This window comes from Rissa tridactyla, chromosome Z (assembly GCF_028500815.1).
Source record: "Rissa tridactyla isolate bRisTri1 chromosome Z, bRisTri1.patW.cur.20221130, whole genome shotgun sequence".
In the NCBI taxonomy this organism is placed as follows: Eukaryota; Metazoa; Chordata; class Aves; order Charadriiformes; family Laridae; genus Rissa; species Rissa tridactyla.
In genome coordinates, this window is record NC_071497.1 from 29788566 (window position 1) to 29860654 (window position 72089).

The 72089-nt window shown below is 42.7% G+C and overlaps 1 protein-coding gene across 13 annotated transcripts; it reads right to left on the minus strand.

The window, feature by feature from the left end:
* Positions 1 to 280: 280 nt before the first annotated feature.
* LOC128902835 (long-chain fatty acid transport protein 6-like) lies at positions 281 to 41083 on the minus strand. 13 transcript variants are annotated; one of them, XM_054186458.1, is made up of 13 exons: positions 40800 to 41083; positions 40160 to 40201; positions 36171 to 36649; positions 35043 to 35255; positions 33779 to 33937; positions 31960 to 32084; positions 28259 to 28453; positions 26828 to 26918; positions 24443 to 24641; positions 23961 to 24058; positions 21993 to 22123; positions 13330 to 13425; positions 281 to 340 (listed from the first exon to the last, which is right to left on the minus strand). In XM_054186458.1, exons 3-13 carry the CDS (start codon positions 36646 to 36648, stop codon positions 296 to 298), a joined length of 1830 nt encoding a protein of 609 aa, XP_054042433.1. In that variant the 5' UTR covers position 36649; positions 40160 to 40201; positions 40800 to 41083; the 3' UTR covers positions 281 to 295. The 13 variants fall into 13 exon arrangements, with proteins under 13 accessions (XP_054042433.1, XP_054042437.1, XP_054042439.1 ...); XM_054186460.1 differs by lacking the exon at positions 281 to 340 and adding an exon at positions 3062 to 12782; XM_054186457.1 differs by lacking the exon at positions 281 to 340 and adding an exon at positions 3063 to 12403.
* Positions 41084 to 72089: the final 31006 nt, after the last annotated feature.

The following is a 72089-nucleotide window of genomic DNA, read 5'->3' on the forward strand; positions in this document are numbered from 1 at the left end:
TTATTACAAGAAGACTTTTCCCTCCACAGTAAATGTGATACAGATTTCTGTTCTACAAACTCGTACTCTAAATCACAGTGCACACTGTCTTCCTCAGTGTTTGAAAAAATGACTACAGAAAGATAATAATGGAAACAACAGATCACTGATTTCTCAGGCTTTTTGGTATATGTTCCACATCATGCAGTTGGAGAATTGGTACTTTGTTGCTGAGTGAAAAGACTTGATTCATCCAGAGCTTTTGAAGGTAGATCTTGTACCAATACCCCACTAATCTTAACAGGAGAAGTTCAGTTTATTTTGTGGTTGGTTTTGTGGGTTTTTTTTTCTGCCCCTGAAACTGAGAAACACAAGGAGTAATGGAAATTTATTTCTGAACATTTGACTCAAGCCAAAGCTCAGCTTCAAGCTTATTTCTTCATGCCATTTGAAATATTTTTTAGCTCTTGCCTTAAAACCCAGGGAATCTCATGAACTGTCTTTCCTGTGGCCCCATATGCACTGAGAATTGCATGAGAGGATCAGGGAAAAAGGTGGGCAGAGGCAGCAACAAACACATTGAGAAGTGGCAGGCAACAGCTTCTTACACCACTTTTCAATACTAAGAATGCTTCTTACTAGTGGGACATCTCTCCTTTAGGTTGTTGCGTAGTCAAGCTATGTTAAATCATGAGCGGTCTTTGTCACCTCCATCTGCAGAGACAATCAGTTTAGCTCAAAAATGTATGGTTCTGACTAATTTTTATCATAAAGTTTTTAATCTAGGCTAACTCATTTGGCTTTGTCTTGAAGGAATGGAGGAGAACACATGCTTGAAGAGTTGAGCTGTGTTCTCCGCTGGCTCTAGTACTGTTATTTTTGTGGTTTACCACTAACACGGAGGCATGATTAGATTAAGAATACACAGAGACACAGCTTTGTTATATGAGTACTGGCTGGACGTCCATTGGAAACAAATTCAAGCAAATTAAATAGTGCAAAACTAGATTACAGATAGATTTCATGTCTCCTTAAAGGCGATAGTGGCAGTAGGCTGATAGTTTTTTATTGATATGGTAGTGTTCCTTACTTGTAAGGTGCAATGGAGGTATCTGTATATGTTGTATCCTATATAGGTATACATTTACAGGAAGACAGAAGTGTTTAGTCTTTCAGCTGGTGAGCATCTCTTCTTCCAGAAAGACATTTTGTGAGGAGATAGAATTTCAGCTTGCTTTTCTTAGGTGAAGGTAACTTAATTTATTTTTAATAAATAATAAGTAAATTAAATGCTACAATAGTCTGCACTTAAAGTAATGTAAAAGAAACACTATAGAGTTATTTGGTTGACTGGAGTTTGGCATTGTTAACTGCTATGTAAATGCATAAACAATGAGTAACAGGAAAGACTGTGAGCTTTAGGGAAGATGTATACTTACATGTTGATTTGAAAGAAGACAGAGGGAGGTTGAAAGATACTCTTGTTTGCAAGAATTACTTTGAAAAAGGCAGAAAGAAAGCAGAAGGAGAAGTATTCTGCCCTGAAGTGTAGATGTGACAAGAAATGAGAACAAAAATACTCGAAGAGTCAGATCTCTGAAAAGCTCAGGGTATACTGATGAGAGTGAAAGGAAAAGCAGTAGGTGATAGATAATTGATAGAGCACAAAAGGAAGGTAAATACAGAATGGCCTGTGGATGAGAGAGATGTATTTTCAATATACTGTGCTGTGAGCTGAAAATCAGACAGGAAAATGAGCAGGAGATTGCATTTACTAAGGTGACTAATGACTAGCACATCACCAAAGACATCAGTCAATGAGAACAGAAAGGAAGAATTTTGTGCTTTAGATGTTATCAGCGTTGCTAATTCCAAAGAACAGAAATGATGAGCAAGATCCTAACAGAAAAACTCTGATACTCTGAAATACTCAGTTTCAAAGGAAAACTGTGGTTTTGTGATCTTTGAATTGTCCCTGTTCCTCTCAGCTGTGCACAGAAATGATATCGATCCTCTGTACTCATATCCAAGTTTCTTTGTAAAATTAACATTAATTTACTTCTTGTTGTCTTCCTTGTGGGAGGAAGAAAATTTCTATGGTGTGTGAGTTGTTTTTCAGTAATTTTCTCATTTGTTATAAAAATGGATAAGCTGAGGCAAGAAATTTCAGTAGACAATGAAAGAGTAACAGAATTCAGGTGAAGCAATACTGGAATTGGATTTGATCCCTGCCTGTTCCGGAATTCTTGTGTGATACTGGATTAATCATGCCCTCCCCAAACTGGGTGATTTGGGCAAGCTCTATGCCTTACCTTAGACTTTAAGATCCTCTTATATTCTTGATTTTGTGGTTACTCAAACAACTATAGATTAAGACATGGGGAGCCATGCTTTGTATGCCATGCTAAGTGGAATGGTGAAAAATTGAACCCTTAAAAATTACCAAGTATATTTGGCTAATTATTCTAAGTCAGGTTCAGCTCATAGGTATCTGTGAGGTAGATGGGTGTCTAGATGTAAGCATTGGTTATAATTGGAGGTTGCACCAAAGAAGACTGAGTATGACTAAGGGAATTTAGGGTTGCTTGTCTGACCAAATGCTGATGTCTAATTTGGGATGAGTTGAATTGCTTGCTTGACTATACTGATAAGTTCTCAACTTAACTGTAACAGCAGTGTAAGAATGCAGCTTATATACAGGCATTTTCTGTACGGTGGGCTTGAATCAGTTGCCCATGAGTAGGAATCTAGTACTGTTTTATATTCCTTGGCAATAAATGCCTGACCTTTAGGTGCCTCTGCAGAAGATGCTGAGCTTCTGAGTCGTAGTTGCCAGTCTTAGGGATCCCAAGTGGCACTTACATGCCTCAGTTTATATAGCTGGTCTAGCCCCTAAAGTTAGGAGAGCTAAATTTACCCTTAGTATTTTTGGTCTCTATAGTTTCATTTTTTTTTCCAATGGAGATACATGCACAATTATTAATATTTTTAAAGTAAATAGCATAAGGTTTGAAAGGTTCACAAAGAAATTAATAATTTTATTTCATGTTAACTACTTAGTATCAGCAGTGAAGATAAAATTTTCTGCATGCATGGGTCAATGAGTGTAACACAAACTACTGAACTGTTGTTAAGTAAATATGAGCTACTGTGTGCATGGAATAAAGCACTAGTTTTCTGGGAAAAATTGTATGTCATTATGAGATTAAAATTACTAACATAACACATACTTGCAAATGGTAAATTCATATTGTGAAGAAACCTTCATTAAGGCTATTCCAAAGGTTAACTCTAAAAAAACTCTAAAGCACCTTATATTTTAAGTGTAGTGATATTTATTTTTCAGTAAATAAACCCCCAAAAGAACAGCAAGAAATTTACCCGTTAATCCTCTTCTTCTTGCATGTCAAGAGCTGGAATTTACTCTTGATGTTACGTAGAACTCATAAACTCATACCACAGACAAAGCACTGAGCCCTGAATTATTTAGTATGCTGTAATTATTCTGCTCAATTTCCCTTCAACAGAAAACATTTGGATGCCCGAGAGTATGGTATGACCCAATAATGAAATATAAAGGAGTTTAATTTTCTTCTGGTGGAACTCAGATGGAAAAAAAATTTCTTTTTGAAAAAATGTGATTACATAAAAGTACAACATTTCCCTGTAACATCTCAATGTAGCAAGAAAATAGAAAAAAATTACTGAAATGCTTCTGTAGTGTAAAAAACACATAGTTTCAATATTATAATTTTGACATACTATGCCTTTCAATATCCAGATAACACAATATAGTGCTGCAAGTATATTTGCGTTAACTCTGAACCTGATTAATATGCCTAAGGGAATTAGCTTGTGCTATTTTAGTAGCATAAGCGTCAACAAAGTTAAATACTCTGATTTTGGGGAAAAAAGGAGTTGTTGTCATTTCAGTATTTTATATGTATGAAGTTTTTTTCCCAGGGAAAACAATAGCATAAATTTTTAAGTGTCATCTATTTATTTCAAGTTTTTCTTAAAGTAATTTTAAAGTAGTGGCTTTTCTTCTGGAATAGAAGTTTTGAATTTTACAGCAGAAAAAGGTGAAATAGAAATTCCTAGAAGATGAGAGTGTCCATGACTTAAAAATAGACAGCTAGCTTTTTAGATTGTCAAATTATGCTGTGATATAGAAAAGGAAGAAAATAGCTTCACAGTCTGAAGATCATCTTGCAGATTGTCCCCCACTATTGAATTCTTCCTTAGTATCTGAATCTTCTTCTATATTTTAAAAAATAGAAGCCTATAGTCTTGAAAATCTATATAAAAATAAGCATACCTTGAAAATGCAGTTCCCAGCTCTTCACATCTCACTATTCAACTACATCCCCATTAAAGTAACATAATTATATCTAAGTAATCGTGTCTCTTAATTTTCATCATTTATTTGTGAAACTTATGTCTAGCAAAGTCTAAAATCTTAAATCTAAAACTAGAAAAGTAATAAGGAAACCAGGAATGGGGGGCTGAGTGGCCCAATCAGCAAGTTGTAGCGCTGGAACAGCCACACAAAACTAACTCTTGACTAATAACGTCACATGGGGATTTGGGTAATGAGTGGTGTAGTCATACTAGAGTTATTGGCAGGACCTGAGGAGGTAAAGACTAAAGTTCTGGTGGCGGGGATAGGATATTATGGAAGTTTTTGATCATTGGAAATCATGTAGGACTCCAATCCATAAGAAATGAAAAATCATTTTTATAATATTTTGGAATGCTTCTTTATTCTATAGCTCTATGAGGACATTCATTTAAAATACTTATATTACATGAAGTGTCTTGTCTCAAGTCATTCATTACAGCATGTCAACACTGCAGACTTGTGTCAACCTTTCAAGGATGTAGAGAAATATCGTCTCCGGTAAATGTAATTTTATTAACAGAAAGCTTTACTATTAATATAGTAGATCATTAAAAAAAACACAACCACTTTATTGTTGTCTGTTAATTAGCTGTATGGGTAAATCTGTAGTTTTGCCTGAATCCATGAAACTGTGTTCACACTAGGAGCCATTTGCCTTTATATTATGCCAATGTATTAGTACTCCAGTAAAATTTAGCCATAACTTCCCACAGAAGTGAACTGAAATACTCAGATTCTCTCACTCCTTGAACAACTTTGTTGACTGCTGATGGAATAAGCTCAAAATGGTGAGTTTTTTCTATCCTGCAAAGATAGAGTTGAGGTTCAGTCTCACTGTCATATAGAAGTGATCTGAATTAAGAACCGATAGCAACCTGTGAATATAAATCCCACTTTTTTTCTTTTTTTTTTTTTAAATTTGTTTAGTTGCCAGTTTATACATTTGAGGTTAAATATAATAATGGTATGGAAGAGTTTCACATTTTACTCTGGTAGACTCAAGCCAACATTTTTGACTTTACTCCTTACACAGCTCCTGCCTTGCTAATCAAGTATAGGGAATGGTACTGACCTGTCAAAGGAACGCTTAGCTTACTTGACTCTTGAGGATAGCTAATTGTTTGTAGAGGATATTCTGGTGCAGTTTCAGGTGTAAGGTATGCAAGAGGACTGAGTCTTTAAAGCCTAGGGAAAACTCAGGACATGAACTGAATGGAGAAGGAAACGGACTTCTTAGAATGAAGTGCCATCATTTTCACATCCTTTAAATAGATTCTTTTTTCGTTTTTTAGTTTAACTTGACTTAACTTGTGGGTGATTTGAAGGTATCTAACAAATAGGCATTCTGCGCCTTTATTTTTGGTTATTCTTATAATTGTTTTTCTAGACTGCTAATGCAGAGCATAGCATCCCAATCCATTTTTTTAAGAGGTGTCAAATAAGAAAAACATACTTCTATGTCATCTTATGTTGGCTTGGAATAGGATAACACAGGAGTCTGGCAGAAAGTTTTCCAGTGATCACCAGGGAAATTGTTTGGCATGTTGGCCTGTGTCAAAACGGTGTGGAGCAGATCTAAGGCATGAGGATCTTGAGCAAAACTGCTACGATGAGTAAATATAACAAACTGTCTCTAAGAAATCATCTCTGAGCTAGATACCTACCATTTCTACTCTGTTTGCTTCTGCTTTGCAGCTATGTACTAGGGAGACCGAAGTTAACTTAAAAAAATAAATCTTTCTAATCAGGGTGTTTTGAATAGCTACCTGTGGGAAGTGTTCAGTCTTTTTATTATCCTGTGAATTTCTAGGTGAAAGGGCTGCCGGAATTATCCTTCAAAGAATTAGAACAGGGTGTTTGCCTTCTGTGCCTTCAGGCATGCCTAAGATAGTTTTCAACTTGCCTCTGTTTTCTGAGCTTTCATGTTTCCATCACAGAGTTAAACGGCATGCCAGAGAACATCTGTCCCTTTTTTGTGCTTTCATTATTTTGTACTTTGATTGCATTAGAAATTTTACCTGATGACTCTGGAGATAGTATTATCCATGTTAGCTGATATAACAGTTTGTTACTATGGCATCTTCTTGCTAGCAGTACTTGTACTCCCATTTCTGAATCTGTCCCTATGTTTTAACAAATTGTGTCTTCTATATGGAACACCACTTTCAGAAATACTTTGTCATCTGGTATAACTGGGCTGTATTTCTTTAAATTCAGTACCAAAAACTTTTGGTTGTTTTCTTAGTTTTCTCGTCGCCAGCTCCTTTTCTGTTGTATGGAAATGAAGAGGCAAAACAACTCCTGAAAGCCCAAGAACCAACTTAGAATGGGCAAGGGAGAAAAGAATTTTAGATGCTTAAGAGTTACAGGTACTTGTACTTCTCTGCACATGTTTGGGCCATTTCTTCTTAATCCTGAAACCACAGTCATTTTGTGGTGCAAGAGACTCATTCCTCAAGCATCTTCTACCTAGATCCTGGTAAATGCGATTGTAAGGCAAATTGTTCTTCTATTAAGTCTTCTGAATTGAGTTGGCGTGGTTTTTTACAGCTAATAAGAGTTTCTGGCACACGTGAATTTCAGGCTTGCCTGAGGCAATGTTGGACATGCTCTTTGTGTTCCCCTTTTTTCCTGCTAATCTCCTTTCCCCCTTCACAAGGCAGCTTACTCTGAGAGATGACTCAAGAGAAAACTCACACTTCACATTACTGTGGCTGTATTTCATATAGTCAGTGTCACCAAGAAGCAATAGAAGGGCTATCCAACAAGCTGTGGGACAAAACAGGTGCTGAGGATGCCCACAACACAGGTGGTAGCGCCCTCCCTGACCAGAGAGCAGTCCTGCTGCACCTGAACACACCAGGGTCTGGAGTACATCAACACAGGGGCTGTCAGCAGTTCCAGACAAGGCACAGGGGTGAATCAGGTCCAGGCTGCATCCAGTGAGTCCAGACAGGAGATGAGGCCAGAGGTAAGACTAGAGACGAGGATACACCAAGGTCCATCCACAGAACAGCATAGTTCAGGTAGGAGTGGCTGCCCAGGCCTGAGCTTAAATAGAACCTTTGGGTGGAGGGGAGGAGATCCCAGGTGCCTGTTGGTCAGGGCCGTTAAGGCCAGCTAGTGACACTTGGGACTTGATTCTCACAGGTTCTAAGATGCTGCAGTGCGCTCTGACTCCAGCTGGAGCCTTATGTCTTCAGCAGATTTCTGAAAACATTGATTTGATAGCCACCATGATTGATAAACCTCATGAAGTTAATGAGGCACGAATAAGGTGACTCAATCAAGATAGTTTAATGTCATTAACTTTGCATTTATTTGATATAGTCAGTACTACATGCAGAGAAAATAATTTTTGTTTGTCATTTTGTGGTGTTTCTAAGCTGTAAGCCATGACCATTTCAGACAAATTGTCCATTTTCGTAGTTTCTAGCTGCCTGGGGTGTGTCTATGTTATTAAGTGGTTATCTTAAAAATGGGGTGGTAAATATGTAGGTATCTTCAAATGCTGGCCTGGCAATAAAAGAAAAAAGAAAGTAGTAACAACAAGGCAAGTATAGACACTTATAAAACATCAGCCTTATGTGAGCAAATAACTATGCTTTTGTTTCTGAAAGGGATTTCCTTGCCAAAAACTTCAGTTGGATGCAGTTTAATAACTTTTTATATCTATATGAATGATCTTGTTGCAAAATGTAACTTTCATGCCAGGGTGTTGAAAAAGTAATTTTCAAGGATATGTCTGTGTACAGTGGACAATTTTTTTTTTTAAAGGGCTTACTGTAACGAACATTAGTAACCTGTACTGTACACTAGTCCATTAAACATATTGCAGCTTCGTAGTCCTGGCTCAACAGTCTTAACAATCCCCTTAATGCATGAGTGTTAGTGGTCAGTGAAGTACTAATACATGCTGAGGTACTCCCACTTTGTATTTTCTGGGCTAGCACACTGTCTACTCAGGTGCTGCTGTGCCGACAGCACTGAAAATTGCTTTAACATGAGGAAGTCAGCTCCACTTACGACTGAAAGCAAAAGGAATTCTGGAAGCTTTCAGAAGGTCAGCTGTCCATCCAGAGATGTGCAAAGATGACCAGCCAACATGGTCTGACTGGAATAATTTGTGGTTAGTATGGCTTCCTATGTTTCCCTGTGTCTGTAAACCATGATAGCTGAAAAATAACAACTTGGGGAACTTAAGAGTTGCTTTTGCAATTGCTACAGAATGCCAAGGCAGGAAAGTTTGAGCCTGATTAGCTTGGGGGCTAAGCAAAGCAGAGAATTGCCTAGATGGAGGAAGAAAAAAACACAGACAGCAGAAGAGTTTCACGTTTGTGACAGGAGTGACTGCAGCAATCTGCCTAGACAGCACAGGCTCAGGCATGGCAATAAGTCACTTTTCACATGCACTCTCTTCTCTAAGTAGCTTAGTGAAGATCTCTCACCCAGTAAAACAGCAAGGGTTGGGTTTTTTTTGCCTTAGACTTCTTCTGGCAATGGTGGCAAGAAAGAATGAAGGCAGACGTGGGGTAAAGGGTAGTAGGAAGGATAGAGAGGCCAATGACATGCTGCACGATTTATCTTGTCCCCTTCCTGTCCCTCAGCACTACAGTGGCTTCCAAAGGTTGGGTATATGCTCTTTGCATTGTCACAGGTTGAGGAAATGCTGTGCTGGTAAGGAGAGAAGCAACACACCACAGTACGTGTCACGAGACCTGATGGTAACTCTCACTTGTGATTCTTTGTTTTTCTGAAGTTAAAGTTCAGAAGTCTTTGCTATGCCTAAATATTTCACAAATACATTCTTTGTTCATATCAGTTTTTCTGAAGGATTTTAGAGCCTTATTACTTATTTGGGGCTCTTACGTTGGAAAGCAGTAAAGGTTCCATCTGGGAGTTGCTAAAAATCCATTTCTGAATGATTGTTGAGAATACTCAGTATTTGGTTACTCCATGTTTATCTGTGTTTATTTAATAACAAAATTACTTAATTTGCGTGCTTTGCAAATGGCATATTCAGAAATTACGGGCTAGTGAAGTATTTTGAGAAAGGCTGCCATAGTTGATTTTTAGTAAAAATTCAAGAATCATCTCCTTAAAATTTCAAAAACAGATCAGAAAAATTATATGAGAGGTATCGCTAAGTATAATCTAGGTAAAAGAATAACCAATTAATAGAATTTTCCATTAAATGTTCCACCACAATCAAGAGTTCTGTTACTTTTAAACTGTTTTTCAACGCAGAACGTAGCATTTTTTTTAAAGTATTGTCAGTCGAAATTGCTAAATACTGCTGTATGTGTAGAAAAGCCATTTGACAGGGCTGGCAGAAAAAAAATTACTATAAAAACCTGTTTCTACAGAATACCTTTTTCTGTTCTTCCTCTCAAAAGGCAGACTTCAGTTGTTCTTTTACTGTCTCTAACATTCGGAAGCAGAATCCCACAGAAATCATTGTCCCTTTCAGCTCTCTCACAAACACCCCTGTAAGGCTGCATTAGTATCTCTGTCCCTGAAAGTCTTTAATACCTTTGCCATATTGTTGTTGCTCTTCTTTCTGAAAAAAAGACCCAGGCCTCAAGGCATACTATAGAACGTTTAGGGGTTTTTACAGTGGAAGTGGTACTTGTGTTAAGATTATCTAACTCTGTTCATTTTTACTGGGTCCTTGTATTTCTGTCATTTTTGGGGAAGGTGGCTGAGACTCCCAATTTATTGATATTGACATTTTTCCTCATTATTATCTTCTTATCTTCCTGATTTCCTTATTGAGAAAAGTAGATCAATCCTATAGCTTTAGCTTTACTTATGTCCTGGAGTAAAAGTACAGAGGAATTTGGATAAGGATTCTCTATATTGTAATTCATGTGAAATGCACACATATTGTTAGTATTTATGTGTCAGTGTAGATGTCCACTTAACAGAAAGAAAAAAGTATGTAAAAAAATAAGGATACATACAGAGTGAGAACAGGTGAAAATTTTATACCATCTACTTTGTACAAGTAAAGAACAGTTGTTTTTTTTTAAATGTAGGGAGTTTCAGGCTGCTAATTCTTGTGATTCCATTTATTCTTTAAAGTTCAGTTGTGGACTGTAGCGTATTATGTGTCTTAGATCAAGAAGCAGCCTACACTGGAGATTATTTTAGAACATAATCTAGATTTCTTCAGTGCTCTTATTTGAAGAGCTACAACTGTCATCATATGCAGGAATGAATGAGCTCTAAGATGCAGACAATATAAATGACCGTACCAGTATCTGTTATTAAATGGGCCCATACCTTCATACGACAATTGTTATGATGATAATGGTCAAGACAACAATTGAAATTAATTTAGTTATTTTGGCAGACTTTCTTAAGTTGGCACCAGTGTTGCTTTCAGAAAGTCGCTGTTTTAGGGAAATTTTATAATTCCTATGAAAAGGATAAATGCGTTTGTCAATATACCAGTGTAGTAAAAAGTAATAGAAGCTATGTTGTTATCATATTTCTGTTACTGAAAAGGCTATAAATTCCTTCATAACACTTTGCTTCACTCATTTTTTAGAGATCTGTTATTTAAGATCCCAAGAAACAGTTTAAAACTTTCATTTAGTCTTTTTTGTAAGCACCTTCCTTTCTCCTTGACTTGAGGCCTCTGAGAATTTTGGTTTATCTGTAAGACCTCTGAAGATAGTATAAATATGATTCTTGAATAAAAGTCAAACTAAAGTAAGGCAATATCAAAGACTTTAACTGGAAAGATTTTTCTTCATGTCCATTTGGGATTAGCCAATCTTTCCTGCAATTAAGCAAAGATGATCCCTCATCTTAGAACTTTTATTTCTTTATTTTGTCTAATTTCAGTATGTTTAGGTACCAGACTCTGGTCTTCATGTTGCTATATTGCATGAGGACTCGTCAGCAGCTCAGACTACTTGGACTAAAATTTGCTTACCCCTCTCTGCTGTGTGTGAAGGATATTAGCATATTTTCAGCAGATGTGACATTCCTTTGTTGTCGACAGTCGAAGTTTAATCATGATGCATGTGTTAAAGTTTGCCTTATTTGTATATTTCAAAACAGCAGTTATAATTTTTTTTAACAGGATGCAAATGAACCTTTTAGATTTTTCTTCTCAATATAAATACCTTTTTCTGCTAATGAGATTTATGTTTTCTTTTAAGCTTGTAAAATGGTCTGTATTTTTGTTGCTGTTGACTTAAAGCAGGGTGTTTAGTGTAATAAGCCAACAATTACAGAATTAGGTAATTTGATTTTTGTGTTATTTTAGTTAAAATCACTATTTGTAGAAAATATTAGAAGATGTCAAACTTGTTTGACGTCTAAAAATTTTATCGTTAATCTAGTCCTATCAAAGAAAACATACAAACAAGTGCTTTTAAGTCTAAGAGAACACTAGCGATGCCAGATAAAATTAGCAGTGCCATGTAGAACCACGGCGACATTTTAAAATCAGCATGTAGAATGTGAGTTAGAATGTCGTGCAATGTTTCAGTTGCCCCTGAATGTTTGTTTAGGCTGCTTTCTGGCAGTTTATTTACCTGCCTGCCTGAGGCTTGGAGCTCCTGCACTGCCTGCTATCTTCACAGGGTAAAACTTCTCAGGTTTCTGGATGTGCAAGGTTTCCAGGTTCCTGTGCTTCTTAGCTGTCAAGACTCCAAAGATTTGTGGCTGAATATCAAGAAACTTCTACTTTGATTTCTTCCAAAAGAGGCAGTGGGAGGGTTGGGTTTTCTTTTTAATGAGTTCCCTCCCTTATGGGTTCTCTTGTTGAGCTGGTCTCACAGGGAATATTTTGAATATTTAACTTGCTTTTCAACTAAAAAAAACCCCCAGATTTATTCATAGGTAGGTTCTTGCACAAGTTAAATCATGTACATGAACAGCAGAATGATGAATTTGTGGTGCTGTACATCAGGCCAGTAGAAACATTCTCTGGAGGCTGAAGGACTGTTATGTTTGTGACCACCCAACATGGGCAGGATCCTTGATGGTAAGAAATGTATTCAGCTGCTGTGTGGAACAGACCACAGAATCTGATCAGCGCCCAAGAATTACATTGGAGAAAAAAGATCAGTGACAGTAACAAGCTCTATATCTCAAAAGTGTAAACAAATTACAAGATGCATGTCTTTGCCAAATAGTTTACTTACATACAAATCATAGATATCTCTCTGTGTCCTTTTTACTGGTACACAGGGTTAACACAAGGCAGCATCAAGCCTATACAAACTTAATCACTTGTAGTATGTATGTACACTTCTGTGCAAATAGAGCTGTAGCACATACATTCATATATGAACACACTGTCTTCTGAACTTCTTTCCAGAGGTGATTTCTTTCTGCTTCTAGCATGGCAAAAACATGTAAGTATCACCTACTTTCTTCAAATCTTGAAAAAAAATAAAAAAAGGAGCATTACCAGCAAATAAAAGTCCTGGTATCCTTGCAGCTAAAAGGATTACAGGTTTTGAATAAAGAAATTAGTGCCCTCTCTATTTATTGTTGAAATTATTAATGTGTTAAGGATTTTTTTTTTGTCTCTTACAGGATTTCTTTCCTATTGCTAGAAACATTTTGGTCTGCATATGAAATATTCTGTCTTTCTATTTCTTTAAGGGTCTTCTTATTCTATAGGTCACTCATTTATACCTGTCTGTGACATACGTTAATAAATCATATATTTAAAAGCTTTTCTGTACTAAAAATTATTCTTGTATTATTTTAAATAAATTTTTATAATGGTGATTTGACTCTGGTTTAAACACTGAGTTTCAGCTGTTGTCATTGTTTAAGGCTGCGGTACAGTCCCTAGTGGAATTCTAGGAAAGTAAGTTTCTTAGGTAATATCATTTTCAAAATTGAGTGCATGTCTTCCTCCAAAACATAAGCAAAGTCATCCATACAGGAATTTGAAATAACAAATGAAGAGATGTTACCGATACTGTTTTCAACTGGGTGTTTGCTGATACGAGGAAGAAACAATGCGAGAAAACAGACAAGATGCTGAAGTCTGATATGATCGTGGAAAGTACCTAAGGAGAAACAAAAAACATGAAAGAAAGGTTAACACTGGAAGAGATGACTAAAGGCTTTGAACTGTGAAGCAGATCAAAGCGTATGGAAAAGTACCCGACTCTGCTATCTGTTTCTATTGTTACCACAATAACCTTACAGATCTTGAATTTTGGCAGGTCACCCAGACCTTACTGGTGCATACAGAGTCCTGAGATAAAACTCCTCCTGTCTTTGAATAAAAATTGCAAAGCGTAAAGCGGGGAGATGCCCCAAGAAGTTGTTCAGCCTGGAGAAGAGAAGGCTCCAGGGGGACCTTATAGCGGCTTTCCAGTACTTAAAGGGGGCCTACAGGAGAGATGGGAGGGACTCTTTATCAGGGAGTGTAATGATAGGACACAGGGTAATGGCCTCAAACTGAAAGAGGGGAGATTTAGATTGGATATCAGGAAGACATTCTTTACAGTGAGGGTGGTGAGGCACTGGAACAGGTTGCCCAGAGAAGCTGTCAATGCCCCATCCCTGGAAGTGTTCAAGGCCAGGCTGGATGGGGCTTTGAGCAGCCTGGTCTGGTGGGAGGTGTCCCTGTCCGTGGCAGGGGGGTTGGAACTAGATGATCTTTAAGATCCCTTCGAACCCAAACCATTCTGTGATCTAGTACATCTTCACTTTAAAACAAATTCAACTGTAAATAAAGTATTCCTGACATTTATCTCACTAACAGATACAGTTTATGAGAATAAGATACGCCACATGCCCGTATGAAGACACATGATCTCCTGTGAATGCTCATCATGGCTGGATGGCTGCTTTTTTGAGTCATAGTGTAATAATCTCAAGTAAATCCCTAACAAGCTTTTGGAAATACCCTGGCCAGAAGCTTAGGGCACATCTGAGCTAATTTTTTTTTTTTAAAGCTTCCAACAACATATATTTCACAGCCTCCTCATCAGTCTACCAGTTTATATTAGTATGTGAAAGGGTTTTGTAATACCCAGCTGCCTCTTCTCTCACTTTGAAAGTAGCATTTGGTTCAGTGTTCAGGCACTGAGAGCTCTTCACCCAGAGGTAGCTTCTATGCCGCTGTTTTACTGCTCATGAAAGTGTGTGTTCATTCCGTGGCTTTGCAGGGCCAGGGGAAAATGAAGGGGCACTCGTGAAAATTAAGTCATTTTAAAGAGGACTTTTACTTCACTGTTTTGTGCACATCTAATTTAGGTGCAACTCAAAGCACCCAGGTTTGAAAGCTTTATTGTTAGTAGGAAGAGATAGGCATTTTCAGAGGCAGCTTGCATGCTTAATTAGGTGGGTGATATGTCCTAGAGGTCATTACAATCGCCTTGTAGCATTTTTGGTTGGATCTTCGTAGCTGAATTCCTTTGTGCTCTGAGCTGTCTGGAAGTGATGTAACCATGTTAGCCTTGCAGAAGGAACAAGCTTTCATGCAGATGAAATTATCTTGGCCACTGTGCTTTGTACTCGGAGTAGCCTGAATGTTTTTTTGGTTGGAGCTTGCTTTACATGGCCTGCTGGGGAATGAACAGCCTTGGTCTGCTTGTACCTACTTTGGAAGGCATGTCCTTTGATATAATCACTCTAACCAATACACCATCCTCTTCAAAAAGTTGCTGATTAAGTATTTTTCTTTTTGTGTAGGTACAATTCATTCCTTCTTGCATTTAGTTCTTTACATGTTTTTTATCTTACTGCTTCTGCAGTTTATCAAGACTATTTTGCAATCCGCTTGTACTGGTAGCCAAGAAAGTACTGGTAGCTAAAGAAGTACTGGTAGCTCCACCATTGATGGGAGAAATTTAGGAGTATATCTTTTGTTCCTTAAACCAGAGATTGAATTACAATTTTGAACTTAACTGGAAATGAAAGAAATTCTATTTATTTTCCAGGGCTTTTAGAAAACATTAAGGATAAACACTTTTAGGTGGAGTGAAGCCGAACATAATTTGCTGCCTGTACATACATGCAAGTCAATAAGCTACTGACTTTTAATTGTGCAGCCAGGGATAGAATTGTTGTCTTGTGCTTTTCTTTACCTTAACTTTTTCTGAAGAATGAATGTTGGGAAGGAATTGAATGGAGAGAGGAAAAGGGAGATCTCATCACTGTGTATAAACACCTGAAGGCAGGGTGTAAAGAAGGTGGAGCCAGGCTATTCCCATTGGTGCCCAGTGACAAGATAGTTCCTTCTGAGCATCAGGAAAAACTTTTTTCCTGTGAGGGTGATCGAGCACTGGTGCAGGTTGCCCACAGAGGTGAGGAGTCTCCTTCCTTGGAGATATTAAAAAGCCACCTGGGCAGCTGGCTCTAGGCATCTCTGCTGATGTGGAGGGGTTGGACCAGAAGACTTCCAGAGGTTCCTTCCAGCTTCAACCATTTTGTGATTAAAAATCAGACTACTGCTGCTTTGTAAAATTCTGTGCGTTGAAACACTAGAGAAGAAACCAAGTACCAGTAATGTTCAGAAATGCTACCATCTTGTGGTGCTTGAAATGACCGAATATACTGATAGCACTTGCACAATCAACTCCTTACCCACATAGCATATAATGACATGTAGTATCTACATACCTGCTAAAACAAGCTTTCAAATTAGTTTTGTGATTCCTTAGTACCATTGTGGTAATTTATTTCATCGTATTAGGTTGTTTTGGTTTTGAAATGAAAAATCTTCTAATTACTTTGCAACAAATTATTGTAAAGATTACAAATGATTTATGGCTTAGTGGCATATAAAGGACTTGTTTATGAAACAAAAGGTGGTTTTGAAGGGTTCTGTGACCCTCAGGAAGACCCTCAAAGCAGAATAAAAAGATTCTTTGCTGTGGAGAGCTTACAACTGATGTGCTCCTTTTAACATTACATGATAATATGAATGTAGGGACGTAACAGCAACTTATGTCTGTTATAATGCTTGGTAAAGATTTTGTCCCCATTGATTTTATTCTTCCACCAGCATGCCTTGGTGTCAAATGACATCTAACTGTTCTAAGTATCACTTCCTCTGTCACTATTATGCCTTTATCTGTTTACATTATTGTTCTCAGTTACTAGAGAGATTTTCTTTATGTCATTAGAGAAGATAATTAAAAAAGTATTTTACAATATGTTTGAGGTTCTTGATTACAATGTATAGAAAATTAAGCCAAAAGCTTCTAATATTACAGAATCACAGAATCACGGAAATGTAGGGGTTGGAAGGGACCTCTGGAGATCATCTAGTCCAACCCCTCTGCCAGAGCAGGGTCACCTAGAGCAGGTTGCACAGGAACGCGTCCAGGCGGGTTTTGAATGTCTCTGGAGACGAAGACTCCACCACCTCTCTGGGCAGCCTGTTCCAGTGCTCTGCCACCCTCAAAGTAAACAAGTTCCTTCTCATATTTAGATGGAACCTCCTGTGTTCAAGTTTGTGCCCGTTACCTCTTGTCCTGTCACCAGGCACCAGTGAAGAGAGCCTGGCCCCATCCTCCTGACACCCACCCTTTAAGTATTTATAAGCATTGATAAGATGCCCCCTCGGTTGTCTTTTTTCCAGACTGAAGAGACCCAAATCCTTCAGCTTTTCTTCATAAGAGAGGTGTTCCAATCCCCTTACCATCTTCCTAGCCCTTAACATATTACAGGTAAATATGATTTATAGTTAATATACAATTATTATGCTGGCCATTTGTTTGACTTGCTTAATGTGCAGAATAGTTTATTGAAAGCAGTATGCTGTATTAGATGCACTATTTATCATTTATTACATCTACAAAACTGTGTTACATTAGAAGCTTTTTCTATAGCTTCATAAACACAAGATGATGCCTACTTTTTAAAAATGACTGTCACCTGTAGACCTTGAAGTATTTTTTCTTGAGATTAGTAAATGATGATAGCAAGTTTATTTGAAACAATTATAGCAAGTTTCTATGAATAATGTAATAAATATTATTGTTCTTTTAAAATCAGGCTACAAATATGTCACAGGCCTTCAAGTATCTCTCTGCGAAACATTTATTTGATACGTTGTGTGAATACTTCCAGTTATATTTTATGCTTATGGTCAGTTCTATTAGGTAACTTTTTTCTGGTTGTCATATGTGCAAGTGAATAAGCTACTGACTTTTAATTGTGCAGCCAGGGATGGAATTGTGGTCTTGGGCTCTTCCTTATCTTAATTTTTTCTGAAGAATAAATGTTGGGAAGGAATTGAATGTGCAGAGGAAAAGGGTGAGGGAGAAAGGAGGAAATAACAGACAGTGTTCTGTAGTTCATCTTCATGATAAAAACAAAGCCAGATTGGTGACAAGACTTTTGTCTGAGCCTTCGGGAGCTCTCTATATGTTGCAAACTTAATTGAGTGTATTGATATCAGCAGTTTATATAGGGCTAGTCATCATAAAGCTTAATAGTATGCATGTTTAGGGGGTGCATGTGTGTGTATTTATATAAAACTTTAGGTGGTATGAAAAATACAAATATTTTGTTTACAATAGCCAGTTCAGAGCTGTTTCCATACCATGTCATGATCTGAAAATTACTGACATTTTGGAAATAAGGTCACAGTTTATAAGATGAGCTCTAGATGTGCCCTGTTGTTTTGTGTGTTAGAAGACCAAAGCAGAAGTAGTTGGAGGAACCACTATATTCAAGAGTCATGAGTAACTGATCCCTTCCTGTCTTGACACTAGGATACCCAGAAAGAAGTTCATTGCCTCAGTCAAAAGAGTTCTTTGGGTGATCTACAGACAGTCACATCTTGAGTTCACACCACTGGAATTCCTTGGGCCCTCCTCAAACCCATATTGTGCTTAGTATTTCTCCTAGTCCATGAGCAGCCAAATCTTAAGAGTAAGAACTTGGGAAACTGTTTTTAATCTGTATTAGTTCTAGCATAAATTGTGAAAACTAATGACCACTGAGAACTACGACTGTATTTTAATGATGAATGTTTATTTTCCATAAAAATCTGAAATTGACCATCTCCTAAAATACTGCAATTAAATATTACATAATATAATTAACAAACATTGAACTGAAGTTTACATGCAGTGCTTGTGAAGTATTTTGCTTGTGTTTCTGACTGCCCACTTTACATTTCATTAATGCTTATGACATTATTCATCTAATCATTTATACATTCTAGAAGCAGAATCAGTATTTTGATCTAAAGGAGTAAAATATTCAACTAAGTTAAGATACTGGTGTCTTAGACAAAAATAATTTGGATCAGTGAGAAATTTAAAATAAAAATTTGCATATGTGAGCCCTGGAAGTAATATGAGCAGATGCAGTGCAGAGTTGTGTCTCTGTCTTACGAAGAGACAAATTCTATCACAGCAAGATAAATCTGATTATCTTATGTTTTTAGAACAAATGATACATACCGGCTTTTGTTGAAATAATGGCAGGAGTATATTTGAAATTTACTTTCTGTATTGTAGACTAAGTTTATTTGTGTGTTTTATAAACGTATTTCACCAGAAACTACATTCTTGTATATCTCTCTTGTCAAAGGAATATAGGAATGTGCAGGTTCATGCATGAAGTACAGAGGTTGGGATATAGTTTCTGGATTAAATCCTTCATTCACCAGATGCATTTTCTGATGCTTGAAAGTTGCAGTAATTTGCATAGCATCCTAAAAAAGACATAATTAAAGTGCTATATGACATTTCAGCCTATATCAGTGAAAATATGATGCAGTTGCTGAATAAAAGGGATCATACAGTTTTACTATAGAATATCTTCAGTTAGACAGAATGATCTGATTCACAGGTGCAGTGAAACCTAAATTTAAATGGAACTTTTATTTCTAATTCGTTTCTCTATCAAAGCCACATGCAGGCTTGCAAATTTCTCTTTCAAAAAAAGCATTTTCTTTAACTTTCATTCATGCAGCTGATCACAAAATCTGTAGTTTATGGGACACTTGGTGATGCTCTGCAGAGAGCTGGCTGATTTTATGGTACTGGATCTCCTCTGATTTCCAACTGCTAAACTTCATTTAAGACATTAAATACAAATATGTTAAATGCCTTCCTGTGTTATTTTTCTGTGTAAGCAGTTGCTGTACAGCAGTTATTCAAATGCCAATTCATGAACAAGTTGGTCTACACACAATAATAGTCACTGTATGAGAGCAGAAGTGGTATATAAAATAATCTCATTTAAAATGTGGGTCACATTAAGGGAAAAGTTTAAAGCACACTGTTCTCAAGCATTGTTATTACTTGTACAGTGTTTTTAATGTAGTCAACATTTTCTTTTAATTCTCATGCTGAAGCAGGCTACTTTTCAGTTCTTTCTTTTTTTTTGTCTCTTGATCTGTAACATGCCTGATTTCTTCTTCACACTGGTACTCCATTTCCACAACTCCCAGATCGTTTAGTCTTTGGCTTCTGAGCTGAGGCTCCTAGTAAGTTTGCCAATTCATTCTCTCTTTTGGCAGCAGTTATGATAGGAACCACACTTAGACCACCAAGTCATTTCACACACACAGTAAATAGCTGCCAGATGGTAATAGTGTTCAATCATTACCAAGTGGGATTGCTTCAAATTGAATAGATAGCACGAAATTGTCTTCATAATTATTTAAAAAGTTGCAATTATAAGATTAAAAGTTTAATAAAGACAGATATTAAAGATTTTCAATGTGTATTATGAATACAGATTGCTGAGATTTTCTATTTAAGTGATTCCCTGATGTTATTTTAAAAAGTCATATTTTTCTGCATGGAAATACGAGTTCTGAAAAAAAACCAAACCACCACAAAATAAAAACAAAACCCCTGAAACAGAGCAGAACACAAATAATGCAAAACAGAAATCACTCCCTAGATGATGTTAGAAACGTCTTCCTAATATCTTTCTGCAAAGAAGAAATGAATTTAGCAAAAGTCCAGTGAAAAAACTATCTCAGAGCGTCAGAGTACCCTGGTTGTTTGGATCATTGTTGCTGGGCCTCTGCTCTTCCAGATTCAAGTAGGAGAGGTTGAGAGGAACAACTCTCAGTCTGTCTGGTTTTCATAAAATCAGTCAACCATGGCTGCAAGTCATGTTAGAAAGAGCCTACATATGGACTGCTGAAAAATTTTCAAAACTGATTTTATCTTAAATCCAATTTTGTGTGAGAATTTCATATTTTTGTTTGTCACTCTTGATTAGGATGAACTCTTTCTCAAGACGTGTATTTTTTTTCAGAAGGGATTTCATTTTCTCTTCACTCAGAAAATTGTGAATTCAACATTCATCCTATTATCTTCCCCTAAGATTTTTTTTTAAAGTAACATGTTTCTTATCATTTTGATTTTTTTATAAAATTGGTTTTATGTCCTTTAATAAGAATTTACACATGTATAAATATTCATTAATTAGTACTGATAGTATCTTTGGTAGTAAGCTCCCTTCAATCAGCTGAAAAGCTTTAGTCAGAGAAGATATAAATGCAAATAGGTTTAATCAATTCCACATATATAGACTCTAGAGCTCCATATAGATTTTCTCCATCTAGTGGAACCATAAACACAAATCTGTTCCAAAGGTTTTTCCCAGAAGAGGGCACTGCTCTCCTGAGGCACCATAGATAATATAACCTATGGTAATTGCATTTAAGATACATTTACTTAGTACAAGTAACCTAGTAGTGAAAAAAATGTTGTCCTCAGTTCTTTAAACTCTCTTAAAAATTTAAATTCTCTCTAAATGTATACATTCTTTGTCTCCTCTTCCTCTACAGCCTCACTCATTCTATTGTGTTCCCATCTTGTTCTCAAACAAATTTGTGCCTCTCAGACAATTTGTCAATATTTAGGGAGAGGCAAAGCTGCAGAATGCCTCTTGGCATTCCCTAACAGCAGAAAACTATCATCTGCTACAAACTTTCAGAAGATGTAATATGGGGACCTTTCCTGCTCTTTGCAGTTCATGCTCTTATGTCCTGTTGCAGAAGGTGATCCTTTGGGGAGTACACAAGGGGTGTAATCCTTGCACTTTTAAGGTGCACGGTTAAAAAGAATTGTATCCCAGTTCTGATTTTATAGTCTAAAGCATGTGGGTACATTTTAGTTCTCAGATCATGAGATCTTCGCTGTAAAGTATTAATCTTACTATCTGTTACAAAGAACTAGATATTTCTTTGATGCTTTGTCAGTAACAGTGAATAATAATCCCTTCAAAAACAGCCATATTAAGAAAAGATTTTAAATGGACCATGTCATCCTTTTATAAGAGGATGCTGTTTATGTGTAATATTACCCATGTGCATCTGCTTAGTCTTTCACTGGCTGGAAGAACACACTTGTTAAAGATGAAGAGCTTTGACAAAATATGCAAATTTGCCAAGTTATTAATCACATCTAGGATTTTTAGGTATTAATGGATCCTTCAAGCAGAATATAAGTTCAATTCATCAAGTATTTGCTTAAATTTACAATTATAAAAGCAACCGTAATTCAGACTAGTTAATTACCTTTTGTGTTTCAATTCTTGAAACTGATTGTAAATTACTTCATGCGTTCCATGATTATAAGGACCAATTTTCAGGTCAGACAGAAGATAAATACACGCAGGAGGCAACTGATTGTCTTACCATGATTCTTATGAAGCGTGGTTGGGCGTAACTTGGAAGAAAGTCCACAACATGCTTGTAAAGTCTTTCTCCATCAAAAGATCGGTCAGGTTTAAGCACAATAGCTGCCATCCCTGTTCTTCCTTCATAGTCTAAACAAAAATTAAAAATGATACGACAAGTATACACAAGACTGTATGTGAGTCTCATATGACATTTGGAGGGATTTAGTATTGGTCAGAGCAAATATTTTGATACTGTGAAACCTGCCCTATCCCTTCAGACATCACTGAGTATAAGATACACAGTATATTGGAAGACTTTATGTTAGAAGTTACTTTCAGTGTTTTTATTCAATTTAAAAAATGTCACCGACCTCTTTTTATTAGGAATTCTGTATGGCTGGGAGCTGGCTGCTAGGTTCTCTTCCTGCTTTGCTCTATCTTAACATTGGTAACACAGTGGTCTAATAAAATACTGAGTGACCATTAGTTCCATAAAAAGCTGAACGCACCTGCACAAAGACTCGTGCGAAAGATGGACATAGACATGTATGAGACTGTGCTCTGTCTGTATAAAGTCTAGTGGCTATTGTACATTGTATAAGCAGTGCTGAGTGTTTTCTGCTCTATTCCACAGACAAATTAGTGACAAACAGGGGAAGTGCCTCTTCGTAAATTACAAGCAGCAAATTATGTTTGACATGAAAATAGAAACAAAACTCTTTTAAAAAAGACGTATCAAACATAGTTCCTGCTTTTTCTATTCAAACACAAATGAAAATTCCAAATGGACAAAACATCTGAATTAGAAGAAATGGGCTGCCACAGTTAAATCTGTCCAGAATGAAAGAGAAGCTTTGAGGTGTGGCCACAACACCGGGAAAATAAAATATGGATGTTCCCTCTTCATGAAAATTAACTTTCAGTTGTTTAATTGGTAATATGCTATGTAGTTTGTTTTGGCAATATTAATTCAGAAATATGAAAGACTATGCTATTTAGATTTTATTAACACTACAACCAAGAATGAATGTGATTCTTAATTTCTTGAGGTTTTGTTTTGATGTGCTATTCGCTGCCTGAGATTGCAGTAGCCCTTCTTGTCAGCTCCAACTGTAGATGAGAATGAGATATACTTTCCACGTGAGGTTACAGTTTTAGTTGCATGCCCTTGAGGATGTTATCTCCCACAAATGAACATATTGGCATTTGACAGCAACTGCTGATCAACCATTCAGATTATGGCCTTTTGTTTATTTTATTTTCATATTTATTTTCATATTTCCTCTTTCTTTGAATCCATTGTCTTTCATCTCTTAGTGCTAAGTAGCAGCTTGTCTCTTGATAGCTTCTTCTTCATGCGACTAGTTTCTTTTAATAATACTAGGCTTTGTTTGCATTTATCCAAAGGAAACATAGAACAGCTATTCAGCTGAGAAAGTTGCCTTTCTCAACCCATTCACTCAATGGATGCATCTTCTGAGCAATTTTCTGCCTCATCTTGTAATTTAGTTGGTACAGTTGCTCAGCATGGTATTATATATTTTTATGAAGTACCATATGTAATTTGGAACATTCCAATTGTGAAAAAATACATATCTTCTAGGACTGTTCTTACAAGATAGTGATAGGTGTTTTCAGATGTGGCATCTTTTATTATGCCCCATTTTCTATTTTTCAGATGAAAGCCTGTAGCCTAAGAGAAGTATTCTGTAGTTTCTATCTTTGTGCTTCTCACGTCTGTTACGAGTTTTATTTCACCCTGATGTTTCTGCCATTCATTACAAAATTTCAGCATATCACATTTATTAAATAAAGCATTTTATTGAAACTGAAATTTCAAAGTGTTCTAGGAAAGCCTGAATTGCCAAGTTGATACCATTTATTTCCTTATATATAAGTATGCATTGTGTTGCAATAACAGAAAGGATAGAGTATGAAATTACTATTTTCATTTTGTATTCTCAAACTATAGGGAATGTCTTACTTTCTATGCTTACACCATAAACATTAACTTCTTGGACAAAATCCATCATGCTAATGATCTCCGCGACTTCTACAGTGGCAACATTTTCTCCTTTCCACCTGTTGAAAATATTTTTTAAAATAACATAGATATTAGCTAACAAATTTTTATTCTATACATGGCTTTATGTGATGGAGCACTACTTTTAATCTGGACTACTGTTATTCTTAACTGAGGAGTCTAGACAGATAAATTATTTTCTGATTTAGTGCCATGTCATTTGAGACCACAAACTTAAAAGAAACAAAAGTGCCACTTGACTCGAATTTAAAAAATTCTACTGTGTTGGTGTGACCTTTAGTGGACTTTGATTGCAATCCTTAATGTTTCTGTTAAAACAAAGTTAATACTTACCAGGTTCAAGTCTGACTCATGTCATCCAGTCCTTCCTATGCATGATTTCTTGCAAGTTCACTGGATCTACTGTTAACTCTGTTTCGTACCTGAAAGTGTCTCCCACCCGGTCAGTGAAGTAGAGGAAGCCATCTTCATCCATCACTAGGAGGTCTCCTGTGTTAAAATACACATCTCCTTCCACAAACACATTACGCAGGAGTTTCTTCTCTGAGGCTTCGTTATTTCCAGCATATCCAGAAAATGGGGCATCCTGAGTAACTTGGACAACTAGAAGACCAGGTTTACCTGCAGGCCATGCAAAGGGTATGCAAAAAACCCATATATACAGTGAACTATTTAGAACATAAAGTATCATATTAAAAATCTTATTGCTACATTTCCATAACTATTTCCTGAACAGCAGAAATAGGTGAGTGGAAGAGGGAACACATAATTTTTCTTCCTTCTCTTCTGAAAAGCTAGACCTTTTTGCAGTGCAGTGTACATCACTTACCCTGAAAAAGCATTTGCCAAATGAAAGGGTGACTATTTTGTCATTTTAAAAAGGTGCTGGTAGTCAACCAATACACATGGGGGAAAAACACAGTGCCTAACCTCTTGTGCTTTCTGTTTTTCTGGAGGTCAGGATTGCTACTGATCTCAGCCCTGTGCTGGTGTGGAAATGCACTTTGTAAACCATAATGTGCCTGGGCCTCTGAACATCAAGGAGTCCCTGGAGTTTTCCTACTGGCCATCACTCCTTGTTGCTGACGGTAAAAGTCCCATTTATATCAAGGGCAAAACTTCCATTGACTTCGTTGGAATTGGCTCAGGATGCCCTTTTAAAATGCTATTTTATTATTCTGTATCTATGATAGGTACTTGCTTATTACTCAGTCTGTTCCTGAGGTTAAATGACATTTCCATCTTCTAAAGATTTTTATTGTCTTTCCTACAACAGAGGTATGGAGATGTTTTCAAACAAATAGTTTTCTTCATAGCTGTGTGCCTGCCTCTTCTATTAAATCCTCTTTATTGTTTCGAACTCCAATGTGGAATGAAAGTTCAAGTTACTCTTCAGAAGAGGAGATGGCATTGCTGCAAATAGGATGCATGCTTTATAAGAAAAGAAAAAGCAACCCAAAATGTTGAATTTAAAAAAGAATTGTCCTAAGCCCCAGTCAATGTTACAGGATGATTCTCTATTCCAATTTGGGAATTTGGTGTCATTACTGTCTCACATTACATCCAGTGATGGCTTCAGAGTTATCTAAAAAAATGTTTAACAACCTGCAAAATTTTTCTAATTGTGTCATGAAACAAGGCATTTTATCAATTTCCCTGAAAACCAAGAATTTTTGTCCAGTTTATAATCTAACTGTAGTGAGGAAGCAAGCTTCTTTCAAGAAAAAAAATATCATTGTTTTGCTTGATTTAGATATTATCAGCACATAATGTATCATTAGAAATAATTAATAGTTGGTACTTATATTCCAGTACTACTACCAGAATATAATTTATTTTCAGAAATAAGTAATAATAATTGCGGCTTTGGTGACCAATACTGCTATGTGTCATTGAGACCTGACGTTAGCATGAAAAATATTATTGTTTTAGTCAGCTGTACAAACCTCTTTTTTGCTTTCTGGAATTTTGTCTCGATGATAGTTAAATCTACATGCTAAAACTAGCGATGTTTAAGACTTTTTCCCAGAACTGTTAACTTTGACACCCATGGATTCATGTTTGTGTGCCCAGACACACAGATATTTAATGTGACTTTAGTAAGTCATTTATTATCTTATATTTAGAAAAATACAGCGCTACGCCTTTTGTGAGAGTCACTTTTCAGGATTTTTCTCAAAGATATTCTCAGCTGTGAAGCCATCTTATTTTCAGCCTGGGACTTTCAGCAATTTGAGTAGAGTATTCCATTCTAAGTAGGAATTTAGAGATTCTATGCAACTCTAGGTACTAAATAGTTAATTCTGTTTTGGTCACTACATGTAAAAATATGAAAAATATTATCCAGATTTTGAAATGGTACTGTTCTTCCTCGGAACTTGAAATTTGGAATTCAGAAAGCATGTGTAAACACCTAATCTCAGAACACAGTATATCTAGGAATTACTGTGTCCATTTTATTTGCAAAAAAAGCAGCACTAAGAAATCGGGTTTGTTCAGGAATGTGAACAAGTTTTTGCAGGTGAGAATAAAAACATTCTTAGCCCAGAATATTGATGTTGTTCTTATATTGTTGTATTTTGGGATATTTTTGTCTATTATAAATAGTTGGATAGGTTATTGGATATATTAGCAGTAGATCCATATTTGGATCTATTGATCATATATTTTTCCTGTGTCATTTTCAAGTTCCAAGCGTATATCAAGAACCTGTTGTTCACAGAATACAGAGTTAATCCCTGTCACAAAATATCACCATCTAAACTGAGGTATCTGTTAGTTAATAGATAACTAATATTTTTTCTTACCTGTGGGTGCTTTCTTACACCTTCCGTTTTCATCCATCATAAGTTCTTGTTTCCAGACATCATATTTCAACAACTCAAAAGAATGTAGGAACTAAACAAAGAAAGTGCATATGCATACTTAAAAACCTCACTGTTTTACTCACTTTTCAGTTGTTCTGATTAAAGTTGTTTTGAATTAATGGATAGGACCCAATTGAATTTGAAAGATTTGGAAGAGCCTGAAATATACTGACAGTATCCTGAGGAGCAATTATCAGAAAGTGTTCATACCATGGTAACACTAAGTATACATATAGAGGTGAAGTGTTCATCTCCTTTATTGATAAAAAGAAATCCATTGTTTTAGAGTATGGTCAGTTTCAAATAATTTATATAAAGTAAACCGAAACAGTGCTTTTGATGAAATTGTCAATTTTTCTTTAAAACTACCATACATTTCTAAGTAGAGGCTTGGCATTACTGGAATGCAAATCAAGAAGATTCTCTGACAAAAAATCCAAATTAAATTTACAGACATCTCAAAGATTACTCCAGCCACATCCAAGTGGAAACTTACAACTCAACAGTTTGATTTAGGCTTTCCTCCCTTCATCCCCTGTCCGCATAGTTAAGATTGCTAAAAGATGAAAAGCATTGCAGAGTTTTTATTATGGCCATGGGAAGGGATTTTCAGTGTCTCAGATTAAAAGCAGAAGTCATTTGGAAGTAATCAATCTGTTTTTGATGTTAACTGATCTGAATCTTTAGTAACATTTGAACAGTATTTTATTGTAGTATAATATTCATGATTCACAAAGCACCTGTACAAATAGGAAAAACATTGGAGACTGTCAAGGCATTTTTATGGGTGGATATATAAATTTTATAGTTCAGATATCTTGAGATTTTTAGTTTTCTCCTTTATTTGCTGAGAATTTTGAATTTCTTTGTTTTGTTTATTTCAGAGAAGAAAGTGTGACATTGGTTTTAATGAGTGAAAATGCAGTCAATGAATAAATTTGCTCTGGAACGTAATAAAAGTAAAATCAAAACTAATTTCTGCCTCATCACATCATCTGTGAGTTTTCAGAATGATAAGTAAACTTCAACAAAAATATCATGAATTAGTCTTGTGGATAGGCACTTATACAGAGTCAGGGTCGGGTTTTTTTTATATTCTGGGGGGAAAGTTGCATACACGAAGCAGTAATTTCAGTTTCTGTGGACTTGTTCTGTGTATTTATTCTAGCTTCACAGTATGTGTACAGTGAATAGAGTCAAGTAAGAGGCTAATAAGGTTTCTGTTTCCATGAATCAATTTTTTTTACATCTGGACTGTAGTAAGGAGGTTCTTCCTCGTACACTTTCCTGCTTTTTATAATTTCTGCCTTTCATATGCTTTTTTTTGGTTGGCTGGTTAACTGGTTGGTTGGTTGATTTGATTACATTTACCTTTGAGAAGATGCCAGCACGGCCCACAGCTCCTATTTTATTAGTATAGTTCAAGAAACCAAGATTCCCTTCTGTGGATCCATAGAATTCAAATATTTTAATTGGGCCAAACCTCATCAGAAATTCTTTCCAGACAGCAGGTCTGATACCATTTCCTAGAGCAATGCGCACTTTGTGAACTCTGTCCTCTTCTTTCTGTGAACAGCCAAAAAGAAACATTCTGCAGATGAGAAAAGTAGGTCTAAACCTACTCAACCTTGAGTTGATCTAAAATTTTCTATTAGAACAATTTTCCTTTATAAACTGCTACTTTGGCTAAAATACTTCACAGAATGGTATTTGTTTTGTAAAAATCAAACAGATAATCATTAGAATTCTTGTTAGTCTGAGGTAGAAGGATTTTTATAAGGTGAAAATTTTATTTCTGTAGTTCTTTTTGTTTTCACTTCTAAGTTCTATAACTGAGATATATATTACAAAGTTTAAAAGAATTAATTTATCTTAAAAATGTAAATAAGTAGGTTTTAAATGAGTGCCATTTCCCATAGAATGGAAATTCCTTTCTGAACCAAAGAAAGAAATTTTTCTGCATAAATAAAATCATGTTTTAGAAAACGCTTGTGACATGCTATGGTCAGTTCTACATGTAATGGTATTTGGTAGTAAATTTTACACATCTGACAGGTTGCCTAAAGAACCTGAAAAAGTAGCAGAATGACTTAAAGCTCCTCACCATATCTCATATGATTAGGTGCAGTTTTTAATCTTAAATCCAAATTCAGAAAAGATGGTAATGAAATCTGCAGTTAAAATGTAGTTGTTAATTTGTCATTGTCACATGTCAGTTATGTCATTATTGTGGCAAACTACTCAAGTACTTTCTTACGTAAATATTTTCTGCATTGGGCCAGACTGCTTAACATCATATATATAGGCCTATAGTCAAAGACTTGGCCTATGGAAGAGCCCCCAAATTTTTTTGAGTAGTTGGGACTGAGTAATTAAATTACTGCCATGGCTGAATGACAGCAGAAAATAAAATTATTTCAGGTCCACAGGAATGGTTTCTTCAAACCAAATAAATGCATTTTGTTTCTATTTCAGTGTTATTTTAAACTTTAAAAATTGTAAAAATATATTTTATTTCTATGTAATATTAAAATGATTTCAAAATGGAACACTGCGTAAGAATTACACTGAAATGTTTTAGCAGAAGCAGTGTTTCGACTTTTTCACTTCTAAAAATACCACATAAAATTATTTTGTGAACTTTGGATTCAAACAGACAATTTCATTCGATACAGAGCTCCATTTTATGGCAGATAAATTACTTACCACAATAGGATCGGCTCTAATACAGATTAAACACCAGCTGATAAAAACAAGAGTGGAGACTTCCCTGCTTCTGGTTAATGAGCTCTGTTTTCTTTTGTAGTTTTAATGGTAAACCAGAATAGCATGGTTTGATCACATGTATATGATCACAGGCTGATTGGGAGGGTGACTGTGAGAGTTACTTCAAGCCTAATATTGTCCCTTCTTCAGCACTTGGTCTTCAGGATGAAATAATGGATTTCAGTTGTTTTTTGTTGTTTTTTTTTTCAAAACAGCTGGTGAGACTCTTGGACTTAGAGTAAATCTCAGGAGCTTCAGAGTTTATAAGTGTAGGAGAAACTGTTATGCTTACCTTGTTTCATCCCTGGTATAACAATCCGCAGGACTTCCCTGCATTACCTTGAATTTTAAAATATCTTCATTTTAGAAGTTGTGTGGTTCTCTTTAAAAACATTCCTTGACATAAATTCTGTTTTGTTTATTAACTTCTATGGGGTACCACATTTAAAATTTAATTTTGATAGATACACGGATGCTGGGTAGGCTTCCTGTTGACACATTTAGTCAGAGAGCAGTGTCTAGAGTTTCTGTCTATCAAGAAATCCAGGAGTGTCTCCTAGTTCCCAAATCCATGTTCTTTCTCAATTTCAATGTGAGACCTAGGCATGCTCTGTGAAAGGAGGTAAGGACAGACATCCAGGATATGACCTAACAGGTCATACTCCAACAGGTCCCTCATCCTAGGTAGCCCTAGTCCTGGGCAAGACCGGAACTGCTGTGCTCTAGCATGCCACAGTACAAGGAGTGCGGGTGAAATGTAGCTGGCTGGCTTATTAGCCTGCACAGGTTTCTTTCACTGTGGAAGAACCTGTGTGGTACATTAGAGGTTATATATGTTATACTTCAGTTAGGTATCTGATCTTAACAGGCCTCCGTGTTTATCCTGATCCGGTTCTGTTGGCATCCTCAGCTTCCACAACTCAGCTAGGCCATGTTTCTGGTTTTCCTTCTTCATATGAGTTGCCAGTTAAATATCACTATCTTCTCTGTTAAATTCTTGTTGTTTAGCCAAGTAAACAAAGTTCTTCCTGCCTTTTACTGCAAGAGAGACCTTTACACAACTAGTTTGGCCTAGGTAATTATTCCTTTGTTTTTTTGGTCCATGGACTACTGACATAATGTTTGTACAGACTTGAGTTCTGGCCAACAGCTTGCCTGGCTTGTTCCCTCTAATACCTTTCTGTCTTTGACCCCTCTCCTACGTCCGGACCACACAGTAATAGGTCTCTGTTCAAACCAGCTGGTGGATTCTCTCAGATGTTCCCTTGTTGCTAGTTCTTGCGCCAATGTCTGACCAATGCGGTTGGAGCATTGGTCAATGAGTTTGAACCTTGTTTTCTATGGTACACGATGTTTTCTGTGGTACATTATGTTTTCTGTGGTAGGTGGGAATACTTCTTGTCGCCTCCCTTCAGTAACTTCCTAACTCCCAAGTATAAAATTAAGAAAATTAACCAACATTTTCTACCATGATCGAAAAACAAGTGTTGCAATATAATAAATATTTTCAGACTTGATTGTCTGCTGCTGCTCCGTTTGGTGACATCTTGCTTTTGCCCTAAATCTGATCATGATTTAGCTCCTGTGTTCTTCTGACTGTTATCCCATGGGCGACCAAGATTTTGCACCACACTATTAGTACTTTGGCTTCACACAGATAAGCCAAAGTATAAAAAGTAAAAAAAGTATCTGTGTAAAGCCAAAGTACTTCGGCTTTATACAGGTAATTTTATCATCATATACACAGCCATGGACCAAAATGTGCCTTTGGAACACCTCTTCAGAAAAAAATTTCAACAAACAAAAACGTATTCAGCAGTTTCAGACCCATACAAAATTTAATTATCAGCCATTAAGTACTGAATAGAGTAGTCTCTTTTAATAAGTAACTACTTTGGAACAGTACAGTGGTGGTGGTTAATCATTTAATCTTGCTCAGGCTCTTGTTTGATCATTGAGTATGACAAATCTTTTACTGCTTATAGCTTTTCCTTGCTGACCTGTGTCTTGCCTATCGCTAGGATGAAAAGCAAACAATCTTGGCTTTACAGAAGAATTTTTGTTATTGTTTGGGCATGGCTGTCCCATCCTACAACGCTTATTTCTGTGTAACCACTATGTTTGCTGATATAAACTTGATTGCTATCATAGAACTACAAGGAACGCAAGACCTGAATTTTACATACACTGGAAAAAAACTGTCAAACATTAAACATACTATATCATTGGGAAATGGGTAAATCTATATGACTTATAAAATACAGATTTGCTGTATTTTCAAGCAGCATTTGCAAACAATAACTTACAGTGGGCTGGTTACAGAGGTAGCGACAGAGTTCTCCTATGTACAAAAACATTGTAACATTGTATTTTCTACAGTCATTCCAAAACTGACTGGCAGAGAATTTCTTCTTCAAAACACAAGTTGCTCCTAGGTGATGAAAACACAAGAAAATTCAAAATAACCTTTAAAAGCTTTCTTATCTTTTACCACTATTGTTAAAAAAAATAAAATGTTGTATTTCTCTTAATTCAACTAATGATAAATTCAGCTATTTAAATAAATTGTAAGTTATTTCTGGCAAGATCTTTCTGCTAAGTGTGACTAGCACAATGGAGCCTTGCTTCTTTTTCTGAATAGTAACTTAAAGTATCAGAAGCAGCAGAAGCGAACCTTTTAGTCATCTCCAGCTGTTAGGAATAGGGCAAAGCCTAACCATTTTGTTTCTGTCAAGATGGTGACTGCTGTAACTCTGAAAAAAGAGAGCTTCGCATGGAGCTCACAGCTCCTCTACTTATGTGAGAAGTGGTGGAAGGGAAACCGGCTCAAAGTCTGTCTCACTCCCCTTTTACGGTTTCATGTCAACTCATCATCCTCAATCTTTTGTTTGTGTGGCCCTGAAGTTCCTTCAGAGCTTTCCATTCTAAAAGTCACCACATCCTAGACCTCTCCTGTCTGCCACCCTGTCCCTTTTTCACAGTTTTTTATAAATGAAAAAACTGAAAACTTTATAAGTCAGCCAAGAATTTACAAATTTCCCTATTTCTATTCTTTCCAAAATTTCGTTTTTGCCTGGATCCTCCTGTTTGTCCCACATAAAGCTTACCAGTGCCTTCCATGTTCTGAATCCCTTCTGGTCTGCTTGTTCCTAGCTTGCCAGTTCCTCCCTGACCCAGGTACTGTCTTATGCAAGACTTGAAGCCCTCTCAAGAGCTCTTCAGCCTCACTCACCTCAAGCCTTGTCATTTGAATCTCAGGCTCCCCAGAGCCCCCATCTCAATGGCCCACCCAAGAAAGCTGTTACTCTACATTTTCTCTTCCAAGACAAATCATAGATTCAAACCTTTTTATACACTACTATTCCCATCCCTTTTTTGTTCCTGTTAGGCAGCAGCAGTCTTGTTATCAGTTGCTGTAGCCCAGCATGCCTACCCATGCTGTTCCTGAAGAAACAAAGCATTGAAATGGCTTTTAAAACAGTCCAGGTATATACTTATCATACCAAAACCAACATCTGGGTAAGGCTCTAAAAACGGGAAAGGAGGACATATCTGAAAAAATACCTTATTGCTAGCCCTCTACAGGTAACTCCCATTATCAGAATCAAATAGGGAGGCTACATCATTCTTCCTTTCCTTCACTTTTATATCATGAATCTAATTCTATATGTGCTGCTCAAATATGTGACTCAAAATGCTTCAAAACACTTTTAGTTAACTTTATTCTGAAGGTTAGTTAGAGCTTCCACAATGCATTTGTACCTTCTGACATCAAGCTGGACTTCTCAGATGCCTATGGGAATGCCCTTTTAGACTCTTGGTGTAGGATACAGATGTGATTTCAGGTTAAGCCTACAGAACATATGTGGTGTTTGTGATACACAGACCTCAAGTCATGTTATATTGGATCTATGCAACAATTGGTGTCTGTTCTAAGCTTCAAAAATTATGCATATATCTTAGATATTGTTTGCAGGCTGGAGAAGGTGATAAAAATGAGAACATGACAAAAGTCTATTGGTAGACATAATATTTGAGTTATTCACCAAATGGAGTTACTCACCAAATAATAAAATGTTACAGCATTCTGCAGTTAATGAAACCTCACTAGAAGGTAAATATTACCTAATTCAATGCATCCGCTGATGCCAAGAAGAGAAGCACTTATGTGGTACAAGGGAAGAGTGAGATACATAATATCCTGAGAAACCGCACCACACTGAGTAAATAGTAAGCTGGCAGATAGAGCTCTTAGATGAGTGATGATAGCAGCTTTTGGGAAACCTGTCAAAGGGAGAAGAGCAAAAAATTATAAATGTACTGCTTGCATTAATCATTTTATTGCAAATAGTATTATGGTTGGAATGTACAGGGAGAAGTGTCATTTCTTCTGAGTCTTTGTCCCATCCTTCAGTCTTTATCTCACGAGTATAGCTCCTTAGTCTCTCAGCTTTTTCAGTCTTTTTGACTGTAAGGCTATTTATGTAGCGATAGGACGAGGGACAATGGTTTTAAACTAGAGCAGGGTAGGTTTAGGTTAGACATTAGGAAGAAGTTCTTTACAATGAGGGTGGTGAGACACTGGAACAGGTTGCCCAGAGAGGTGATGGAGGCCCCATCCCTGGAGACATTCAAGGCCAGGCTTGATGAGGCTCTGAGCAACCTGATCGAGTTGAAGATGTCCCTGCTCGCTGCAGGGGCGTTGGACTAGATGATCTAAAGAGGTCCCTTCCAACCCAACACATTCTGTGATTCTATGATTCTATGATTCTATTTAATCTTCTTTTCTGCTTCATCTTCAGGAGAAAGTCCATACCCTTCACTGGCGAGCACAGACCGACTGTGCACACAGTGTTCCCTTGCCACAAAGTGAGAATGGGAAAGCTTCTGAGTGGCCACTGTTCCACTCATCTATTTGCGATAGGAATGACTTTTACAAGGTTGTTTGGCTTGGCTAGAGGAAGGATTCTCCTTTTTTTCCCAGTGAGGGAAGGTGAAACCTCATTATTCACGCCAGTCTCAGAGGAAAAGTTTTCTCCCAAAGCCCAAGCAGTTGTGCTGGCCATATTTCTTTTTAGGATAGACCTGTAAAATCCTGTCACTGTGGACTCTGATCTGCTGTTAGAGGCTGACTTTACTGGCCTTATATTTAAGAAATAAAGCTCAGCCGTGGAATATCTATGTGACAGTTTGCTAACTGGAATTACGTCCTTGTTATGACAAGGCAAAAATGGTTTAAAGTGTACTATGCTTGTAACTAAATGAGTTCCTCCTTATCTAAACTTAAAAATTCAAGTTCTGCCTGTATGTGTGCCTGCCTTATTGCTAGATTTATACCACCTTTGTTTTCAGAGAGCTGCAGTTGTACTTTGTTAGTACACATCCTCACCTGTACTTCCAGATGTGAAGATATACATAGCTGTGTTTCTTATGTTAGTGACAACTTTAAGGTGAGATGGAACAGGGTGGTCTGGCACCTTGTCTAGTTTGTCTGGTATAGTGTGAACATGCTGGAAAGGAGAACTGGTGCTCATCAGCCAGACAGCAACATTATTTTCCAAGAGATGAAAAATAAATTCTTTCTCTGTTGATGCCAAACAATCTGCCAAGTTAAAAAAAATATATGCTTAATATTAAAATAATTAGAACTAAAGACCTGATTGCCTACATTGGAATTATATACCCTACCACTGCATACAGTGAACCTATCACAGCCTGCAGCAGGACTAACACATCTATTGGACAGTGAAAAAAAAATCACGATGTTTAATTTCCCTATACTTCTCACATGGCTTTAATTGTAATAGGTAAAACTCCCTGATCTTACGTGGTGACACTAATATATAGGATTTAATTTAATTGGTATGCTACAACATACATTTTAAAGCTTGGTACACATACCAACTGATGAGCCCTCATGGGTTCATACAGAATTATGGAAGTATTGCCAACCTGCATTAAGGATAGGAGAAGAGGAGGAGAAAGATTGATTAAATTTCCCAGTATTACATAATATGCCAGTAAGAGGGCCAAAATTACAGCTCGGCACACTGTTCCCTCCTCCAAGCAATGCTACCTTGGGACCACTACTTTAAAGTAGTTAAAAAGTAAACATAAATTTGCATGTGAAAATTTTGAGCTGAAGGAAATCACCACTAAGAAAGGGAATATGAGTCTTCATGTAGTCAGTGGTTTGTATCTACATAAGCCAATAGATGGAAATGAGATAATTCTAAAGTATCTCCCCAGGCTCCTCACTTGCTGATGCATGACTCTCTCTGCTGGTATATTGTCCAGTATTTGGAGAGTTTCAGATTTAACCCTTTTATTATACTAATTAGTTCCACATATTTTTGGTGCAGATACACTTGAAATTTAAACAGAACTGTTTTAGCCAGCATCTGCGTATGTATATATGAAGTGCTTGCAGCTTTAAATGGCTCTGATTTTCCATTTTTGATAAAAAGCATAAAGCAGTAGAAATTCCGTATTAAGTCAAACATGGTACAGAACTTACCTTCTCCTATCACCAATGCTTTTGCTGCACATGTATCAACGCAGTGCAGGAGAGATCTAGAGTGCACATTGAAGTTAAGAAAGGCCACCACACAGCCCAGCTTGGCCAGCCCAAACCAGACGTGGATGAAGTCAGGTCCATTACCCATCAGCAGGGCCACAGTGTCACCTTTTTTCAGATTCCCATAGTGTAGCAAAACCTGTGCTACCCTGTTACTCCTCCTGTCCACATCCTGATAGGTGTGCACCTTCCCTTCGTAGATGAGGAATGGCTTGTGGGGAATCTTTCCCACTCTCTGAATGAAAAGGTCAATTATGGAGAGAATTCCATGGCTTGCCCATTTCTTTACCATTGCCTTTAATCTTTTCCGCCTCAAGAAGTAAATCAGATCTTCCCAGAAATACGGGAAAAAGATCTTCAGAGAGACACACAGCACCACTATTCCTCCAGCAATTGTCGAAAGCCACGTGCATAGCATGCTTGGGGGGGAAATAATAGATTAGGTATTTCAGAGATATAAAATACAGTACATTAATATAATTAATAATTATTTTTAAGACAGAGACTGGAAGTTAATAAGCTAATTACATTTCCACCAATTAATCTGAGAACTTTTAAAAATACCATGTTGAAATTTACTAGACTACAAAGGACCAGAACAATATGAAAAAGAAAAAGGGAGTGAAGAGCAAAGAAGATTGTGCAGTCCATAAGGACAGAGGAGTTCATTCAGAGTAAAGAATGTGTCCAGGATGACAGTAGAATGAAAAAGACGTTGACAATTAAATACAAGAAGGAAATTTAGAAATTTAAAAAGTATACAAATAACAAAGAAAAGACGATATAAATGCAGGAAACAATTTGGCACTTTTTTTAACTTGGAGTAAAAAATTTGTCTAGATTGTTTATTGTACTATGACAAATCCTAATAAAAATGGAAACAAACAATTAAATCGTATAGTATTGTATGTATATTATGAAAGTGTGTTAAATATCATGCATCTGTAAGATGCACCAAGTATGTTTTTCGTTGCTGCCTGAGTTGTTTTTTTGGTCCAATAGAATTTGAGACCATCATCTAATCCTCTACAGGTTTGAACAGTCTGATGAACATACACAAATTTCAGGCAATTAGTGTGAACCTTCTGCATTTTCTGAAGTAGCCAGTTTTCACCTTAGTATTTTTTGGCATTTGCAATAAATAGTGTTTAATAACTTTGCATTATTTATATTATTTTCATTATTTACAACAATACCCTGAAGTCTCAAACAAAATGCACAAGCACTTACTAAGATTTGTCAAAAAACCTTTCTAGCATAACAATTATTAGCTTTGTTAATGTATTTCAGGCAACCATTAATCGCCATATTTTCAAATGGTCATAGAGGAGAACTTGTGAAGATCATGCAGGATCCCTGCAATTTGATATGTGTAACATTGACTGTTCTCCTTTTTAAAGTTTCAGCCATCATTACTACAAATAATTGAAACATCTTATGTGACAATCTAGGATTCAGCAACACTTCAGCAGTCTGGGAGGCTTTTCTAAATGATGTTGCCTCCACTGTTGTTTAGAAATATTTTACTGACAAGCTGTACTTGTGGTATGTTCATCAAGCTTGTTTCCATTTTTAACAATACTCAGTAAATATACTAACTTGTGGATTTTTTGCAGCAAGCAGGAACTTGTATGTACTGTAAAGCATATATAATATTGTATGGGTAAAAAAGCAGCTAAAAAACAAAAGCGTTGTAGCATTAATTGTATACAAATGTATAAATCAGGTTAAAGTATGTAATGCCTGAGATTTTAACATTCTAAACAAAATTTTTAAACCCATCACTTTCTGAACTCTCTAGTTTGTAAAGTGACATTCTTAGTTATCCTGAAGTCAGCATCTTATTCATCTTTATTATGTCATGTCACAGGCAATTTTTTTTTCTTTCGTATATTAAAAAAATGAAGGTAGCTACAAGTTTACTCTTACAATAGATGTGTCATTAAAATACCTTGTGTTTCACTGCATATGGCTCCCTCTGACTTTCTAGCTTTCTCAGAATGTTATTTACTGGCTGAGAGCACAAACAGAAGACCTCATGACTTTCATGGGTATTAAATTCTTCTCAACTATGACTTGGAAATGTTTACCAGTTTTTCTTTGCCACATGTACGAGCATGCAAGATTCACTGTAGCTCCACACAGTAAATGTAGCTCTAGGGGAAGTCTAAATGGCAGAGTTTATAAACGGAACCAAAAAACACATAGGCATACTCTTATGAGAAAACAAAATAATAATAAAAAAAGGATGATGATGTAAGACTTGGCTCAGCCCTAGTTTTCTTTTAGGCAAGAACAGAAGTAAACTCAATAAATAATAGGCTGGTTATATCATTCTTATATTACTTCTATTGCCAAATATAGCCATGGTGGATAAGTGAGAACACATAGTAGAATAAAACATACAAAAGACTAACACAGGCTACATGAAAGTTTTGGTCTGCAGAGTCATTTCAGGATTAATTTAGGTTCATCCTTTTCATACTTGAATGTGCACGGAAAGGCCCACCAATCCGTTGTTTTAGAATTGTTCGAGCAAAATATTGTTTATGGAACAGAAAAATGTAACTTAAACACAGGAAATGAAAAAATGAAGAATATTCATTAGAATATTCTTCTAATATTAGAATGTTCAATAGAAGGAATTAATATTAGGAAAGAGTGACTATTAAGAAAGAGTATGCACCTCTCTGAGCGCGGCTACGTACAGTCAGCTGCAGTCCTGTAGCCATCCTGCCGTGACCTGCTCTACGCCTGACACCTGCTTTTGTCTTCATTACCCTGGCGGCACCACCTAGCTTACTTTTGATACTGGACTTTAAGATTCTCCAAAACATTCCCAAAAGGAACATGCACAGGAATTTAATCCACACTCCAAACAAAGGAGCTGCTCAGAACAGTGAAGTATTTTCTTAAATCTAGACAAACTCAAGGCATTTTGAAAAAAGTAATTATTTATACACTGTGATGAATAACTTGGAATTTAGCTGTAAATGGAAACAACTCAGTTGTTACCAATCTTATCAAATGCATGCTTAATTTGCAGTCCAAGCAAAACCTTTGTATTCTTCCTACAATATCATCTACTGTCAAGTTTTGTCATGGTTTGGTTTGGGGTATTTTTTGTGAAGGTCTTCTGTCAAAGGAAAAGATAAGTGCTTGAAATCTGACTGTGTTATCTCTCCTTTGAGTTCATTTCACTGAGCTTGACACAGTGGAATTTTGCTGCCTGTGTATCTAGATTTGTATCTCTACAAGATATCTCAAGCAATTAGCTTGAAATAACTGAGTAATTCCTTCAGCCTTGTTTTAATTAATGAGCAATCTGGTATTTCCAGTCCTCAGTCTTCATTTGTTTATCTGATGAGAGTCATTCTATGCCAAAAAGTACTACTCTAATGAAAACTGACTGCTAGCTCTTCTCAGTCTGAACGCCTTTTCTCTTTGCCTGGCTCTGGTCTGGGGTTATTCTCTTAGAAAAAGGGAAAACAAAACAACAGAGCTGCCACCTCAGACACAGAGCTACTACACATCCACAGCTTTTTGGGCACATGCTCTGGGAGGCAGGGGACGTACTGGAGAGAGAAAGAACTCAGGAGGCATGCAGTCGGTTAAAGAGGAGGCAAGACTATCCAGACATGGTCTCCAGTTCCAGGGGAATGTAACCAGCCTGTGTGTTGGCCCTGATGTCAAGTTCATGTCCTAGTTCTGTGAGGTATCTGAGGTGTCTCTGAAATACCTGAGACAGAAGTAGCCTTTTAATAGCCTTAGTTTTTTCAACAGTTGCTCCATAGCCTCTGCTTTGAAATTTGGAAGTAAAAAATTGTAGTTGAATTCAAGAAAATTCGTCACCAAACTCACTGATTTTGTTGGGGTTTTTTTTGCTATAGAGTCAGAAATTGGGGAAATGTGGAGGTTTGCTTACTTACTCTCTCTGCTTTGTTCCTCTTTGTGTCTTTTCAGCTTTTCCTCTGAAATCACAAGGATTGAAAACATTTCCTTTTAATGAAAATTGAAATTCTTAAGTATCTCTGTTTATTTAGAGTTGAGCTTGAAGTAAAACACAAAAGACTTAGAAAGCAGTCAATGGTATGGAAATGCAGGATTAACTATTTTGCAGTATTTGGGCAACAACATGAATAATGACAAACAGGAAAAGTTTCTGAATACAATGAACCCAAACCTTCACTAAGAATTTAAGTGAATATTCTGTTTTCCAAGTAATCTACCAGCTTTTTCAGTAAAACAATGTGCTACCTTTGCTAAAAACGATCTAATCACTGGTCAGCAAAAGTTCAGTTGTGAAGCTCGCCACACTGTTTAATTAATAGGAATGGATTAAGATGTTTATCTGACTGAGGCAGAGAAGACAGAGAAGACAACTTCAGAAAAGTATAATGCCAGCGAACTAAGGAATCAGTCTGATATGGCTTCAGATACATACAGTGAACATTGTTTTGTGTAAAAAGAAATTACCTAGAAAAGAAATTTGAACATTATAATTTAGCTAAGTTCATAACCAGTGCTTTTTTCCAGCATCTGAATGATAAGTAAAAAATATTTTCTTACCAACTTTTTGATTTTGTATTTTGATTTGTGTCCTGTGTTCAGTTGGATGCTTTCTGCCTCTGTGTATCACTCATAGGAAGGTTGCATGGATGATCTGAGTATGTTCATTTTATCCATGCAGGTGTTCTCTTGAAGCTCCATGTCCATGGTGTTTGACTGGTGATTGCATGCCTAGACATACAACTGAAGACTCCTTTCTGTCTCGTGGATGTCCCAGGTCTCCTGTTCTCCAGTACCTCAACTTTGCTGCTATCTTTGAGCATGTGACTGAAAAGGAATCGGACGTTGTATCTTGGAACACAGTATGTTCGCTGACTGTATTGAGAGTTAATTGTTAAAAGAGAAAGAAGTCAGTTATTGTCTGCTAGTTTATATGCTTAAAAGGACCATAAGCAGCAAGGCGTAGAGCAAGGAAATTACTAATCCGTTGAAGCGACTGTTTCAGTGTAACAGAAGAAGCTTAGCGATGTTTTGTATACTCCTAAATACAATACATTCAGTATACCGCAAACATTTGATATATCTGAGGATAGAGTCTACTCTCAGCAAGTTTGGGAGAGGTGGCTGACACAGCAGAAGGCTGTGTCATCATACAGAGAGGCCTGGACAGGCCGGAGAGTTGGGCAGAGAGAAACCTTATGAAGTTCAATAAGGGCAAGTGTAGGGTGCTGCACCTGGGGAGGAATAACCCCATGCACCAGTACAGGTTGGGGGTGACCTGCTGGAGAGCAGCTCCGTGGAAAGAGACCTGGGAGTCCTGGTGGACAACAGGATGCCCATGAGCCAGCAGTGCGCCCTTGTGGCCAAGAAGGCCAATGGCATCCTGGGGTGCATCAAGAAGAGTGTGGCCAGCAGGTCGAGGGAGGTCATCCTCCCCCTCTACTCTGCCTTGGTGAGGCCACACCTGGAGTACTGTGTCCAGTTCTGGGCTCCCCGGTTCAAGAAGGACAGGGAACTGCTGGAGAGGGGACAGCAAAGGGCTACAAAGATGATTAGGGGACTGGAACACCTCCCTTATGAAGAAAGATTGAGGGATTTGGGTCTCTTCAATCTGGAAAAAAGACGACTGAGGGGGGATCTTACCAACACTTATAAACACTTAAAGGGTGGGTGTCAGGAGGATGGGGCCAGGCTCTTTTCAGTGGTGCCCAGTGACAGGACAAAGGGTAATGGGCACAACCTTGAGCATAGGAAGTTCCACCTAAACGTGAGGAGGAACTTCTTTACTTTGAGGGTGGCAGAGCACTGGAAGAGGCTGCCCAGAGAGGTGGTGGAGTCTCTATCCCTGGAGACATTCAAAACCCGCCTGGACGCATTCCTGTGCAACCTGCTCTAAGTGACCTTGCTCTGGCAGGGGGGTAGGACTAGATGATCTCCAGAGGTCCCTTCCAACCCCTACCATTCTGTGATTCTGTGATTTCTATAGCATTTATCTCACATTGTCATATATTCTCTGGAATACATACAAATGCCTTGTTAGATTGAATAATATTTTCTGATCAATAGATTTTTTAAGCTTAGTCATCCAAATCTCAGGGTACATTCTTGTTATAGAATGTAAATGCTGAAAAAGGACACTGTAATATGTGTCACTGGCTGCCTCATTGGTTGAAGAAGAAGATAAGATTATATGAATATAATGAAGGCATATACGCTTCTAATTAAAATTTCAATCATATGAAACCAGCCTTTAATTTCTGAACTTAAAATTTCCAGCTGAATAGCTTTTAAAAAAGTTATGAAATACACGTGGGTTGGCTGAATTCCCTTTTTTGTACTTATTAATTTTTTATAAAATTTGTATTCTGTATTTACATGAATACTTTCTGAGGCATAAAATATGGTATTAATTTTTCAGAAAATCTGTAAGCCATTTTTTCATACAATTTATTTCATTGAAGACTTAATAGATTCTACTCTATAATTAAATTAGAATATATTATTTAAGTTTACAAACATTGTTCGAATCAGAAACTAAATATTTTATTATATTTACTCTCTTTGGAGGACATAATTATGGGCTGGTCGTATGGTACACTGGCACTTTACAGAAATAATGGACAATCATCCTGATTGATTGGAGGAAAATATTCAAGAAGCTGTAACGGAGATCATCTCTTCTCAGCATCCGTCAGGCCTCGTCCAGGCACTACATGCCTTTCTGGGGTCCTGGGCATGAGGGAGGCCAGAAAACCAGAGGGGAGGCTCATGGGAGGCAAGGAGGGTCTGTGGGGCTGGGGCTGGTTCAGCGTGGAGCAGAGAAGGCGTTGGGGCACCTCATAGCACACCCCAGTGCCTATGGGGAAGGCATCAAGGGGATGGGGACAGGCGCTTGCCAGCCCTGTCTGGTGGGAAGGTGAGAGACAGTGGCACCTCCTGAAACGGGAGAGGTTCAGGCTGGAGATAAGCAATGAACCTCCAAATCCCTGGGAGGATCATGAAGCACTGGAGAGGGTTGCCCTGAGAGGAGGTGGGATCCCAGAGCCTGGAGGTCTTCAAGACCTGAGTGTCCCCAAGCCGGAGCACAACTGTCACAAGCCCATGAAGGGATGCTCACTGAAGTACTGGCAGAGACGCATTGCCAGTGGGAAAGGAAGCAAAGGTTTCCAAAGGTGCAGCAGCTTCCCTTAGCTGCAATGTCAAAAAACCACTTTCCTGTTTCCGTTGGTGCAGCAGCTTTCACAAGCACTGATTGCAATGGAGTGGAATGGAGTGGAATGGAATGGAATGGAATGGAATGGAATGGAATGGAATGGAATGGAATGGAATGGAAAGGAGGAGTTCCTGTTGGTATGGACCTACAAGGATCATGGAGTCCAAGTACCCGACCACTCCACGGCTGACGAAAATTAAGGCCTATTGTTAAGGGCACTGTCCAAATACCACCTTTTAAGGCATTGAGAGGCTGGGGGCATGGACCACCTCTCTAGGAAGCCTGTTCCAGTGTTGGACCACCCAGGAAAGGGTGGGCACAGCCCCAGGAAAAGGGGTAGAAAGTAACACGGGTGGGGATAGCAAGGCCACCTGCAGAGTTAGTGACACACCAAGACATTTTCTGCAGTCTTAAGGCCTTTATTTGCTTTTACAGCCTGCTACTTAGACTCAGAGGGCCAGGGGCCCTTGAGGGCCAGCGCATGCCGCAGCTGCTGGGCCGGTGGTGGTATCGGCAGTGCCTGGGGCATTCTCCTAGTGCCTCCCGTGGGGTGGCCTCTTCTTGGCTGGAGAAGAGGCCTCGGGGCTGCCGTTCCTTCTCTTTGGGGGACAGCGTGGCCCCCCAGAGGAGCGTTCCCTGCCGCCGCTGGAAGTCGATGGAATTGCCGCAGCATCCTCGGGTTGCTGCTGGGGCTCCTCTTGATCCCCGGGGACAGGAACGGGGGCAGAAAGGGGGCTGGTGGCACTCCCACGAAGGGCAGCTGCTGACGTGCCGGGTAGGTCATCCATGCTGGTTGCTTCCACGCTGTCGGAGTGGGTGAGGCCAGCAGTAGGAGAGCTTTCTTGGGAGGCAGCGGGCACGGGGGCAGCTGTGGGGCTCTCCTCCCGCTGCCTCGCAGCATGGCCATTGTCCAGGCCCAGCAGACGGCGGGCCTCCCCGCTGCACCGTTGCACGGCAACGTCAATAAGCCGTCGGACAAATGTTGCCGCGCGGTTTTGGAGGCAGGCTTCCATCAGCTGGACCATCATTTCTTCATCCAGGCCAAAAAGGGCCAGGAAGGGCATGAGAATGTCCTCCGCTATGTCTGCCCGTGAACGCCGGCTCCCAAACATGCGTCGCAGCTCCTGACGCACCCAGGTCCGAATGGTGTGGAGGAGAGCTGGGTGCCTCTGGAAGAGAGATGCCCATGTGCTGGGCTGGAGTCCGCCCAGAGGAGCCCCGGGCACCATTCCCACAGGCTGTTGCTCTCTTGCTGAGCGGCTGTGAGCAGCTGGATGTGCAGGAGCTCCTCCTGCCTGGTGGCCGACGACAGGTGGTGCCGCAGGTGCTGTGACGACGTGCTCCTGGAAGTCGTCGTCCGTCTGCACCGAGTGCACGATGGAGCAGATCCTCCTCTTGCAGAGGGGGCACTCGGGCTTGGTGCCAACCCAGCGCAGGATGCAGGGGTAGCAGAACTGGTGGAGGCATGGCAGCAGGTAGCTGGCCTCCTCCCAGCTGTCCAGGCAGATGGGACAGCGGTTCTCCAGCTCGGCGGCCATGCTCTCCACGCTCTGCGCTGGGCTGCAGGGAGCCGCGGATGTTAAGTGGCTCCCTCTCGCTGGCGCTGCAGCAGCCGGTGTCACGCTAGAAAAGGAAGAGAGGCCACAGTCATTTGCTGGCTGCGGGCAGGGGTGGAAGAAATGCCCAGGTCCCCCAAGAAGGAAAGCCTCCCAGCTGCCCAGGCTGAGGTTTCCCCTCCAGCTCACCTCTGCTGCTGCGAGCGCGCCTCCTGGGTGCCCCGGCTGCCGGAACCTGGCAGGGCTGGGGCAAGTCCTCGAGTGGCCCTGGGTCAGGTACGGAGAGTTGCAAGAAGCAACTCCCCAAGCACGACACCAGTTCCTAGGCTTTCCTCAACACTCCGGCCTCGGCAACTTGCTCAGCTGGAGTGTGGGCACAAACCGGCTGGCTGGGCCTCGGTGCCCGCATATAAGCAGCGCGGGGCACCTGGTCACAATCCATCACTAGCTGACCTCACAGTTCAGCCCTCGGTGACATCAGAACACATCGCTCAGTCACCAAGGCCTCAGCTGTGTCTTCCCAGGTCACCCTCAGGTCACTCTGCCTGTGGCAGATGTCTCCAGGCACATGTGGCACGAGGGTTCATTGGATGACACCTCGTGCCTCCCTGGGAGGCTGCAGGACAACGTCCCACAAGCTCTGCCCACACCCCAGCACTGCTGGCCAGCCCTCTGGGCTGCCCTGATTCCTCCCATGCTGGGACACAGGCAGCCCTTGGCTCACTCTCATGGGTTTTCTCCTCTCTTTCTTCCCTAATCAGAGGACATTTGGGGTCCTGGGCAGGAGGGAGGCCAGGAAGCCAGAGGGGAGGCTCATGGGAGGCAAGGAGGGTCTGTGGGGCTGGGGCTGGTTCAGCATGGAGCAGAGAAGGCGTTGGGGCACCTCATAGCGCACTCCAGTGCCTACGGGGAAGGCATCAAGGGGATGGGGACAGGCGCTTGCCAGCCCTGTCTGGTGGGAGGGTGAGAGACAGTGGCACCTCCTGAAACGGGAGAGGTTCAGGCTGGAGATAAGCAATGAACCTCCAAATCCCTGGGAGGATCATGAAGCACTGGAGAGGGTTGCCCTGAGAGGAGGTGGGATCCCAGAGCCTGGAGGTCTTCAAGACCTGAGTGTCCCCAAGCCGGAGCACAACTGTCACAAGCCCATGAAGGGATGCTCACTGAAGTACTGGCAGAGACGCATTGCCAGTGGGAAAGGAAGCAAAGGTTTCCAAAGGTGCAGCAGCTTCCCTTAGCTGCAATGTCAAAAAACCACTTTCCTGTTTCCGTTGGTGCAGCAGCTTTCACAAGCACTGATTGCAATGGAGTGGAATGGAGTGGAATGGAATGGAATGGAATGGAATGGAAAGGAGGAGTTCCTGTTGGTATGGACCTACAAGGATCATGGAGTCCAAGTACCCGACCACTCCACGGCTGACGAAAATTAAGGCCTATGGTTAAGGGCACTGTCCAAATACCACCTTTTAAGGCATTGAGAGGCTGGTGGCATGGACCACCTCTCTAGGAAGCCTGTTCCAGTGTTTGTCCACCCAGGAAAGGGTGGGCACAGCCCCAGGAAAAGGGGTAGAAAGTAACGCGGGTGGGGGTAGCAACGCCACCTGTACAGTTAGTGACACACCAAGACATCTTCTGCAGTCTTAAGGCCTTTATTTGCTTTACAGTCTGCTAATTAGAGTTAGAGGCCTTGGGGCTGCCATTCCTTCTCTTCGGAGAACACTATGGCCCCACAGAGGAGCGTTCCCTGCCGCCACTGGAAGTAGATGGAGTTGCCACGGCATCCTCGGGTTCCTGTTGGGGCTCCTCTTGATCCCCAGCAACAGGAACGTGGGCAGAATGAGTGCTGGTGGCACTCCCATGAAGGGCAGCTGCTGACGTGCCGGGGAGGTCATCCATGCTGATTGCTTCCACGCTGTCGGAGTGGGTGAGGCGAGCAGTAGGAGACCTTTCTTGGGAGGCAGCGGGCACGGGGGCAGCGGCGGGGCTCTCCTCCCATTCCTCAGCAGCACGTCCCCCAGCTGCAGCCTTGCTTTATCTGCACCCTGAGTGAATAAGGGGAAAGCCACAGACATCATCTACCTGGAGGCATGCAGAGCATCTGACACTGTCCCGCCTTCGGGCACTTGACTGCTGAGCAGCACTTGCCTGCCGATTGGCTTGTGAGCTGACACGTGCCCCAGCTGCTGGCCTGGCCCTGGTTTTGGCAGCTCCTGGGGCCTGGTTCGAGTGTTGCTGGCGGGGCGTCGTGGTCTCGGGTGGCTGTAAAGAGTCCTGGGAACTCTTCCTGCTCCCCGTGGGTGGGAACGGGGGCGTCGGGCGTGCTGGCAGGACCCCCACCAACAGCAGCCGATGAGGTGCTGGGGAGCTCTTCTGCCGCAGAGGTGTCAGCACGTCCCCCAGCTGCGGCCTTGGTTTGTCTGGCCCCTGAGGCACCCTCCCAGGTTCACCGATGGCGGGGTGGCTTCCTGGGGGGCTGGGAAGGGTCCTCAGGGCTGCCGGCCCTCCTCTTCGGGGCTCGCCGGGGCTCCTCAGGGGAGCGGTCCCTGCCCTGGCTGTGGCTGGAGGGCCCTGGCACAGCCTCCTCCGGCTGCTCTTCTTGCTCCCCGTGGGTGGGAACGGTGGTGGAGGGGGGGCTCCCGGGACCCCCACGGAGAGCTGGGCTGGGGGCAGGAGGCTCCCCTCGGGAGGCAGCGGGGACAGGGGCAGCCGTGGCACTGTCCTCCCGCCCCCCGGCAGCACGGGTGACCCCCAGGCCCACGCGACGTGGGGCCACCCCACTGCACCGGCGCACGACGGCCTCAATCAGCCGGCTGACAAAGGCCCTCGTGCGCCAGCCCAGGGAGGCCTGCAGCCGCTGGGCCAGAGCCTCCTCATCCAGCCCAAGGTGTCGCAGGCTGGACGTGATGAGGCTCTGCACTGCTGCTGCCTGCTGGGCGTCCTCAAAGAGCTGCCCGAGCTCCTGCTGCAGCCAGGGCAGCAGGGGCTGGAGGGCAGCCGGGTAGAGGCGGAAGAGGAGGGCATGGAAGCCCCCCTCTGGAGCCCAGGGCAGCGGCGACGCAGCTGCAGGCCGGGGTGCTGCCGGGTGACGGGGACGGTGGGCGGCTGCCTGTGCCGACGCTCCTCCCCGCTGGTGGCGGACGACGACTGATGGAGCCACAGGAGGTGAGATGACATGCTCCTGGAAGTCGTCGTCCGCCCGCACCGAGTGCAAGATGGATCTCACCCTCCTTTTACAGAGGGGGCACTCGGGCTTGTTCTCAGCCCACCGCAGGATGCAGGTGTAGCAGAACTGGTGGAGGCATGGCAGCACGTAGCTGGGCTCCTCCCAGCTGCCCAGGCAGATGGGACAGCGGTCCTCCAGCTCCGTGGCCATGCTCTCCACGCTCTGCGGTGGGCTGGGGGGAGCCGAGGATGTTAAATTGCCCCTGCCCACTGGCCCTGCAGCAGCCGGTGTCACGCTAGAAAAGGAAGAGAGGCCACAGTCATTTGTCGGCTCCGGGCAGGGGTGGAAGAAATGCCCAGGTCCCCCAAGAAGGAAACCCTCCCAGCTGCCCAGGCTGAGGTTTCCGCTCCCAGCTCACCTGCGCTGCTGTGAGCGCGCCTCCTGGGTGCCCCGGCTGCCAGAACGTGGCAGGGCCGGGGCAAGTCCTTGAGTGGCTCTGGGTCTGCTATGGAGAGTTGCAAGAAGCAACTCTCCAGGCGAGGCACCAGCACCAGGCTTCCCTCAGCACTCCAGCCTCGCAACCTTGCTCAGCTGGAGTGTGGACACGAGCCGGCTGGCTGGGCCTCGGTGCCCGCATATAAGCAGCGCGGGGCACCCGGTCACATTCCATCACTAGCTGACCTCACAGTCTACCCCTTGGTGACATTAGAAGCCATTGCTCAGGGACATCGCAGCGGGCCATTTTCGACCGCGGTGCTCAGCCCAGCAGTGCTGTGGCCACAGCACACACGTCTGGGGCTACTGCAGTGCCTCTGCCCGCTCCATCCATGCCCCCCTCCCTTTGTCTTGTGCTCGGCATCAGTGTTTCACGCCAGTCACCGAGGCCTCAGCCATGTCTTCCCAGGCCCCCCTCAGGTCACTCTGCCTGTGGCAGATGTCTCCAGGCACATGTGGCACGAGGGTTCATTGGATGACACCTCGTGCCTCCCTGGGAGGCTGCAGGACAAAGTCCCACAAGCTCTGCCCACACCCCAGCACTGCTGGCCAGCCCTCTGGGCTGCCCTGATTCCTCCCATGCTGGGACACAGGCAGCACTTGACTCACAAGGGTGGTTCCCTCTGCTCAGCACCCGTCAGGCCTCATCCAGGCACTACATCCCTTTCTGGTGTCCTGGGCAGGAGGGAGGCCAGGAAGCCAGAGGGGAGGCTCATGGGAGGCAAGGAGGGTCTGTGGGGCTGGGGCTGGTTCAGCATGGAGCAGAGAAGGTGTTGGGGCACCTCATAGCGCACTCCAGTGCCTACGGGGAAGGCATCAAGGGGATGGGGACAGGCGCTTGCCAGCACTGCCCGGTGGGAGGGTGAGAGACGGTGGCATCTCCTGAAAAGGCAGAGGTTCAGGCTGGAGATAAAGGATCAACCGCCAAATCCCTGCGAGGATCATGAAGCACTGGAGAGGGTTGCCCAGTGAGGGGGTGGGATCCCTGGGCCTGGAGGTCAACCTTCAAAACCTCAGTGGCCCCAACCCAGAGCATACAGGTCTATACCCATCGTTGACCCTGCCCTGAGCCAGTGTTGAATGAGAGACCTCCTCCGTCCCCTTCTAGTAGGAGAGGGTCTGTGTTTTGGTGATTGGTGTGACCAAGTATGAAGAGGAACTTCTGAGCGTGGGAGCCTCGGGTCTTGCAGAGTCAGGGTTGTGAGAACGGCAGGTGTTGATGGCACTGACACTAGCACTTCGTCAAGATCACATCTGCGTGCAGCTTCTCAGGACACCCAGGCAGGGACAATGCAGGAGACAGGAAGAGGCCTCCAAAGGTTGTGTCTCTTGTCCTCTCTCTCACCTCCGCTAATTCTGTCCAGACTAGGTGGAAATACACATTTGACTGCTTTCAGATAGGTGGATATGAATGACAGCATGCGTGTGAATGGGTGAAAAAACCAATTTTATTTTGAGATAAAAATCTCCCTCCCCTCCTTGCTTTGAACTTTGCAACACTCCTGAGATTTGTTGATACCGTTTGCAACAGGGCTTTGGGGCTGGAATGCCCAGAACGCCTAGAATGCCCGGGAGACCCTCACAGACTCTACCTGGAGACCAGTGGTGCAACGTGATCTAAACGCTTAAAGCATAAGATTACTTATCGTATTGCATGGTCTTTCTCCTTGCTCACATAGGATTTTGGGGGGGAGGCAGATTGCTGTTTGGGGGTTAAAGTCATTGGTATTTTGATCCTGTGTTTATAACACGGTGTGCAACTTGGCCACGCAGCAACCAACAAAGACAAGAAAAACAAGCAAACAAACAAAGGAGAGGCCAAAGAATTACCACATCATTTTAATGACCACTCTGGTTTTGCCCTTTTCCTTCCCCGAGGACAGATGGGTTTTCATGGCACAGTGCAAACACACAAAAGAAAACGCCATGGAAATGTAAAAGCCAAATTTATTCCTCGTATGTCCGTGAACATCTCTTGGCTGGATAGGGAACCCGAGAGAAGCAGCATTTTGCCATAGAACTGAGCAGATGCTGGGGACTTCCACTTGAAGTCAGCTGCTCTCGTGCAATTGAGAGCCCCTTCAGGTTCAAGTTTGTGCAGAGAGAGCTCAAAACCGTTTTGACCCTGCCCTGAGCCAGTGCAGTTCTGTTCTCAACATGGTGTCACATGGAATGCCAAGAGACCAAGTATTGGTCTTCGAGCCCGTTCCTCTGTGGTTTTGGGGAACTGCCACAAGGCACCTGATGTGCCAGCAACTTCTCTGGGCCCCACAAAACCCTGGTGAGGGTGAATTTTGGCCTCTGAGTTTCTTCAAATATCCATTAGTGGTCAGAAGTTCAGAAGGTCTGAAGTTCAAAAATGAAAAATCAGGAAGCTTATGTGTCCTTGAAGAGTAGGACATCCAGTTAAATTGCATGGCGTGCATTTCAGGAATGGCCTGGGGAAACACTGACGCTTTCTTCTTCCCATCTCCCCCAGGAGCTATTGCTGGAATATTTCATGGAGTATTTTAGACTGCCACGGTTTGGGGGATACGGCGGGTCCGTAGACCCTTTGACAGAAGAGATAGAGATTGCAGTGTACCCATAAGAAGGCCGCGAGTTGCTCACATAAGGACAATGTAACAAAAAGGAGAAAGAAGAAGATTGCTTCAGAGAACAAGGAGAGTTAGGCTGTGAGAAAGCCAGATTTTGAGCAATGTGAACAGGATTTCGATAACCAATCGTATTGTAGCTACGAGCGCGTGTGCTATGTAACCTAACCAATTGAAAGCGTAGAAAGAACGCGTGAACGGAGCGTGAACAAAAGATTAGATATATAAGAAAGCCAAGTTTGTAATAAAGAGAGAGCTTAACTTAACTCTTCAACGAGAGTCTTGTCTTTTGTCCGTCCCGACTGAAACGACAATTGGTGACCCCGACGTGATACTGAGGAAGAAGACGACTGGAAATAGTTGTGGGGAGGGAGCCCAGTGAAGCTGAAGACAGCGGGCAGAGCTGTTGACGGATCCGGATCATGTTTAAGAAGACACCTGTAGTAGGTGAGCCACTGGGGACATGGGAGAGAAGTTAACTAAGGAAGAGCAGACGATACTCTCCACATGCACGCTGCTGTTAAAACAGCAGGGTGTAATCTTCCCTGAAGTGACCTTGCGAAAAATGCTATTGTGGGGAAAGGAACAGGGAGTAGAAGCGACGTCGGTTACAGCATTTAGTGTAATGCAATGGACGAACCTAGGGCAGACGTTATTTGAGGAAACTACGCGTGGCTCAAAAACGGCTATTGAACTGTTAACAACGTGGCGACTTTTGTTAGACACATTAAAGAACTTCAAGGAGCAGAAAGATTTAGCGGAAGGGAGTGAACAACCGCCCGCAGCCCCTGAGCCCTTGCCCTAAAACCTCCCGTTGATGGTATGAAGGGGCGGGAGATTGCTGTTAAAGAAAATAAGGGACTGCTCCCGATGAACACAAAAGATAAACAATATAAGTACGTGTTGCCTCGTGACCAACTAGCAGCTGTAAAAGAGACTCAAAGGGGGATGGGTGTTATCCACCCTGAAGGACTGGTGCGTCCCTCCGCACCCCCCGCTCCAGCCCTGGGGGAAACAGAGGCATGGCCTTCTCCTCCTATTTCGACTAACCCCATCTCGAGTCTGGGTTTTCCATCCTTGCCAGCTGAGTGAGACGATGAGGAGGGCAGTCATATAACGGGTGAGGAAGGGACTGAAGTGGTGGACTCTGGGGAGCCACGCCCATCATACACAAGGTGCCCCTGGACGCTTGGGGGCCAATTGGCAAAGGTTAAGTGCCTTACTCATAGGAAGATCTAGTACCACCTTACAAGGCCTCCTGGTACATGTTGGAGTGATTGATGCTGATTACACAGGACAAATATGTGCCATGGTATCGACAGCTACACCGCCTGTGACTACTGAGAAAGGAACTCGACTTGCTCAGTTAGTCCCATTTCAAAGTTGTGTTCCACAAACGGACAACGTTATACGTGGTAATGGTGGTTTTGGTTCTACGGGAAAACCACAAGTCTATTGGGTGCAGACAGTATCTGATCAACGCCCACAAATGCATGGTGTTCTTGAACTTAGTGATGCCACTCCCAAGAAGGTCCGACTGGCTGGATTATTAGACACTGGAGCAGATGTGACGATCATTTCCTTAAGGGAGTGGCCTGCTGCTTGGCCATTCACCTCCAATGCCTTGGGAGTGGCAGGACTCGGAGGGGTTGCCAATAGTTATATGTCCACTAACCCTACTGTGATTGTACACTCAGAAGGGCAAAGGGCTACAGTGCGGCCATATGTGACCTCAACTCCTTTAAACCTATGGGGAAGGGACTGCTTAGGCCAATGGGGAGTTCGCATAACTACGGATTTTTAGTCGGGGCCACTGTATTGCGGGGCGTTTCTCGGCCCACTTTAGCTCTAAAATGGCTAACAGAAAAACCAGTGTGGGTTGGTCAGTAGCCCCTTAGCCAAGAGAAATTAACGGCCCTGCAGTCTCTGGTAATGGAACAACTTGTTGCAGGACGCATAGAAGCCTCACATAGCCCTTGGAATACCCCAGTATTTGTTATGAAAAAGAAATCGGGGAAATGGAGGTTGTTGCATGATTTGAGAAAGATTAATGATGTCATGGCAACAATGGGAGCACTACCACCGGGATTACCTTCGCCTACTCTGATACCTATGGGGTGGGAAATTGTTGTAATGGATTTAAAAGATTGGTTTTTTACCATCCCTCTGGCAGAACAAGACAAAGAAAAATTTGCATTTACTGTTCCGTCTGTGAATAACATGGAGCCTACCAAAAGGTATCAGTGGAAAGTGTTGCCACAAAGTATAAAAAACTCGCCTACAATTGGTCAATGGTTTGTAGCAAAAGCCTTGAGTCCAACACGTGCCCTGTTCCCATCTGATTACTGTTACCATCGCATGGATGATATTCTGCTAGCGGCTGCAGCAGCGCAACAGTTAGAAAAAATGGAAGCGAAAACGCGGGAATCATTGTGTGAATATGGCTTAATAATCGCCCCAGAAAAGGTACAAAGGCAACAACCGTGGTCATACCTGGGAATGAAAGCATTAGCTCAGACAGTCATGCCACAACCTATCCAACTACAAATAGAAGTAAAAACGTTGAATGATGTACAAAAATTAGCAGGAATGATTAATTGGATTGGGCCCTATGTTGGTATTCCATCTTCCAAATTACAACCTCTCTTTGAGCTATTAAAAGGTGACACTAATATTTTAGCCCCACGAATGTTAACTGAGGAAGCAAAAAAAGTGGTAGCTGAAATAGAACAAGCTATTAGTAGTAAACATGTATGGAGACTTGACTTAACGGTTTCGGTGCAGGCCTTTGTGTTAGTAGATCAATTAGTGCCATTTGCTATGATTGCTCAATGGTGTGAACAATGGGATGATCCCTTACATGTTTTAGAATGAATTTTTTTTGCCTAACAAGACAAAGAAAACAGCCCCTGGTCTATTTGAGCTAATAGCACAAGTTATTATAAAAATTAGAACTCGATGTTCAGAACTGATGGGAAGAGACCCTGAACAGATTGTAGTCCCTGTGCAGAGTGATTGTTTTGAACGGTGCTTAGCTAACAGCACTGCCCTACAAGCAGCCACGACCAATTATACAGGGCAGGTGAGCTACCGTTTGCCTTCACACCCACTGATCAAATTGGGCACCCAAATGGCCTTTGCACGGAAAAATCTCAGTTGCAGAAACCCAGTGGAGGGCCCCACGGTGTTCACAGGTGGATCAGGAAAAACTGGAAAAGCTGCCATTGTCTGGAGACAAGGAACACAATGGCAACATAAGAGCGAACATCAAGAAGGTTTGCCCCAAGTCGTAGAATTACGGGCGAAGACCATGGTGTTTCAGAACTTCCCCAGCCCTGTCAACATTGTGACAGGTTCGGCTTATGTGGCTGGACTGGTACTAACGTTTAGATAAGGCTGTTTTAGGGAGTGTAACCCATGAATTGCTGTTTGGCATATTGAAACTGTTACGGATAACAATACAAAAGCGACAGCAAGAATATTACGTGATGCATATTAGAAGTCATACCCGGTTGCCAGGATTTATTGTAGAAGGCAATGCACAAGCTGATGCTTTAGTGTCTGCAGTGGCCCTGGGACCTGTGCCCAATGTTAAACAGCAAGCGATAGCATCGCATAGTTTTTGTCATCAGGGATAGCGTGCTTTAAAACGTCAGTTTAATCTTAGTAACGCTGAGGCTCGCAATATTATTGCAGCCTGCCCTGATTGTCAAGATCAACAAGTACCTGTATATTATGGCACCAATCCACGAGGATTACGTGCTTTACAGCTTTGGCAAACTGATGTCACACATATTACTGAATTCGGCCGTTTGAGGGATATACGTGTATCAATTGATACCTTTTCTTCTGCCCTCGTTGCCACTGCTCACACTGGAGAATCAGCTCGGGACGCCCTACGCCATTGGCAGCGTGCATTTTCTGTTTTAGGTGCCCCACAACAGATCAAAACTGATAATGGTCCTGCTTATGTATCACAAAAAGTAGCTTGTTTTTACAACTCTGGGGCGTGACACATGTCACAGGCATCCCCCACTCACCCACGGGTCAGAGTATTGTTGAGCGTGCACACGGTACCCTGAAACGCCTTTTACACAAAGAAAAAGGGGGAATGCTAGGGGAAACCCCTGAAGCACGATTAGCTAAAGCTGTATATGTCTTGAATTTTTTTGCAGCTTGCTGATGATACTGCTGCTGCGATGCCACCCCTCCTTCGGCACTTTGGTTCTCTTGTGACCCAGGAACGGGTGGGTCCTGGAGCAAAAGTGCTGATGCGGGACCTCAGGACAGGACAGTGGTTGGGCCCGCATGACTTGATCACGTGGGGAAGGGGTTATGCTTGTGTTTCCACAGATCATGGACCACGGCGGGTGCCCGCAAGATACGTCCGCCCGTATTTGAAGATAACCGGGACGGGGGAACAAAGCGAACCGGCATGATGAGGCCGGCTATCTTGCTCACCATCTGCCTTAAGATATTTACTGCACTCTCCTCAAGGGTTTGGATTCCACCTCAACCAAAGAATAACGTATGGGTCACCCTGGCTAACTTAACGGGCCAGGACACGCTTTGTTTGTCAACCTCATCACCGCAGAATCCATTCTCAACGTGTCTGGTGGGACAGCCCTTAGACGCCTGGCCTGTGCCGGAGTTTCAGAAGCACTTGACAAAAGGGGGTGAGGTAGCTGATAATTGGGATGCTTGGGTAGCCTATCTGCAACACAGTAACCTCGAACCACAAGAACTAGAATTACTGGGTTCTGTTGAAATGGATTACTGCTTATATTTTAATTATAGTGGCAAAAATCAGTCAAACATTCAATGTGTTAATTCTAGCCTGATTGTTTATAGAAATGAATCTGTTTGGTGCACCTACACATCAGCCAATATCTCTAAATCTACTAATCACCCTCTAAGCTTGCCAGCAGGAAGCTTTCTCATCTGCGGAGATAGAGCATGGCCTGGTATCCCCTCTCACATTAAAGGGGGCCCCTGTAGTTCAGGAAGATTAACCCTACTAACACCAAATACATCTATGATTGTGCAGCGCTATAGGCGCCCAAAACGAAGTGCTCACGCATTCAGAAATAGCTGCGATGACAATGTACAATTTTGGAACCCTGGAGAAATAATCGCGGCATCCTTTTTGCCCCTGGGGTGGCGTCAGCTAAAGCGCTCGCTACGCTTAACGATCTTGGATGTCGGCTGGCTAAGCAATCTAATGCTACTTCTCCAGTTTTGAGTAGTTTACTGTTAGATGTAGACTCAGTTAGACATGCCACACTGCAGAATCGAGCTGCAATAGATTTTTTGTTGCTGGCTCAAGGTCATGGCTGCCAAGATTTTGATGGGATGTGCTGCATGAATTTATCAGACCACTCTCGATCTATTCATGCACGCATACAAGAGTTGACAGAACGAACGAAAAAGTTAAAGGAAGAGGATGGGTTCCTCTCTCTTGATCACCTTTTGCAAAAATTGGGGACTCTCGGGATGGCTGGTTTCAATAGTCAAAGCAGGATTAACAATATTGTTGATAGTCGTAGTTGTGCTAATGATGGTGCCATGTCTCATCTCCCTACTGCAAAGGGCCCTGCAGCGGGTGATGGGGGCAGCATTTGTAGCACAAATACAAGAAGGGGGAATTGTTGGGGGATACGGCGGGCCCGTAGACCCTTTGACAGAAGAGATAGAGATTGCAGTGTAGCCATAAGAAGGCCGCGAGTTGCGTCATATAAGGACAATGAGTTTCTTCAAATATCCACGAGTGGTCAGAAGTTCAGAGGTTCTGAAGTTCAAAAATGAAAACTCAGGAAGCTTATGTGTCCTTGAAGAATAGGACATCCCGTTAAATTGCATGGCGTGCATTTCAGGAATGGCCTGGGGAAACACTGACACTTTCTTCTTCCCATCTCCCCTAGGAGCTATTGCTGGAATATCTCATGGAGTATTTTAGACTGCCACACATATTCTACACATACGTTCCATAAGTTAAGGTCTCAATATTCCAGTGTAGACTATAAGCGTAGTAGTTCACGCCAAGTTACAAAAGCCTAACTCAACAGCTTCGTGGTTTTCTTTTACCCTGACAACATTTGGCCACAATCCATCTTTTTCACGGGTTTGTAACTGATCATTCTAACGCGACACACAAGACCTTCTGAAGTGCCCACTTCATGAAACGTAGCTGGGTGCAAGGTAATATTTCTTCCTTGGGTGGCATTTCCTGGAAGTGGTTCGAACGGTGCCACTTAGGTTGGCTCCTTTGCAAGTGAGCTTTCATACCAAGCCGACTCTGAAAATTCTGTGATGGGAATTCTGCTCTCACTCCCAAGAGGGCACCTGAGGGCGGAATGGAGCATGTCGCTCACAATGTTACTTTCCAAAAACCTTCCTTTTTCCTTTTCTTTCTTTTTTCCAGTGGGAAGAGTTTTGCTTACACTTAAATTTATAAGACACAATTAAGAAATATGCACACGAATAGCAGATCACCTGCTGTTGCACATTCTGCACAAAAGTGCACTGAGTTTGACAGGTATTAAAACGTGACACAATTTCTATAATTTAAATTGTTGTTCGGTACATGTATTTTACAGTTCGATTTTTTACAATACAATTGTACAAACACAAATAAATTATTTCAGTACCAAACCATGTTTGTTGTCTGTAAACTGGTTGTGTTTGAGCATTCTTTCACTTGTAAAATTGTGTCAAAATGGAATTTGCATCCATGCTAGTCCACGGTGGTGGAGAGAAAGCAGAAATTTCCCTAAATGGTGATTTCTTTTTTTTTTTTTTTGCACGCGTGTAAAAGCTGAATGGGGCTGTGGGTTTTCCCAGGACGGGGGCATAAGGATTACTTCCTCAGTTCTCTCCATGGGATTGCCGACAAATCAAAAAAAGGAAAGCATGAACAAGAGCACTTTTCATCCACGCAGCAGAAGCTGCAGGACACGCGAGAAGGGTTAGGCCTCATCTTGTGAAAGGGTAAAGCTATTTCCCAGACTTTTAGCTGTGCAGAAGCTCGATGAAGCTAAGATCCTTCTGTGCCAGTCTCCTTTGTGACAGCTCTGAAAAGCAATCCGATTTTCATAGTGTGTGGCGGTTTGCAGCCGGGAGAAGGTTGCGTATCATTCTGGTGTGAAATTCTCTGTAAGGAAGTTATCGTAGAAGCGGTCAAACTAATCAGACAAGTGGTTCGTCGTGTCCAGATTTCCCTACGACTGCCTCTTATTTTTGGAGCTTTTTCTGCTTGTAGGTCTGCAAAATGCCTCACCTGGTGGCTAGTGTGAAACTCATTCTTTGCACTTAAAGATGGCATGCTTCTCCAAGAAGAGCCCAGAAGATACCAGAAAGGAGCCAGTGGCCGTTGCCAGCAGAGAATATCTAGGAAAGGGCACGAGAAAAAGGGAAGCAAATGGTGATATTTTTGCAGCACACTCTCTCAGGGGTTTGCAGCTCCGAGGCTTCCTGAATGTGTCTCGATGTTTGATAGCTCTCCAACGTGCTTTTCTTTCTGGGCTTGGGTTCCTTGCTTTTGAACATTTGAAAAGCTCAGTATGCGCAAAACTGGGCAGCAAGAAGCTCCATTGCATACTTACAGGAGCCCCTCCTCCTCTTTGCTGTAAATCATCTGTCGGCTGCTTGCATTTCACGCCACCTTTCTTTTCATTACGCTATTATCCTAGAATGTACAGGCGCAGCGCATGTGGCTTTTATCCAGGCTGTGCATGTCTCTTGCTTCGATGCTGTCTTTGCCACTCAGAAATGGTGGAGGTTCCCCGCTAAACAACCGCTGGAGAAGGTTCATCCCTTTGCCAAGCCACATCTCTAGTCCGCTTATTCTTTTTTCAGATCTCTTTTCTTTCGTCGCAAGTGCAGCCACCTCTAGATCAAATGGAATCAGAAGAGGGCAGTATTTCCTTGATGTCGACAAAGACTTTCCCAGCTTTCAGTCCTCTCAAAAGTGAGTGGTGCCGCTTGCGGGGCCCTCACAACACTCTCTGATGAGGGGTTGCATTTCAGCTCTGCATACCGTTTCGCTTCCAGAGCATGATCTAGGCACTTTTACAAGTAACAAACAAATTTTTCCTTCAGCTGATTAAAAAGAATAGCTTCAACCACAACACCTCCCATTCAAAAAGATAATGTCCTGGAGGATATTTCACTATTCTCTGCAGTTGCATAGAAGTGCATCTAATTTATAAACCTTCACGTTTGGGGGCTGTAAAACGTCTCACCTGATGGCTGATGATCTACTGGTTTTGTGCAAGTACAGGAGCTGTACTTCAGCAAAGATAGGTATGGGACGATGCAAAAGGTTGTAATACCCTGGAACTGACTCTTCCACTATGCTTGCAGTTAGAAGTACCCTGAGTCGGAAAATGCCATTTGAGCCTGGCCCCAAAATTATGCATGTGTGTTGTGTGCACACATCTCTGCGAATACGTATCCAGCCCTGCGTCCCTTTGGAGCTACACTGGTTCGAAGGGTCAGTTAGTCACAGACATACATCTGCTTGCAGGGAAAAAGACACAATTTCTGAAAGCGTCACGTTGGGTGCTAGGGTCAAGGAGTGGCATTTGGTTCGTGCTTTTTTCTCATTGTCATTGTTATAGCGAATTATCGTTTTATATCGAACTACATACCTGCCATTTCCTTGTCACTACAAGAAACGTGTGTATGTTTTTGCTAACCTGCGAAGTTTCCTTCGTGTAGTTTTCAGCTATAAACTGGAAACACGCATACCCATGATGGAGCCGTGTTTATGGGATCCAGGCCTGTGCGAACGTTGAGGCAGAGATGTAGCATGACTGCAGAAAGCAGTTGATCCCAGTGCCAATCTGTAGAAGGGAAGGGTATCCTGATAGTCAGTCTGATTCTCACACGTAAAGAAAAATCACGCAGGAAACGTCTTCAGGTGCACGAAGTAGGAATGTCTGTGGGATCCGTTCCCAGATTCTGGACGGTCCTTCTTCCTTTTTAAGGTTGCAGAGCCTTTTCACAGGACTAGCAAGAGAAGTTCCCGATTCAGTATTTCTTCTTTCTCTTTTTAATAGCTCCACACGAGAAGAAAGGCCGCACTATTTGAAGTGAAAATATGTACAGAGTTTGGGGGGGAAAGCAAGTTCAAAGAGTAAGTGTTGCAAAGTTACGGAGGCATCACAATTAACATTGAAGTGCGTAACCTTGGTGCTAAAAACCCAAATATATTATAGGGTGTATTCTCGTGCGCATATCTTGACATGGACCTCTCAGTATGTGTTCGATTGCGTGCATGCCAGACTGTTATCAAAAGTGGTCCGTAGGAAAATGTGTAGTCACCCATTCTTTACAGTCCCGTTACAAGTTAAGTCAAACAAACTGAGGGTAAACCGCTGACAAACGTTGCCCGAATACCCATCTGCTGGGCATGAACCTAGGCCGAATGCTTCTTGCACTGCGTCACACTGGTGGTGAGAATATATAATACCTGAATGCTGAGAAATAAACACCAGCAAGCATCAATGCCAGGCGTGGCCTGGACCATTTAGCATAGGCCACAGGGCCTGTCCACACGGTCTGACATCCGGGACAGCGTTTCTATGAGAGCATTATATTTATATTTATGAGAGCATTTATAAAACTGCCTTACAAAAAGTACGGCAGGTGCGTGCGACTAGTATCAAGCTAGTTGGCCAAACCCACCGTGGTGTTCTAACACCCACAGTCTCTGTAGAGTACAGAAAAAGCAGGACATCACTATCTGATGCAGTTGAGCTGCCTCAGCACAAATGCAGAACGGGTTCAAATTAAGTGGTGTATACAGTCATAATCGCACAATTTATTTGGAATCCCGGCCTTTGCATCCCTAACTGAACCAGTGAACAGAACTTCTTTTTGGATGGGAGGAAGTATATGAGAAACTGTTTTTCCAGAAGTGGATTGTCAGCAATGTATACCAGAGAAACAGACATCGTCTGTACCAAAGGCATTCTTAACAGCTTATGCGGCTGGCCTCGATATGTTAGTATTTCTAATCATGGAAGTAGAGATGGGAGATCTTGCTGTTGATGTTGAGCTAGAGCCGCTTATCCAGGATCATGTCCAGAGTGCTCTTCGATATGCCGTCTCCTGTCGCTGGGCACCACCGGCAAGAGCCTGGCTCCATCTTCTCTGCAGCCTCCCTTCAGGCCTTTTTAGGCATCGATCAGGTCCCCCCCGAGCCTTCTCCTCACCAGGCTAAAGAGTCTCAGCTCGCTCAGCCTTTGCTCAGAGGATGCTCCGGCTCCTTAATCATCAGGTTGCTCTGCGGTCGAGAAACACACAGGCACACACGCCCTGGAAAGCATCGAGGTCTTTATTGGAGGCGCCAGAGGGGGATGGTGAGGGGCCACAGCCACACTGTGCCACTGCCTGTGTCCGGAGCAGGAGCAGGGCCAGGCGGGCGCACTCCTGCGCTCAGCGGTGTTGGCTCCTGAGAAGTGCTGGGTGCGGGAGCCTGCTGGGAGCTGTGCGGTTGGTCCCGGCAGGCCCGCTGCTGCCAGCCGAGGGCTAGCTGTCGGTGGGCCGCCTGCGCAGGTTGGAGCGGTGCTGCGGCGACCGGCTGCGGGCCCTCTCCATGGCCAGCCTCCTGCACTGGTAGGGGGACAAGCCGAGCAGGTACTACTCATAGCTCCCTGCCAGGCCATGGCTGACCAAAATTAAGGCCTATTGTTAAGGGCACTGTCCAAATGCCTCTTTTTAAGGCATTGAGAGGCTGGTGGCGTGGACCACCTCTCTAGGAAGCCTGTTCCAGTGTTGGACCACCCAGGAAAGGGTGGGCACAGCCCCAGGAAAAGGGGTAGAAAGTAACACGGGTGGGGATAGCAAGGCCACCTGCAGAGTTAGTGACACACCAAGACATTTTCTGCAGTCTTAAGGCCTTTATTTGCTTTTACAGCCTGCTACTTAGACTCAGAGGGCCAGGGGCCCTTGAGGGCCAGCGCATGCCGCAGCTGCTGGGCCGGTGGTGGTATCGGCAGTGCCTGGGGCATTCTCCTAGTGCCTCCCGTGGGGTGGCCTCTTCTTGGCTGGAGAAGAGGCCTCGGGGCTGCCGTTCCTTCTCTTTGGGGGACAGCGTGGCCCCCCAGAGGAGCGTTCCCTGCCGCCGCTGGAAGTCGATGGAATTGCCGCAGCATCCTCGGGTTGCTGCTGGGGCTCCTCTTGATCCCCGGGGACAGGAACGGGGGCAGAAAGGGGGCTGGTGGCACTCCCACGAAGGGCAGCTGCTGACGTGCCGGGTAGGTCATCCATGCTGGTTGCTTCCACGCTGTCGGAGTGGGTGAGGCCAGCAGTAGGAGAGCTTTCTTGGGAGGCAGCGGGCACGGGGGCAGCTGTGGGGCTCTCCTCCCGCTGCCTCGCAGCATGGCCATTGTCCAGGCCCAGCAGACGGCGGGCCTCCCCGCTGCACCGTTGCACGGCAACGTCAATAAGCCGTCGGACAAATGTTGCCGCGCGGTTTTGGAGGCAGGCTTCCATCAGCTGGACCATCATTTCTTCATCCAGGCCAAAAAGGGCCAGGAAGGGCATGAGAATGTCCTCCGCTATGTCTGCCCGTGAACGCCGGCTCCCAAACATGCGTCGCAGCTCCTGACGCACCCAGGTCCGAATGGTGTGGAGGAGAGCTGGGTGCCTCTGGAAGAGAGATGCCCATGTGCTGGGCTGGAGTCCGCCCAGAGGAGCCCCGGGCACCATTCCCACAGGCTGTAGCTCTCTTGCTGCGCGGCTGTGAGCAGCTGGATGTGCAGGAGCTCCTCCTGCCTGGTGGCCGACGACAGGTGGTGCCGCAGGTGCTGTGACGACGTGCTCCTGGAAGTCGTCGTCCGTCTGCACCGAGTGCACGATGGAGCAGATCCTCCTCTTGCAGAGGGGGCACTCGGGCTTGGTGCCAACCCAGCGCAGGATGCAGGGGTAGCAGAACTGGTGGAGGCATGGCAGCAGGTAGCTGGCCTCCTCCCAGCTGTCCAGGCAGATGGGACAGCGGTTCTCCAGCTCGGCGGCCATGCTCTCCACGCTCTGCGCTGGGCTGCAGGGAGCCGAGGATGTTAAGTGGCTCCCTCTCGCTGGCGCTGCAGCAGCCGGTGTCACGCTAGAAAAGGAAGAGAGGCCACAGTCATTTGCTGGCTGCGGGCAGGGGTGGAAGAAATGCCCAGGTCCCCCAAGAAGGAAAGCCTCCCAGCTGCCCAGGCTGAGGTTTCCCCTCCAGCTCACCTCTGCTGCTGCGAGCGTGCCTCCTGGGTGCCCCGGCTGCCGGAACCTGGCAGGGCTGGGGCAAGTCCTCGAGTGGCTCTGGGTCAAGTACGGAGAGTTGCAAGAAGCAACTCCCCAAGCACGACACCAGTTCCTAGGCTTTCCTCAACACTCCGGCCTCGGCAACTTGCTCAGCTGGAGTGTGGGCACAAACCGGCTGGCTGGGCCTCGGTGCCCGCATATAAGCAGCGCGGGGCACCTGGTCACAATCCATCACTAGCTGACCTCACAGTTGAGCCCTCGGTGACATCAGAACCCATCGCTCAGTCACCAAGGCCTCAGCCGTGTCTTCCCAGGTCACCCTCAGGTCACTCTGCCTGTGGCAGATGTCTCCAGGCACATGTGGCACGAGGGTTCATTGGATGACACCTCGTGCCTCCCTGGGAGGCTGTAGGACAACGTCCCACAAGCTCTGCCCACACCCCAGCACTGCTGGCCAGCCCTCTGGGCTGCCCTGATTCCTCCCATGCTGGGACACAGGCAGCACTTGACTCACAAGGGTGCTTCCCTCTGCTCAGCACCCGTCAGGCCTCATCCAGGCACTACATCCCTTTCTGGTGTCCTGGGCAGGAGGGAGGCCAGGAAGCCAGAGGGGAGGCTCATGGGAGGCAAGGAGGGTCTGTGGGGCTGGGGCTGGTCCAGCATGGAGCAGAGAAGGTGTTGGGGCACCTCATAGCGCACTCCAGTGCCTACGGGGAAGGCATCAAGGGGATGGGGACAGGCGCTTGCCAGCACTGCCCGGTGGGAGGGTGAGAGACGGTGGCATCTCCTGAAAAGGCAGAGGTTCAGGCTGGAGATAAAGGATCAACCGCCAAATCCCTGCGAGGATCATGAAGCACTGGAGAGGGTTGCCCAGTGAGGGGGTGGGATCCCTGGGCCTGGAGGTCAACCTTCAAAACCTCAGTGGCCCCAACCCAGAGCATACAGGTCTATACCCATCGTTGACCCTGCCCTGAGCCAGTGTTGAATGAGAGACCTCCTCCATCCCCTTCTAGTAGGAGAGGGTCTGTGTTTTGGTGATTGGTGTGACCAAGTATGAAGAGGAACTTCTGAGCGTGGGAGCCTCGGGTCTTGCAGAGTCAGGGTTGTGAGAACGGCAGGTGTTGATGGCACTGACACTAGCACTTCGTCAAGATCACATCTGCGTGCAGCTTCTCAGGACACCCAGGCAGGGACAATGCAGGAGGCAGGAAGAGGCCTCCAAAGGTTGTGTCTCTTGTCCTCTCTCTCACCTCCACTAATTCTGTCCAGACTAGGTGGAAATACACATTTGACTGCTTTCAGATAGGTGGATATGAGTGACAGCATGCGTGTGAATGGGTGAAAAAACCAATTTTATTTTGAGATAAAAATCTCCCTCCCCTCCTTGCTTTGAACTTTGCAACACTCCTGAGATTTGTTGATACCGTTTGCAGCAGGGCTTTGGGGCTGGAATGCCCAGAACGCCCAGAATGCCCGGGAGACCCTCACAGACTCTACCTGGAGACCAGTGGTGCAACGTGATCTAAACGGTTAAAGCATAAGATTACTTATTGTACGTATTGTACAAGATTACGTATTGTAGCTACGAGCGCGTGTGCTATGTAACCTAACCAATTGAAAGCGTAGAAAGAACGCGTGAACGGAGCGTGAACAAAAGATTAGATATATAAGAAAGCCAAGTTTGTAATAAAGAGAGAGCTTAACTTAACTCTTCAAGGAGAGTCTTGTCTTTTGTCCGTCCCGACTGAAACGACAATTGGTGACCCCGACGTGATACTGAGGAAGAAGACGACTGGAAATAGTTGTGGGGAGGGAGCCCAGTGAAGCTGAAGACAGCGGGCAGAGCTGTTGACGGATCCGGATCATGTTTAAGAAGACACCTGTAGTAGGTGAGCCACTGGGGACATGGGAGAGAAGTTAACTAAGGAAGAGCAGACGATACTCTCCACATGCACGCTGCTGTTAAAACAGCAGGGTGTAATCTTCCCTGAAGTGACCTTGCGAAAAATGCTATTGTGGGGAAAGGAACAGGGAGTAGAAGCGACGTCGGTTACAGCATTTAGTGTAACGCAATGGACGAACCTAGGGCAGACGTTATTTGAGGAAACTACGCGTGGCTCAAAAACGGCTATTGAACTGTTAACAACGTGGCGACTTTTGTTGGACACATTAAAGAACTTCAAGGAGCAGAAAGATTTAGCGGAAGGGAGTGAACAGCCGCCCGCAGCCCCTGAGCCCTTGCCCTAAAACCTCCCGTTGATGATATGAAGGGGCGGGAGATTGCTGTTAAAGAAAATAAGGGACTGCTCCCGATGAACACAAAAGATAAACAATATAAGTACGTGTTGCCTCGTGACCAACTAGCAGCTGTAAAAGAGACTCAAAGAGGGATGGGTGTTATCCACCCTGAAGGACTGGTGCGTCCCTCCGCACCCCCCGCTCCAGCCCTGGGGGAAACAGAGGCATGGCCTTCTCCTCCTATTTCGACTAACCCCATCTCGAGTCTGGGTTTTCCATCCTTGCCAGCTGAGTGAGACGATGAGGAGGGCAGTCATATAACGGGTGAGGAAGGGACTGAAGTGGTGGACTCTGGGGAGCCACGCCCATCATACACAAGGTGCCCCTGGACGCTTGGGGGCCAATTGGCAAAGGTTAAGTGCCTTACTCATAGGAAGATCTAGTACCACCTTACAAGGCCTCCTGGTACATGTTGGAGTGATTGATGCTGATTACACAGGACAAATACGTGCCATGGTATCAACAGCTACACCGCCTGTGACTACTGAGAAAGGAACTCGACTTGCTCAGTTAGTCCCATTTCAAAGTTGTGTTCCACAAACGGACAACGTTATACGTGGTAATGGTGGTTTTGGTTCTACGGGAAAACCACAAGTCTATTGGGTGCAGACAGTATCTGATCAACGCCCACAAATGCATGGTGTTCTTGAACTTAGTGATGCCACTCCCAAGAAGGTCCGACTGGCTGGATTATTAGACACTGGAGCAGATGTGACGATCATTTCCTTAAGGGAGTGGCCTGCTGCTTGGCCATTCACCTCCAATGCCTTGGGAGTGGCAGGACTCGGAGGGGTTACCAATAGTTATATGTCCACTAACCCTACTGTGATTGTACACTCAGAAGGGCAAAGGGCTACAGTGCGGCCATATGTGACCTCAACTCCTTTAAACCTATGGGGAAGGGACTGCTTAGGCCAATGGGGAGTTCGCATAACTACGGATTTTTAGTCGGGGCCACTGTATTGCGGGGCGTTTCTCGGCCCACTTTAGCTCTAAAATGGCTAACAGAAAAACCAGTGTGGGTTGGTCAGTAGCCCCTTAGCCAAGAGAAATTAACGGCCCTGCAGTCTCTGGTAATGGAACAACTTGTTGCAGGACGCATAGAAGCCTCACATAGCCCTTGGAATACCCCAGTATTTGTTATGAAAAAGAAATCGGGGAAATGGAGGTTGTTGCATGATTTGAGAAAGATTAATGATGTCATGGCAACAATGGGAGCACTACCACCGGGATTACCTTCGCCTACTCTGATACCTATGGGGTGGGAAATTGTTGTAATGGATTTAAAAGATTGTTTTTTTACCATCCCTCTGGCAGAACAAGACAAAGAAAAATTTGCATTTACTGTTCCGTCTGTGAATAACATGGAGCCTACCAAAAGGTATCAGTGGAAAGTGTTGCCACAAAGTATAAAAAACTCGCCTACAATTGGTCAATGGTTTGTAGCAAAAGCCTTGAGTCCAACACGTGCCCTGTTCCCATCTGATTACTGTTACCATCGCATGGATGATATTCTGCTAGCGGCTGCAGCAGCGCAACAGTTAGAAAAAATGGAAGCGAAAACGCGGGAATCATTGTGTGAATATGGCTTAATAATCGCCCCAGAAAAGGTACAAAGGCAACAACCGTGGTCATACCTGGGAATGAAAGCATTAGCTCAGACAGTCATGCCACAACCTATCCAACTACAAATAGAAGTAAAAACGTTGAATGATGTACAAAAATTGGCAGGAATGATTAATTGGATTCGGCCCTACGTTGGTATTCCATCTTCCAAATTACAACCTTTCTTTGAGCTATTAAAAGGTGACACTAATATTTTAGTCCCACGAATGTTAACTGAGGAAGCAAAAAAAGTGGTAGCTGAAATAGAACAAGCTATTAGTAGTAAACATGTATGGAGACTTGACTTAACGGTTTCGGTGCAGGCCTTTGTGTTAGTAGATCAATTAGTGCCATTTGCTATGATTGCTCAATGGTGTGAACAATGGGATGATCCCTTACATGTTTTAGAATGAATTTTTTTTGCCTAACAAGACAAAGAAAACAGCCCCTGGTCTATTTGAGCTAATAGCACAAGTTATTATAAAAATTAGAACTCGATGTTCAGAACTGATGGGAAGAGACCCTGAACAGATTGTAGTCCCTGTGCAGAGTGATTGTTTTGAACGGTGCTTAGCTAACAGCACTGCCCTACAAGCAGCCACGACCAATTATACAGGGCAGGTGAGCTACCGTTTGCCTTCACACCCACTGATCAAATTGGGCACCCAAATGGCCTTTGCACGGAAAAATCTCAGTTGCAGAAACCCAGTGGAGGGCCCCACGGTGTTCACAGATGGATCAGGAAAAACTGGAAAAGCTGCCATTGTCTGGAGACAAGGAACACAATGGCAACATAAGAGCGAACATCAAGAAGGTTTGCCCCAAGTCGTAGAATTACGGGCGAAGACCATGGTGTTTCAGAACTTCCCCAGCCCTGTCAACATTGTGACAGGTTCGGCTTATGTGGCTGGACTGGTACTAACGTTTAGATAAGGCTGTTTTAGGGAGTGTAACCAATGAATTGCTGTTTGGCATATTGAAACTGTTACGGATAACAATACAAAAGCGACAGCAAGAATATTACGTGATGCATATTAGAAGTCATACCCGGTTGCCAGGATTTATTGTAGAAGGCAATGCACAAGCTGATGCTTTAGTGTCTGCAGTGGCCCTGGGACCTGTGCCCAATGTTAAACAGCAAGCGATAGCATCGCATAGTTTTTGTCATCAGGGATAGCGTGCTTTAAAACGTCAGTTTAATCTTAGTAACGCTGAGGCTCGCAATATTATTGCAGCCTGCCCTGATTGTCAAGATCAACAAGTACCTGTATATTATGGCACCAATCCACGAGGATTACGTGCTTTACAGCTTTGGCAAACTGATGTCACACATATTACTGAATTTGGCCGTTTGAGGGATATACGTGTATCAATTGATACCTTTTCTTCTGCCCTCGTTGCCGCTGCTCACACTGGAGAATCAGCTCGGGACGCCCTACGCCATTGGCAGCGTGCATTTTCTGTTTTAGGTGCCCCACAACAGATCAAAACTGATAATGGTCCTGCTTATGTATCACAAGAAGTAGCTTGTTTTTACAACTCTGGGGCGTGACACATGTCACAGGCATCCCCCACTCACCCACGGGTCAGAGTATTGTTGAGCGTGCACACGGTACCCTGAAACGCCTTTTACACAAAGAAAAAGGGGGAATGCTAGGGGAAACCCCTGAAGCACGATTAGCTAAAGCTGTATATGTCTTGAATTTTTTTGCAGCTTGCTGATGATACTGCTGCTGCGATTCCACCCCTCCTTCGGCACTTTGGTTCTCTTGTGACCCAGGAACGGGTGGGTCCTGGAGCAAAAGTGCTGATGCGGGACCTCAGGACAGGACAGTGGTTGGGCCCGCATGACTTGATCACGTGGGGAAGGGGTTATGCTTGTGTTTCCACAGATCATGGACCACGGCGGGTGCCCGCAAGATACGTCCGCCCGTATTTGAAGATAACCGGGACGGGGGAACAAAGCGAACCGGCATGATGAGGCCGGCTATCTTGCTCACCATCTGCCTTAAGATATTTACTGCACTCTCCTCAAGGGTTTGGATTCCACCTCAACCAAAGAATAACGTATGGGTCACCCTGGCTAACTTAACGGGCCAGGACACGCTTTGTTTGTCAACCTCATCACCGCAGAATCCATTCTCAACGTGTCTGGTGGGACAGCCCTTAGACGCCTGGCCTGTGCCGGAGTTTCAGAAGCACTTGACAAAAGGGGGTGAGGTAGCTGATAATTGGGATGCTTGGGTAGCCTATCTGCAACACAGTAACCTCGAACCACAAGAACTAGAATTACTGGGTTCTGTTGAAATGGATTACTGCTTATATTTTAATTATAGTGGCAAAAATCAGTCAAACATTCAATGTGTTAATTCTAGCCTGATTGTTTATAGAAATGAATCTGTTTGGTGCACCTACACATCAGCCAATGTCTCTAAATCTACTAATCACCCTCTAAGCTTGCCAGCAGGAAGCTTTCTCATCTGCGGAGATAGAGCATGGCCTGGTATCCCCTCTCACATTAAAGGGGGCCCCTGTAGTTCAGGAAGATTAACCCTACTAACACCAAATACATCTATGATTGTGCAGCGCTATAGGCGCCCAAAACGAAGTGCTCACGCATTCAGAAATAGCTGCGATGACAATGTACAATTTTGGAACCCTGGAGAAATAATCGCGGCATCCTTTTTGCCCCCGGGGTGGCGTCAGCTAAAGCGCTCGCTACGCTTAACAAGCTTGGATGTCGGCTGGCTAAGCAATCTAATGCTACTTCTCCAGTTTTGAGTAGTTTACTGTTAGATGTAGACTCAGTTAGACATGCCACACTGCAGAATCGAGCTGCAATAGATTTTTTGTTGCTGGCTCAAGGTCATGGCTGCCAAGATTTTGATGGGATGTGCTGCATGAATTTATCAGACCACTCTCGATCTATTCATGCACGCATACAAGAGTTGACAGAACGAACGAAAAAGTTAAAGGAAGAGGATGGGTTCCTCTCTCTTGATCACCTTTTGCAAAAACTGGGGACTCTCGGGATGGCTGGTTTCAATAGTCAAAGCAGGATTAACAATATTGTTGATAGTCGTAGTTGTGCTAATGATGGTGCCATGTCTCATCTCCCTACTGCAAAGGGCCCTGCAGCGGGTGATGGGGGCGGCATTTGTAGCACAAATACAAGAAGGGGGAATTGTTGGGGGATACGGCGGGCCCGTAGACCCTTTGACAGAAGAGATAGAGATTGCAGTGTAGCCATAAGAAGGCCGCGAGTTGCGTCATATAAGGACAATGAGTTTCTTCAAATATCCACGAGTGGTCAGAAGTTCAGAGGTTCTGAAGTTCAAAAATGAAAACTCAGGAAGCTTATGTGTCCTTGAAGAATAGGACATCCCGTTAAATTGCATGGCGTGCATTTCAGGAATGGCCTGGGGAAACACTGACACTTTCTTCTTCCCATCTCCCCTAGGAGCTATTGCTGGAATATCTCATGGAGTATTTTAGACTGCCACACATATTCTACACATACGTTCCATAAGTTAAGGTCTCAATATTCCAGTGTAGACTATAAGCGTAGTAGTTCACGCCAAGTTACAAAAGCCTAACTCAACAGCTTCGTGGTTTTCTTTTACCCTGACAACATTTGGCCACAATCCATCTTTTTCACGGGTTTGTAACTGATCATTCTAACGCGACACACAAGACCTTCTGAAGTGCCCACTTCATGAAACGTAGCTGGGTGCAAGGTAATATTTCTTCCTTGGGTGGCATTTCCTGGAAGTGGTTCGAACGGTGCCACTTAGGTTGGCTCCTTTGCAAGTGAGCTTTCATACCAAGCCGACTCTGAAAATTCTGTGATGGGAATTCTGCTCTCACTCCCAAGAGGGCACCTGAGGGCGGAATGGAGCATGTCGCTCACAATGTTACTTTCCAAAAACCTTCCTTTTTCCTTTTCTTTCTTTTTTCCAGTGGGAAGAGTTTTGCTTACACTTAAATTTATAAGACACAATTAAGAAATATGCACATGAATAGCAGATCACCTGCTGTTACACATTCTGCACAAAAGTGCACTGAGTTTGACAAGTATTAAAACGTGACACAATTTCTATAATTTAAATTGTTGTTCGGTACATGTATTTTACAGTTCGATTTTTTACAATACAATTGTACAAACACAAATAAATTATTTCAGTACCAAACCATGTTTGTTGTCTGTAAACTGGTTGTGTTTGAGCATTCTTTCACTTGTAAAATTGTGTCAAAATGGAATTTGCATCCATGCTAGTCCACGGTGGTGGAGAGAAAGCAGAAATTTCCCTAAATGGTGATTTCTTTTTTTTTTTTTTTGCACGCGTGTAAAAGCTGAATGGGGCTGTGGGTTTTCCCAGGACGGGGGCATAAGGATTACTTCCTCAGTTCTCTCCATGGGATTGCCGACAAATCAAAAAAAGGAAAGCATGAACAAGAGCACTTTTCATCCACGCAGCAGAAGCTGCAGGACACGCGAGAAGGGTTAGGCCTCATCTTGTGAAAGGGTAAAGCTATTTCCCAGACTTTTAGCTGTGCAGAAGCTCGATGAAGCTAAGATCCTTCTGTGCCAGTCTCCTTTGTGACAGCTCTGAAAAGCAATCCGATTTTCATAGTGTGTGGCGGTTTGCAGCCGGGAGAAGGTTGCGTATCATT

What these genes read in the sequence shown, in the direction of transcription:
- LOC128902835 (XM_054186455.1), bottom strand. Translation starts at nt 36,648, where the DNA reads ATGCTATGCACGTGGCTTTCGACAATTGCTGGAGGAATAGTGGTGCTG. An exon ending in AGCATTGGTGATAGGAGAAG is followed by an intron (nt 35,256 to 36,170) that starts GTAAGTTCTGTA and finishes TTAACTTGGCAG; the next exon opens with ATTGTTTGGCATCAACAGAG. An exon ending in CAGCGGATGCATTGAATTAG is followed by an intron (nt 32,085 to 33,778) that starts GTAATATTTACC and finishes TTCATCACCTAG; the next exon opens with GAGCAACTTGTGTTTTGAAG.